The sequence below is a fragment of the Caretta caretta genome, chromosome 1, assembly GCF_965140235.1.
Source record: "Caretta caretta isolate rCarCar2 chromosome 1, rCarCar1.hap1, whole genome shotgun sequence".
Classification (NCBI taxonomy): Eukaryota; Metazoa; Chordata; order Testudines; family Cheloniidae; genus Caretta; species Caretta caretta.
Genome location: NC_134206.1, coordinates 148,253,062 through 148,325,150, shown reverse-complemented (window position 1 = coordinate 148,325,150; position 72,089 = coordinate 148,253,062). Strand labels below are relative to the sequence as shown.

Below are 72,089 nucleotides of genomic sequence, written 5' to 3'. Positions count from 1 at the left end.
TACTCTTTTACGAAGAGACTGTCCAGTTTGACCAATGTACATGGCAGAGGGGCATTGCTGGCACATGATGGCATATATCACATTGGTGGATGTGCAGGTGAACGAGCCTCTGATAGTGTGGCTGATGTTATTAGGCCCTGTGATGGTGTCCCCTGAATAGATATGTGGGCACAGTTGGCAACGGGCTTTGTTGCAAGGATAGGTTCCTGGGTTAGTGGTTCTGTTGTATGGTGTGTGGTATGTGGTTGCTGGTGAGCATTTGCTTCAAGTTGGGGGGCTGTCTGTAGGCAAGGACTGGCCTGTCTCCCAAGATTTGTGAGAGTGTTGGGTCATCCTTCAGGATAGGTTGTAGATCCTTAATAATGCGTTGGAGGGGTTTTAGTTGGGGGCTGAAGGTGACCGCTAGTGGCGTTCTGTTATTTTCTTTGTTAGGCCTGTCCTGTAGTAGGTGACTTCTGGGAACTCTTCTGGCTCTATCAATCTGTTTCTTCACTTCCGCAGGTGGGTACTGTAGTTGTAAGAATGCTTGATAGAGATCTTGTAGGTGTCTGTCTCTGTCTGAGGGGTTGGAGCAAGTGCGGTTGTATCGCAGAGCTTGGCTGTACACAATGGATCATGTGGTGTGGTCAGGGTGAAAGCTGGAGGCATGTATGTAGGAATGATTATCATACACAATGTAAGGAGAGTGGTCACTTTGGATAAGCTATTACCAGCAGGAGAGTGGGGTGGGAGGAGGTATTATTTTCATGCTTTGTGTGTATATAATAAGATCTTCTAAACTTTCCACAGTATGCATCCGATGAAGTGAGCTGTAGCTCACGAAAGCTTCTGCTCAAATAAATTGGTTAGTCTCTAAGGTGCCACAAGTACTCCTTTTCATTTTGCAAATCATCTCTTTAAATTCAGTCCAATTCCAACCAAACAACGCTGAGAAAGACACTGCATTCTCCTGTATCTCCTCCTCCGGCATGTGATCCCTCTCCCAAAGACCTTATTTTCCAGGAACAGTAGATTTCCTATTAAATCTGCTAATAGGTCCTGATCCAAAGCCCACAGAAGTTAAACAGAAAACTCCCATTGACTTCAGTGATTTTCGATCAAGCCTCTTCTGAACATTTTACTGGAAGAGCTTAGTAAATGCCACTGGATTATTTGAAATGACTAATCGTGGCTTAGAATAGCAATAATCTCATCAAAATTGTCTCTTACCAGCAGTTACTTAAGTGTTTTCTACTGCCTTTGGGTATTTTACATAAACAGTTCTCATTAGCTACCCCATGGCCAACAGGAGCTGCTAAAGGGTTATTTTAAATGTAAATCACTAAGTGAATAAAGGTTTCAGAGTAACAGCCGTGTTAGTCTGTATTCACAAAAAGAAAATGAGTACTTGGGGCACCTTAGAGACTAACCAATTTATTTGAGCATAAGCTTTCGTGAGCTATAGCTCACTTCATCGGATGCATACTGTGGAAAGTGTAGAAGATCTTTTTATACACACAAAGCATGAAAAAATGGGTGTTTTCCACTACAAATGGTTTTCTCTCCCCCCACCCCACTCTCCTGCTGGTAATAGCTTATCTAAAGTGATCACTCTCCTTACAATGTGTATGATAATCAAGGTGGGCCATTTCCAGCACAAATCCAGGGTTTAACAAGAACCTCGGGGGGGGGGGGGGGGACACAAGGGGAAATAGGTTACCTTGCATAATGACTTAGCCACTCCCAGTCTCTATTCAAGCCTAAGTTAATTGTATCCAATTTGCAAATGAATTCCAATTCAACAGTCTGTCGCTGAAGTCTGGTTCTGAAGATTTTTTGTTGTAATATCGCAACTTTCATGTCTGTAATCGTGTGACCAGAGAGATTGAAGTGTTCTCCGACTGGTTTATGAATGTTATAATTCTTGACATCTGATTTGTGTCCATTTATTCTTTTATGAAGAGACTGTCCAGTTTGACCAATGTACATGGCAGAGGGGCATTGCTGGCACATGATGGCATATATCACATTGGTGGATGTGCAGGTGAACGAGCCTTTGATAGTGTGGCTGATGTTATTAGGCCCTGTGATGGTGTTCCCTGAATAGATATGTGGGCACAGTTGGCAACGGGCTTTGTTGCAAGGATAGGTTCCTGGGTTAGTGGTTCTGTTGTGTGGTATGTGGTTGCTGGTGAGTAATTGCTTCAGGTTCGGGGGCTGTCTGTAGGCAAGGACTGGCCTGTCTCCCAAGATTTGAGAGAGTGATGGGTCATCCTTCAGGATAGGTTGTAGATCCTTAATAATGCGTTGGAGGGGTTTTAGTTGGGGGCTGAAGGTGACGGCTAGTGGCGTTCTGTTATTTTCTTTGTTAGGCCTGTCTTGTAGTAGGTGACTTCTGGGAACTCTTCTGACTCCATCAATCTGTTTCTTCACTTCCGCAGGTGGGTATTGTAGTTGTAAGAATGCTTGATAGAGATCTTGTAGGTGTCTGTCTCTGTCTGAGGGGTTGGAGCAAGTGCGGTTGTATCTCAGAGCTTGGCTGTAGACAATGGATCGTGTGGTGTAGTCAGGGTGAGGCATGTAGGTAGGAATAGCGGTCAGTAGGCTTCTAGTATAGGGAAGTATGGTGTTTATGTGACCATCATTTATTAGCACTGTAGTGTCCAGGAAGTGGATCTCTTGTGTGGACTGGACCAGGCTGAGGTTGACGGTGGGATGGAAATTGTTGAAATCATGGTGGAATTCCTCAAGGGCTTCTTTTCTATGGGTCCAGATGATGAAGATGTCATCAATATAGCGCAAGTAGAGTAGGGGCGTTAGGGGACGAGAGCTGAGGAAGCGTTGTTCTAAGTCAGCCACAAAAATGTTGGCATACTGTGAGGCCATGCGGGTACCCATAGCAGTGCCGCTGATTTGAAGGTATACATTGTCCCCAAATGTAAAATAGTTATGGGTAAGGACAAAGTCACAAAGTTCAGCCACCAGGTTGGCCGTGACATTATCGGGGATAGTGTTCTTGACGGCTTGTAGTCCATCTTTGTGTGGAATGTTGGTGTAGAGGGCTTCCACATCCATAGTGGCCAGCATGGTGTTATCAGGAAGATCACCGATGGATTGTAGTTTCCTCAGGAAGTCGGTGGTGTCTCGAAGATAACTGGGAGTGCTGGTAGCGTAGGGCCTCAGGAGGGAGTCTACATAGCCAGACAATCCTGCTATCAGAGTGCCAATGCCTGAGATGATGGGGCGCCCAGGATTTCCAGGTTTATGGATCTTGGGTAGCAGATAGAATACCCCAGGTCCACCTTGATTATCATACGCATTGTAAGGAGAGTGATCACTTTAGATAAGCTATTACCAGCAGGAGAGTGGGGTGGGGGGAGAGAAGACCTTTTGTAGTGGTAAACACCTATTTTTTCATGCTTTGTGTGTATAAAAAGATCTTCTATACTTTCCACAGTATGCATCCGATGAAGTGAGCTGTAGCTTCATGAGCTACAGCTCACTTCATCGGAAAGTTTATGTTCAAATAAATTGGTTAGGCTCTAAGATGCCCCAAGTACTCCTTTTCTTTTTGTGAATACAGACTAACACGGCTGTTACTCTGAAACCTGTCAAAATCGTAAGCTTACCTTTCAAATAATGAGATTTGAAAAAATTATAGACTTGCCATTCTTGTTATTTGCCTTCTGGTTATTGAGCCTTTCAGATTAACATTTTCAAGCTTTTCTCCTCACTCACTTTTAAAAAAAAAAAAAAAAAAAAAAAAGGCAAGCACATAATCACATTCTAATACAGTCATTTGATGCCAGGAGCTGGGGCTTTAAGAAGAACATGAAATATTGTGAACACATGTGTTAAAATCACAAGAACTGGCAACCCTGACAGTGGGCCCATATAATTGAAATTAATTCTTCCAGGTAAGAGTTATTAGGAAAGTGGAGAGATGTTCACCATTTGGAATCACCGATCAGGCCCACAAAACACCCTCTTCCCCTTTGCAGTTCCCCGAGGTGTACCATCTTCATCTTCAAGCTTATGCTCAAATAAATTTCTTAGTCTCTAAGGTGCCACAAGTACCCTTTTCTTTTTGTGAATACAGACTAACACGGCTGCTACTCTGAAACACATCTTCACTGTGTTTCTCTCTCATGTCCCAATTTTGCGAACACGTAGGCACGTGTGTAACTTTACTCACGTGAATGAAGTTATGCACATGCATATCTGTTTGCAGAGCCAGAGCCTTAGATTGTAAGATCTTCAGGACACGGACTGCTCATATTTTGTGTGTACTGTACAGGACTAAGCAGCTGGTAATACTGGGATATAGAAGCCTCCTTCCACCATCCTATCCACTGACTGGCAGAAGAAGAGGCCTGCTGGTGGTATAAGAAAAATGAGCCTTAGCTGGTGTCATAAATATAAAGGGAAGGGTAAACCCCTTTAAAATCCCTCCTGGCCAGAGGAAAACTCCTCTCACCTGTAAAGGGTTAAGAAGCTAAAGGTAACTTCTCCGGCACCTGACCAAAATGACCAATGAGGAGACAAGATACTTTCAAAAGCTGGGAGGAGGGAGAGAAACAAAGAGTCTGTGTGTCTGTCTATATGCTGGTCTTTGTCGGGGATAGACCAGGAATGGAGTCTTAGAACGTTTAGTAAGTAATCTAGCTAGGTATGTGTTAGATTATGATTTCTTTAAATGGCTGAGAAAAGAAGTGTGCTGAATAGAATAACTATTTCTGTCTGTGTATCTTTTTTGTAACTTAAGGTTTTGCCTAGAGGGGTTCTCTATGTTTTTGAATCTAATTACCCTGTAAGGTATCTACCATCCTGATTTTACAGAGGGGATTTCTTTACTTCTATTTACTCCTATTTCTATTAAGTCTTCTTGTAAGAAAACTGAATGCTTTTTCATTGTTCTCAGATCCAAGGGTTTGGGTCTGTGGTCACCTATGCAAATTGGTGAGGCTTTTTATCCAACATTTCCCAGGAAAGGGGGGGTGCAAGTGTTGGGAGGATTGTTCATTGTTCTTAAGATCCAAGGGTCTGGGTCTGTAGTCACCTAGGCAAATTGGTGAGGCTTTTTACCAAACCTTGTCCAGGAAGTGGGGTGCAAGGTTTTGGGAAGTATTTTGGGGGGAAGATGTTTCCAAACAGCTCTTCCCCAGTAACCAGTATTTGTTTGGTGGTGGTAGCGGCCAATCCAAGGACAAAGGGTGGAATATTTTGTACCTTGGGGAAGTTTTTGACCTAAGCTGGTAAAGATAAGCTTAGGAGGTTTTCATGCAGGTCCCCACATCTGTACCCTAGCGTTCAGAGTGGGGGAGGAACCTTGACAGCTGGACTGTACCTTCCTCAACTCTCTGTATGATAGAGATAGATGCACAGCTGAGCTAAGGTTGTCCTTGGACAAATCACCTTTAAATATAAATTACTTAGCCTCTGTTCTGACTTGTGCAACAGGTTGGTTGATTTGGAAGAAAGCAGACCTGCTGCATAAGGCTACAAAGAAAAATACCATGTGGGCCCAGGAGTGGCAGAACAGCTTGGGCCAGGGTGGGTGAAATGAGAGCACATGCAGCTGTGGGCCAGCTATTTGAAAAAGCGTGAACTAATTCTGGGTGCCTCTGTTTTGGGCTAGGTTTCTTGGTTTCTCAAATTGGCCACACAAAAATGGAGGCACCCCAAAGTAGTTGGCACTTTGCAAATAACTCCAGCTCCTGTATGCTGCAATTTAGAATGCTGAGCTCTACAGAGAGAGAGAGAGAGTGAGTGGGTGGTGGGGGCACTCTTTTCCCTTCCTCACATACACAAGTCCCCAGGCTGCAGAGTGTTGTGCCCAGGGGAAAGGGGAAAACTATGGCAGAGATGGCTGGCCTGTCCGTGACATTTTCCGCCTCAGCCCCCGGAGGGTAGGGCTGGAGCTGTCAGCCCGTGTGGGCCCTGGAGCTCTGAGCCGCCATGGGCAGCAGGAGCCTGGGGGGAACCCAGAGCTCCCAGCCACCACAGAGGGACCTTGCAGCTCTGAGCTGCTGCAGTCAGTGGGGGTCAGCTTCCAGCCCCGGAGCGCCAAGCTTGGGCCCTGCAGCTCTGAGCTGTCCTGGGCAGCTGGGGAACCCTGGAGCTCCCAGCAACCGCTGACGATGGAGGGACCCAGGAGCTCCCAGCCACAGTGGTGGCGGGTGCTGGACCCCCCCTACCTCCCATCCTGCAGCAGGGCTGGGGCTCAGCCCCATTTTGTCACCATTATTTTTAGTGAAAAGAAAAGGAGTACTTGTGGCACCTTAGAGACTAACCAATTTATTTGAGCCTAAGCTTTCATGAGCTACAGCTCACTTCATCGGATGCATAAAAGTGGAAAATGCAGTGAGGATATTTTTATACACACAGACCATAAAAAAATGGGTGTTTATCACTTCAAAAGGTTTTCTTTCCTCCCACCCCACTCTCCTGCTGGTAATAGCTTATCTAAAGTGATCACTCTCCTTACAATGACAGGTTTCAGAGTAGCAGCCCTGTTAGTCTGTAACAGGAGAGTGATCACTTTAGATAAGCTATTACCAGCAGGAGAGTGGGGTGGGGGGAGAGAAAACCTGGATTTGTGCTGGAAATGGCCCATCTTCATTATCATAGACATTGTAAGGAGAAAGAAAAGGAGGACTTGGGGCACCTTAGAGACTAACCAATTTATTTGAGCATAAGCTTTTGTATCCGATGAAGTGAGCTGTAGCTCACGAAAGCTCATGCTCAAATAAATTGGTTAGTCTCTAAGGTGCCCCAAGTCCTCCTTTTCTTTTTGCAAATACAGACTAACAGGGCTGTTACTCTGAAACCTGTCATTATTTTTGGTAAAAGTTAGGGACCAGTCAGCGCTTCTGTGAATTTTTGTTTATTGCCTGAGCCCTGTCTGTGACTTTTATTAAAAAATAACCATGACAAAAGAGGAGGGACCCGCAGCCCCAGGCGCCGCCTTGCGGACAGCTTGATAACGTGACCCAGGGAGTCTTGCCGCACCCACTCCTCCGGCCAGCGCGCTGCCGTGCGGCGGGGCGGCTACAAGAATTGGTGGCTCCTTCTGACCCCCCCCCCCCCTCCCCGCCCGCTTCTGGCGGCGCGTCCCTGCACCTACCCGCCTCTCCCGCGGCGCCGGCGCGGCAGGGCTCGGAGCAGGGGCGGGGGGACACGCGCTGGCCGCGGCCCTTGGTGGCTGACGCCCGCTCCGGCTCGGGGCTGCGGCGACCGGCCCGTGAACCCCGCCGTGGGGCGCCAGCAGCAGCGGCAGGGCGTGCCCCGCGCCCCGGCATTGGCCAGCGTTGCTGACAGGCGCCGGCAGGGAGCCGCCGCTGTTGCTACAGGACGGCGCAGGCCGGGACTTGCCGCGGGCTGGCGGCTGGGGCTGCGGCAGCAGCAGCGGCCCCGCCACAGGCAGTAGGCATGGTCAGGGGGCAGGACTGCGTCTGCCCGGCTGCCCTGCGATTGCGATTGCGAGGAAGGGGAAGGGTGTTTTAAGCACGGGGATCCCCCTGTCCGGAGATGGCCCGTTTCCAAGTGTGTTTGTTTTGTTTTGTTGTGGGTTTTTGTTTTTTTTTTTAACAAACACACTCTTGGCGTGTTAGTGACTTAGCGTCTCTAACACCTGATGCCATGGGGGTGGGGGAGCGAATGTGGCTACACACTATAGCTGACCTCGGACCTCCCCCAGGTACTGGCCAAGATTTTCAAAAGTGACTAGCAATTTTGGGTGCTTCCTTTTTTGGGGGTGCCCAATTTAAACGGCTTCAAAGGGGCTGCTTGTTTTTTTTCCAGCTGGTGAGCGCTGGGCAGTTTCTGAAACTCAGTTTGGGGTGTCTCCAATTGCTACAAGCCTGCCGCACGCTGGGTGTCCATGTGCATGGACCCTGCTGCCAGGCACTGAACGTTCTCCAGTGCGCTTTGATCTGCTCCCTTTTCAAAGCAAGGTAGAACAAAATACACTAGGGCACTTTTAGTGCAGGGCATCGGGGTCCAACCAGCCACTTAGCGTATGTCTACACTTGGAGCTGGAGGTGGGATTCCCAGCTTGAAGAGACATGCTCCCGTTGACTCTCATTAACCCAGCACACTAAAAATCGAAGTAGCTGCAGTAGCAGGGGCAGCGGCAGCTCAGGCTAGCTATTCAAGTACATACTCCTGGGGTCTGGAGTGGTTTGTACCGGGGGAGCTTGCCCCTCCCACCACTTGCTGCTTCCTACGCTACCTCGCTATTTTAGCACACTATCTTGAGCATGTCTCCTTGAGCTGGGACTCATACTCCCCCCACTCCAATTACCTTAATGTGTGCCAGGCTACTGCAAGAGAGAGATTTATGCCCCAGCTTGCCCCAAAGTAGGTATTCACAGAGACAAGCCCTGAGTCTCTTCTGAGCTAAACAGCCAGGCTTTGCTGCCGGAGTCTGTAGAAGACTAATCTCATTTGTGAAGGGGCCACTGACAGAGACCACTAATTCCTTTTCTCAGCCTCTGGGCTAGCAGAGTTCTGCAGTGAGATGGAGGGAATGGTGGTAGTACCATGGAGTGCTGAGGAGAAGAAATGTCAAACACAGGGGTGGCCAACCTGAACCTAAGAGGAGCCAGAATTTACCAGTGTACGTTGCCAAAGAGCCACAGTAATATGTCAGCAGCCCCCCATCAGCTCCCCCACACCCCCGCCCACCAGCAGCCCTGCCAATCAGTGCCTCCCCCCCCTCCCCAAACCTGCCTATGAGCTGTTTTGTGGTGTGCAGGAGGCTCTGGGCGGGGGGGGGGGGGGGCGCGAGGGCATGGCAGGCTTAGGGGAGAGGGCAGGAAGGGGTGGAGTGGGGGCAGGGCTTGTGGCAGAGCCAAAGGTTGAGCAGTGAGCACCCTCCAGCACATTGGAAAGTTGGCGCCTGTAGCTCCAGCCCTGGAGTCGGTGCCTATCCAAGGAGCCGCATATTAACCTCTGAAGAGCCGCATGTGGCTCCGGAGCCACAGGTTGGCCACCCCTGGTCTAATGTTATCCAACAGTGACTCCTTTGGCAGAGTAAGGAATGATACTGCCAAGCTTCAAAGGACATCCTGTCTGAGCCAAATGGACAGCTATCATGTGGAGCTGGCCAGGTTAAAATGTAGGAAATGAGATAAGAAACTTGCTGTGACAAAGATGCAAAGGGGAGGGAGGGAGGAAAATAAGCTGAGGTCTTCTTAGGTGCTTGTGAAAGTGGAGAAAGCCCTGGGTAGACAGCAAGCCCCTAATATTACCCAGGTGCTTCTTACCACTGAGAACATACTACCTTCCTCCTGTAGAAAATTAGGTGAATATATTTTAATAATCAATGCAATGTTTTGAAGTGACTGAGTAATCAGGGGCAGCAGAACCAGGCAGCTGTGGAGGCCAGCACCCTTCCCAATGGAAATACTGTGGGGGCTGATCTACATTAATTCCACCCCTGCCAGTCATTCTTAAATGAGTTGTTTCACATGGTTAGGCCAGGTGAGGCTCCATGGCTGCTGGGGGCAGAGGCCAGAGAGGGCTGTCACAGCACCTGGGATTGGGCCAGAGATCAGGTAGGAACCAGGGTGATCAGACCGGGGCTGGGAGCAACAAGCCCTGGAGCAAGATGTGAACTGCCAGTACTGGCTTCCCAGCCTGGAGACAGCTGCCCCTCCCTGCCAAATCTCAATAGCTTCCCTCCTTTCCCACCCCACTCCTATCCCTGACAGTGACACGCCAACCTCCCCTCCCGCACCCATGACTGCCCCCCACTCCCTATGCAGAGCACCCACCCTGACTTCTCCTGACACCTCACTTGTCCCCCTCTCCCAGTGCTTAGTATGGTGCTTCGTATGTTTAAATTTCACTATGCACCTCTGCTTCCCGCATTCCAGGTAAGCTTCCGCAGCCTCTGTGACTAATGCCGTCTCCTACGCAGAGACATTTCTGCTGTGGCCCTTTTTTCCCCTCAGGTTTTCTCACTCCCACTCCATCAGTAAAGCCATAAGGAAAATCATACTGATTTTAATTACACAATTAATGCAAGTTAAACATTGACATTTTCCATGAAAAGCCTTCTGTCAAGGTATAAGACTCTATGAATTCCTTGTTTTATATAGATGTGAATTTTAATTAAAACTTGTGCAGTGCTTTAAACTGAGTTACTTTATATAATTACTTGGTAAACTTGATAAATAGATGCAACCACAGTATTCTGGATTTTTAAATTGTTTTTATTTATTTTTGTCATGAGCTTTCACGAGTTTTAAGTGACACCTAGGGAAGGACAATGTGCCACAAATGGCTGAGCGAGACTTGTTCCTGAGCATCATGCTCTTTCAACTGCTCAGTCTGCTAAACATAGTATCCTGCTGTACATTCTAGCCAAGGAGTTGGAAGACCTAGGTTCAAATTGCTACTCTGTTCCTGTGTGACCTTGAGCAAGTCATTAAGGACCAGATCCTCAAAGGCATCTAACTTCCATGGAAGTTAGGAGCCTAAATACCTCTGTGGATCTGGGCCTTAGCCTCTCTGTGCCTCAGTTCCCTATCTGTAAAATGGGGGTAATCACACTTCTCTACCTCACAGGGATGTTGTGAGGATAAATACATTAATTGTGAGGTGTTCAAATACTAAGGTGATGGGGGCCACATAAGTATCATTGATATGTAGACACACTCCATTGGCATATGTCATAAAACCCTGCCTTCCCTTATTCCCCCAACCCTGAGTGGGATCCCTTTCAGAGTTGACCTACTATAATAAATATTTCAGAATAATTAAAGGTGACATTCGCCCTTGTGCAAAGGTCCAACACAAGGACTGTGCATTGCTTACGTCCCACTTGAGCCTCATTTTGAGGCCATAGGTATGATTTAATTGGTGCATAGCAAGTGTTGCTGACTCTTGAGATTTTTATCATAAGTCTTGCAATATTTGTTGTTTTTCTTACAACTCAAGCTCCTGGGGTCATGTTATTATATGAGTAGCTCATCTTTTAAATATCTCTCCATATATCTATCTATCTATCTATATATAGCTCATGCAGTTGCAGACAAAAGCTTGAAAATGTGAAACCTTAAAAGCGCAAAAAACAGAGGGCAAGTAATAGAAAGAATCCAGTGTTGATTGTGATTTTTAAATCTCATGATTTTTAAGCCAATCTCAGTTTTTGGAGAGACCTGACTCATGTTTTTTTTGAATGCTCAGTCATGGCAATACTGCACAGGCGTGGTGCAGGCCTGTTGCACAGTGTGATTCATCCTAAAAAAACACGTGTTCGTTAAAAGTCAAGCCTGCTTTCCTTGAGTCACCAAAACTCTCATTAGCTCTGCAAAGAAAGCCTGAACCTAACGTGTGTGTGCGCGCTCAGGATCCTGAAGGCTTGTAAACAAACAGGCGACTGGACAGCTTCTACTTGACTGGTAGTGGGATCCAGAACTTTCTTTTAATGGATTACTGAGTCACATCTGCCCCTAGTGGCTAAAGGCAACTTCCCTTTAATGGTGCTGGCCTGAGGCAATGAGTTAAGGGGACTCTTTCAGTTCCTAGTGGCTAGGTGGCTACACCACCCTTTGTAATTTCAAAAGAGGTGGTAGGGAGTGAACTGCCTTCCCTGTTTATGTGGAACATGAGGGAGGAGGCACACTGGGGTGACCAGATAGCAAGTGTAAAAAATCGGGATGGGGGTGGGGGGTAATAGGTGCCTGTATAAGAAAAAAACCCCAAAATCGGGGCTGTCCCTATAAAATCAGGCCATCTGGTCACCCTAAGGCACACTGACATTGTGAAGCTTAGGAAGTCTGCTTGCCATGCATGACTTATGTGGCTACACACAGGACTTCACATTACAGTGCTGTGAGTTGAGCACCTTTAAGTATGTGAATTCAACTTTCATGAAAAATGAGTAAAGTCAACAAGTGCCTTGTTTTTAATTAAAAACAGCTGGTAATTTTTGAGCTAAGGCAAAAAACAGTGATTAAGAAAGCAAAAACAATTCTCTGCTCTTTTGCTCAGAAAAGATAATTTATGCTTTTTATACTTAATCAACCAAAGCCCCAAATTAAAAGCAGAACTTGCATAGCAACATAGGAGCATTTCCTACTGCGACTGCCCTAAACTATGTGATCATTTACAATTTGCTTGTGACATTTCCTTAATGCTAATTCAGGCTGTATTAGTACATGGTGAAAGACGTTATCAAGCAGCAAAGCAAAGTTAGGTTTGTTAAAAATGAACAGAAATATCACATCTGTGCCAATGGCTTCTTAGTACAAAGCACTGTTTACTCAAATAAAGCAAGCCCCATGAATTGGGCCAGCAGTATCTAGCTACCCAGCTGATCAAATAAGAGTTTTGTTTTTACAACCAGAACTGCATTTCCTTAACATCTGCTGCGATAGAGAAATGGCAGTGGAGACAAATCTGTTTAGTTGCACTGTTCTTTGGAAAAAACCTTTAACCATTTGTGGTTCCAGTGAACAGGTTGTAATGAACTTTGTTTAGGAAAGGGAACTCAAAGACATAAAAGAGACTGACGACTCAAAAAGGAAGCAAGAGAGCGCATCAAGTCTTATCAATCAATATATGCAATTAATCTTTCAAACAGTTTTTAGAGGGACCCTATAAACTTTAAGTGACTAAGTTAAAGTAATTTAATGTTCTGGTATGCTTTAAATATTTATCCTCATGAAAAAAATTACATTATAATGACTATTTTGTTGGTTCTGTTTATATTTAAAGGCAGTAGGGGGTTAGGCAGTCCCATTAAACATGTCCTGATAGTGGGCAGGCACGGTCCATGTCTTAGACACTCCTTACTGTGATGGGCCTGGAGAGCTGGTAGCTGCAAACTAGCTAGGGCAGTGTAAGCTACACGCTCACTGCACTGAGACTGGTGTTGGGAGATATACTTACTGTATGCCACATGATGAGAAGCAGAGAACAGGCAGACTCAGCACATAGTTCAGGCACCGAGAGCTATTACTGGGTTGGGGAGCTGAGAACAAACATGCTCGGTGCTTGCCACATGCACACAGCATAGAGAGCAGGGGAGGGAAGTGAAACTGGGCAGGGTTGGTGAATGCCACTAACACACACATCTGAAACTGGGGAGTTGACACAAGCAGTGCACATCTCAGGCACACAATGCTGGGAGCCAGGTGCATGCTAAAGACCCACGATGTAGATACTAGGGTCGGGAGCTGTAAGCAGACTTGCTCAATGACTGACACAGACAAGTAGCATTGCAGGAAGACAACTGGCAAGCTTAGTGGATGGCAAGGGCATGCAGCTGTGAGACTAGGGTGACAGATTGAGACCAGCCAAACATGCCAAAGGCACACAGTGACAGGATTGTGGATTAACTGAGACTGGCAATGGTGCAGGCACACAGAGCTGAGTCCAGGGGGGAGTGCTAAAAACAGAAAATGCATGTCACAGACACACAGCATTAAGCTCAGTGTGCAGAGCTGAGAAGGGGCAGGCTAGTCCCTGGCATAATCACACACTGCAAGGCAAGTGACGTGAGCGCAGAACAGGCAGGATTGGTACATAACACAGGCACATAGAACAGTACCCACAGCCTGGGAGAGCAGACCAGGCAGCCAGAGCTCTGAGACTTGGGCAGGGAGCTCTGACCAGGCTGGCTCAGTGCATGGCACAGACACACACAGTAAACAGACTCGGGTGGGGAGATGTGCCCAGGCAAGCTTGGTGCATGGCACAAAAAGCAACTAAGATTTAAAAAACCAGGCATATGCCATATGTACACAGCACTGCACAGGGAATAGGACAGGCTCTCAGTAATGGGATCAGAGGTTGGGGGGAGCTGAGCGCAGGCAGACTTGGGATATATCACAGGCACACAGTATGAGGGCTGTGAACAGGAGCGAAGAATGCGCAGGCTTGCTGTATGCCAGAAGCATGCAGAGTTGCAACTAGGGCTGGGAGCTGAGGTTTCTTTGCTCATTACCACAGACGCACAGTGCCGACTGACCTTGCTTGGTGCCTGGCCGTGGCACACAGTTATTATCTGGGTGGGATGCTCAAAATGGATGTGTTCAGTGCATGCCACAATCACACAGTGGCGATAGAGGCGCTAAAACCAGGCCAGCTCAGTGCATGGTACAGGTAAATTAAACTGTGTGGGGACAGGAGAGCTGAGCACAGACAGACTCAGTTCATACCATGGAAAGCAAGTGCTGAGACTGAAATGGGGAGCTGATAACAGGCCTGGTATGGGCGCACACAGCATAGTGCCCAGTTGTACTGAAAAAGGATGGAGCATTGAGCACAGGCTGAGCCAGGTACTCAGTAATGGGATCGGGTTGGGGAGCAGAGAACTGATACGCTTGGTGTATATCACAGGACCCGGGAACTGCTGCCTCGGTAGAGTGGAGCTGAGAATGGGCATGTGTTGTTAGATGTTGTTCCCAGCCCCAATCATAGCTCCGTATGGTCTATACACACAGAGCTATGACTGAGGCTGGGAACTAAGACTGGAGTTATTTGGGCCAGGCTACAGCTGGGGCAGACACTGAGAACAGGCTGGCTATGCAGGACATGCTCAGCCAGTACTCTCCGGGACAGAAGACCTGAGAAAGGCCAGGCTTGGTGCATGCCCCAGGGACATACTGTCGATACACATAAGGGAGCCAAGAAATTGCCTAGGGAGGTTGTGGCCTCTCCGTCATTGGAGGTTTTTTTCAGCACAGGTTAGACAAACACCTGTCAAGAATGGTCTAGTTTGTCCTGCCTTGAGTGCAGCAGACTGAACCAGATGACTTATTGAGGACCCTTCCAGTCCTCCTCTTCCATGAAATGGACAATTCAGTGCATGCTTGGGATGGGCAAAAGTGCTGGCCGAGACTGCAGATCCGTGCTCAGATGAGGCAGGCTCAGTGTATACCTCCCCCCAGTTTGGCTGTAAAGGTGGGGAGCTGAGAACGTGCATGTCACAGGCACACAGCCCTGCGCCCAGAGTGAGAGCTGCGCAACCACACGGAGAACAGCCACAAAGCGCTAAGGCTGGGGCAAGGAGCTGAGACAGGGCATGGACAGGAACTTAACAGGCAGTCTGTGGAGGGAAGCTGAAAACCAGCAAGCTCAGCACACAGCACAGTCACCCAGTAAACAGCGTGGGGTGGGGCAATTAGAACAGGAAAGCTCAATGCCTGGCACAGAGAGCAAGTGTTAAGCTCAAAAAAAGGGGGTTGAGAGAACAGGTGTGGACACCCTTTCCCCCCCTTACAACCTGACGAGGGTGGGCGGGAGCTGAGAACAGGTTGGTTTGGTCTTCGATGGGGCTGCGTAGCTGAGACTGGGCTGGCTTGGTGCTGGGCACAGCCATTCAGAAGTGGCGTACATCACAGGCACCTTGTCGTGAGGCCAGAGTAGGCTGCTGAGACCAGGTTTGTTTGCTCCATGCCACAGACACACACTGTTTAGGCTTGGTCATGTAGCTGAGAATAGACAGGCTCAGTTCATACCACAGTCAGCAAGTGCCAAGATTGAAATGGGGTGCAAAGACCTGGTATGGTCACTATTTGCTGTAGACCTGGAGGTCTACCCGGGGGCACACAGCTGCAGCCTGGACAAACCCCACAGGGAGCAGGGAGGGAGTGTCACCCAGCTCTGCTCCTGGCCCCAGCCCTGGCTCCTGGCCTCGGCCCTCCAGTTGGGTCTCCACTCTGCTCCCGCCTCCGCCCCCAGCTGTGGCCCCAGCCTTGGCCCCTTTACCCCATCCATGTCCCCGTTCCCCCATGCCCCAGAGCGACGGTCCCATTCCCAACCCTGGCTGGAAGGGGTTGTGGATAGAGATTGGGGCTGGGGCACAACCCTGAAAAGTTTGAGGACACACAACTCTGAGCTGGGCTGGGCTGGGGGTAATGGCCTGGCTCAGAGCATGGCACGGACATGCACTAATGGGGAGCTGAGAATAGGCATGCTCAGGACTGGAGGCACAAAGAAGAGGTTTACAAAAGACCTGCAGCAACAAGTTTGGGCTGGAGCCTGGGCTCTGAATCCCTAAGGGGGTGAGGGGGGTCATAGAGCCCAGGCCAAAAAGTCTGGACTGCTATCTTTAGCTCAAGGAGCCCTAGTTAATTGCCCTGGCCTCTAAGACTTTCTGCCATGGGGTTTTTTTCGCTTCCCCTGCCCCAGCCCTGCCTGGCACAGGGAGTTAAACACCTAACTCCACTTGAAGCCTATGCCTGGCATTAGGCATGTAAGCCTGGTCAGCCCTTTCTTGCAAAAGGCTAATAGCGTCAACCCTGTAGCCCAGTGGTTCATGCAGTCACCAAGGTTGTGGGAGACAGGGCGGTCAGGCCACACATTTGTGATGGGACAGAGTTGAGAACGGGCTGGCTCAGAAAGGGGATGGTGAGCTGAGAAAGGGCAGGTGTGCAGCGTGCCACAGGCACACCACATTACAACTGGGAATGGCTGCTGAGAACACATGGGCTTGTCCTGTGCCAGACATCCTCTCTGCATGGGCACAGAACACTAAGTGCAGGTGGACAGGACAGCCAGGCTCAGGTCATACCATAGAAAGCAAGTGCTGAGATCAAAATGGGGAGTAGAGAACCAGTGAGGTCATTAAATGCTATAGGCATACACCACTGAGTAGACAATGGGCTGGCTTAGTGCATGGCATGAGCATTCAGTGATGGGAATGGGTAGGCTCAGTCCATTGAAACTCATCCTGTGTTTGGGGGAGGGATTTTGGGAGTAACTGAGGATGAGATACAGGAGGATGGTTTGGGATGCTGTAGGTCTAGGGAAGCCACTGTTGTGCTTGGTGAGACGTAATTTTAGAGTGCCTTGCAGGGAAGATTGGTGCCTCACCAGAATTCTTTTTCTTTTCAACAGGACATTCCTGAAGTGCACTGACACAGCTGTGAGCCTCTTACGCTGCTCAGCTGGCATATTCCTGAAGTTTCACTCATAAAATCTGCAACAGGGGTTCTGTTTAAACACAGAAGTTGAAATAAAGCTGTAATGAATCCTACTTCTCTAGTTAATATTCACACCTTGTAGAAATGCAGCAGACTGATTGTGTGTAACAAATGGGGCTAGAAGAAAAAGATAATTCTGTAGTAACAGTAATAGATGAAACCAGGAAGAGGTCTGGCTAACAAGAGGGGATTATCGTGTTAGGAAAGACGTAAGTAGCCATAAACACAGCCTACTTTATTCATGAGCTGTAATGGCCCTTAAACAGCGAAGGATTACACCCACACACTCAAACACTCATCTGTCACACAACTCTCTGCCAATTCAAGTGTCCAACTGCTTGAGGTTCATATCTTACTATCCTATTCCCCTACCCCACTGTGAATAGAACTAGATGATTAATTTATTATAGGCTGGATAGGTAGTGCTGCATAATTAAGGCTGTCTTCCCATTGTAAGACCCTGCTTTAAGTTGCTTATAAGTTTACCAACTTGAATTATTTGAAGTAAAGTTTTCTGTGTTGATTTTCTCCCTCAGGCTACATTTGTTTTGGAAATTTTTGGCCAAAATGATTCAGCTGTTTCTGAGACTAAGGCTAGGGGAAAATATGTTTCCCATTAAAAAAAAAAAAAAAAAGCTAGCAACCTTTTCTTTGAGAAACTAGTATTCCCACATTTTCAACTAGGGACTTAAAACTTGGCAGAGGTGAACTTTAGGTCAGGGATGTGCATTTTGCTGTTTTTGTGAAAATGTGCACAAGTGTGACCAAGATCTATGCCTTTAAAAAAATTAAATCAGAGTTGGCACATGCCCAGTAGATACTCAGTTTAGCCCCTAATATCTCTGACAGTGCATACCCAAGCCTCTGATAGATGCTAGTGCTAGCCAGCCTACATATGTGCCATCCTCACAGTGCAAATGAGCATCCTCCCTCCAGCTCAGGACTTCCCCACTAGTGGCTGCTGCAGGCTAGGGTAGGATTGGGCAACAGAACAGAGAGCACCGAGTCTCTCCTCCCTACCCCATGTGCTCTCAATGACCCCCTGGGCCCTGCTTACACCCACGCAGCGTAGAAGAGGAATCCACCAGACTCAGATGAAAAGAAGATAGAGGAAACATGGAGACTGAGCAGGGTTTGAATAGTGTGTAGTAAATCATAGGCCATTCAATGAACAATGAGTTTAAAACTAAAATACAGAACAGCTACTTAAGTGATCATCATCCAGCCTACGCACTGGCCAAGGCAGAGGTCATGTGGGGAAAAAATATTATATGGTCACATAAGTAATGACAGTATCCATGCACACTGCTAAGGGAACAGAATTCCCCTAAATCTATAGGAATAAGCTACACCAGTACAAGGCACCTTTACACTGATATAACTGTCTACATTAGAGGGCATTGTACTAACCTGACTGATTCCAAACTGATCTAGTGTGTAGACAAGCCCTCACTTGCCTTCTATTTGACCTGTAAGCATATTGGGAAAGAAACTTATTAGAACAACCTTCCAAACAAACCACTCAACACTAACAGGGAATAATTTCTTATAATGAACTGTCATAATTTATTAATTGAAGGGGCCTAGAATTGTAAAGTGTTTTATAGCTTCCAATGACACATAGCATTAAATAACCTTTTAATAGTAAGTCAACTTCTGGAGACCACAAAAATACCCAGAGGCTTGGGAAGAATATTGAAAACACACCATTATGCTCAGTTTATAGCACACCCTAATATAGAATACTGGATGCTGTACTGGCCACCCCATCTCAAAAAGGCTATTGTAGAATTAAAGAGGTTTAAAAATTAAACTTTTGCTAGAGCTACATGCTTTAGGGTTTAAAACAGGGTTTAAAACACTTAGGTTAAGGCCTTCATAGGGAGCACATTATCTCACATCTTCCTACAGCTGGATTCTTTGAGCCTCTCTGTGAGATGGGTGATCCTGGTTATTGTGGGAGACAGGATATCAGACTAGGTGGATCATGAGTCCAATCCAGTATGGTAATTCCTAACCAACAACTGACTAACTCCTTGTCAACAGCTAAACATCAAAATCCTTTTAAAAAAAGGCAAACAATAAAATGGCAATACAAATATTTGAGATCCTTGGATGAAAGCTGCCATGGAAGGGCCAACTGCTTTCTACAAAATAATGAACTGATGTTTTCTTTTCCTCAGCCTCTAATACTACCTGGCTCAAGCTGCAGTTCACAATGCAGACACACTCCTACTGAAGTCAGTGGGTGCTTTCCCTGCATAAGTGACTGCAGAATAGGCTATTTTATCAGAAGCAGCTTTGTGAAACTCTGCAGACAGGCCATCCTCCCAGAGGATTTACCTATATTTAGCATTTTAATAGCTGCTTTAATCTCTTCACATCAAAGAAGACAGGTCTGCATCATCTTCAAGATCCATTAAGTTACTGTGGGTAAATTAATCCCTTCCACAGAACTTTTCATACAGTTAGGATCACTCACATATTCTGAGGTGTGCAAGACTTGAACATTGACAAAATTCACTGGTTGTTCCCTAAGGACTGTGGGTAAATGTCCTATTCTGTAGTTGTGCTAGCAACATTTCGCAGTTTTTCAGGGCTGCTAGCCATTTGCCTGCCCTTTGCCCCAGTGAGATTTGCATTTCCATCAGGCTAAATGAGTGGTCCCCAAACTGTGAAGAGGAACATTTGGGGGCCACACAGTGGGGTAGGGGCACCACCCACTCCTGCTCTGCCCCCAGCTCTGCTCTGGCCCCAACCACAGCTCCACTCCACCCCCATCACAGCTCCGCCCTCACTCCCTCTCTGCCCCCAGGCCAGCTCTGCCTCCCAGGCCCAGCTCCTCCCACATCCCTAGTTCCACTCCCAGCTCTGTCATCAGCGCAAGGTCCTCTGCTGAGCTAACTGTGCAGTAATGGGGGGAGGAGCCCCACACACAGATTCCATTACTGGTAAGGGGTGGGCGAGACAGGAAAAGTTTGGGCATCACTGGGGCTAAACATATTCCTTTCAAACTGAATAAAAAAGGAAAATAATCACACTGAATTTATTAAATCTCATAGTATGTTTGTTTCTCACTGAGAAACAGATTAATTATTTTCTAGGCAGAAGGACGGTGGCCAAAATTCGCAGACTTGGGTGCTGGGGAAAAAAAAAAAAATCTAGTCCAAAATTTGCAGTGCCCCTGCGAATCAGGTTCTCTTTACTTGGAAGCCTAATTTTACATATATGAGAGTTTTACAGCACCTTGCTCCAGCAGACAGAGTTCTAAGAGCTTCCTTGCACAACAAATCAGTACAGTAGGCATATGTATTTTTACATCAAGTTTGATTTTGTGCTAGCATCACTATTTTTAGGTTTTGATATACTAGTGATTTGTATATTTCCTAATGTCAGCTCTCTGGGGCACAGCTAGAATCTTGGCTGTTAAGAAGGGGCTACTGGGGTGTTTGATACCTGCAGAGGAATGGAAACAGCTTGATATCGTGGGGTAATCACATCTGCTGGAGGTTTCTGCTAAAATGATCAGCAGTGAAGTGGGTGTTGTTCATTTTCGTTAAGACTGAAACCTAAAGGCAAGTCACCCATTTTGATGGGGAACAGAGCCACTGTTCTACAGACTCTCAGCCATAAGGGCTGTTTAAAATTTTTAATTGAATGGAAGTTTGTATTCTAGGCACAATTATGTGTGAAAGATGGATTTTGCAGCAAGTCCCAGACATGGATTTGTGAAATAGATGGGGGTCTGAATATAATGGCCAGAGACTTGCACGCACCCCCTACACACCAGTTACTACTCAGACCCATAACCAGTCATACGACAGCAATTTACATGGATGTAAAGTCTGTGGTAGCCATATACCCACAGTGTGCCTTTGGAGACAATATACACTCAGAAAACAAGAGTTACCACACATAGGTAACCTCTCTCTAAGATAGACTTCTTCTCCCAATCCATTCTATAGCACCATGCAGTTGCATGCACCTACTGACCTACCCCTCGACAATACCCTCAAACCATAGTCCTTTCATTGTTTTACATCTCCCCTGCCCCCATGCAATGGCTCCTCATCGTACAATAGTCTTATTTCCTTCAATAACTGAGAAACAGAAAAATATCAAAGCACTTTCAAATCTGATCCTTACAACTGAAAATGCCACCGATCAACCCAAGTGAGAGCAAGCAGCAGAACCAATTAACCAAACTTTGGAAAATAAGATTTTATCCAGAGTTGAATAAAGCGGGGGGAGGGGGTGATTTAGATAGGAATCCACTGCGTATTACACCTCTTGGAGTCCATATGGCATCCTGCATGTTAAGTTTTCATTCATGTTTTCCTCTGCAAGTACACATCTGCAAGCAAGAACTGAGACAAATTTTTAAGCCAATTTATTCATTGTATTTCAATGTCAATGTTTTTCAAGTAAGAATTCATAAATCTGGCAATTTATAGAAAAAAGTCAATTTCTATTCACACAATTTATTTGAAGAGGTTTTCAAGTTATTTATAGTTAATTTAAGCTATTTTGGTAGAAAATTAACAATGGTGTTGAAATAACACCTAAAAAATATCTGCAACAGTAATTTGAATCTCACAAAAAATAAGTTACAATCATTTACTCACAAACTGCAATTGGAACAGCATCATCTCACAATAGGTTGTATATGTCAGAAAAACAGCAGAATCAATACTCTATGCAAAAAACATACACCAGTGTAAAAGGCAACACAATGAAATTAATGATTTCAGGTTCATTACATATTACAGGTTTCCCGTTTCAGCATTAATCTGGAGAAAATAACCACTTGGGAACTAATTTTGGCAAATAACTAACTAGAAACCCCATTTTCTAGGGTATGGCCACCCTTAATCTGTGTCCTCCTCCAGGGGCTACTAGCACTACATTGGTCCCTGGTGTTTGGCCTGGTCTACACTAGGGATTAGCTCCACATAGCTGCATTGCTCAGGGATGTGAAAAATTCACCTCCCAAAAGCAATGTAGCCATGCCAACCTAACCCTCTGTGTAGATGCAGTTAGGTCAACAAAAGCATGCTTCTATCAACCAAAACACCATCACCTTGGCATGGTGCTGTTCCTATACCAATGGAAAAACTTCTATGGGAGCAGGCTACTTCCACAATACAGAATTAAGATGGCATAAGTATAGCACCGTAGCTATGCCAATGTAGTCCCTGTAGTATAGATGTGAGATTCTAGAGAGTAAGTCACAAAGGGAAGATTGAGAATTGTGTAAAGTTGAGGAGCTTTGTGGTTTTACCATTATTTAGTGATTACATTCCTCCTTCAGTATACTTCTACAATTACATCTGAATACATATTGAAAACCAGAAACCTTTATTGCTACATGTATCCAAACACTAGGTATTTACAGAAGTTAGTGTGGACAAAGTATGTTCAAGTGACATAAGGCCTGAGTGAACAGATTATGGGTATGAAGGGAGGTTATATATTTCCACCAATGCAGAAGACTCCCACGAGTATCAATCAGTTATATAAGCATCAATGGGAAAATATATTCCTCAGTGAACATTTAAAAAGCAGATGTTTTCAGACTTCATTGCACTTGATAATAAAAAGGCAGTTTATATTAAAAACATGTACAGACCTGAACTTCTATGCAGCTCCAATACTTATTACTCTCTACTAGCTCCTCCTTTACAGTTTATGGAAGAAATAAAGCTTTTTTAACGAATGACTGCTTTTGCATAAAACAGACCAGGAGAGAGCTTTTGAACACAAAAACACTCCCTTCAGCTCCTAGTGCACCTATGAAAAATATTCAAAATAAATGACAGGAAAGTTCCCACACTGACTTTCCTCCTCAGTGTCACTGTAACATTAGTATCATCTTGCATATGCAGAAACATCTTCTCTGCCCTACCAAATAAGCTTTTAAATAATTTATGTTGCTACTGTCAGATTGTCACTTTTCCTATGATCATCTTAGATATACCGGGTCTACATTTTTAAGTGGACTGAAGGCAATTTCTAAGTTTGTGGCTTAGACCTTAAGTGTCTAGTTTTGGATACTCAAGTTTGTGTATCCCAAAGCTTGGATTTGGGCTTGCAAACATCACAATTCAGGACACAAAACAAGCTCATTAAGTAAAAACATGGTCATGCACATTCAGAAGCAGCTTTTTGTCCCCAAGATACACTAAATGTGATCAAGAACATGAAGTGATGAGGGAGAACAACTTATTTAGAGTGGATCCTCTTTGTGTAAACAGCAATAGCTGCATCTTTCTAAAGTTTTGTGCATCATGTGGTATCCTAAACTGGTATGAGAAAAGCCCAAATACAGCATGGGACAACAAAGGTCAATACATCCCTTTAACTGTAAGGGCTATCAGTTGTTACGGACTACGAGGCTCTCCTGTGAACAGCGTGCCTGTGTAAAATCTGGCTTTCAAAACAATGCAAATGTACAAAAATGGCCTTTATGAAAAAAGTTGATTCTCCCTATTCCCTTCCAAGAGACAGAGTTAGGATTTAGTGTCTTAAATAGTTCTTATCAATGATCCTCCCATGAATGTATACTAGAGACAATAAATCAAACCTCATTTAATGTTTTGATCAATATTTAAGAAGAGTCTGCAGATATTAAAGTGTCCGGTACTAAGTCAGTGTTAAAAAAACAAAAACCCTATACCAATAGAGATGTTTCAATCCAGCAGCCACTGAACAAAAAATCCTTTTAGCAACCATAGAAATACAACTAATTCACAGCAGCTGGGAAATAATTTAACTGTTTTATGGCTTACTGTAATGCATTATAATAAAGTACCAACAATTAGACAGGTTACAACTTCTATTTATGGCACGTCCTCAAACAAAGTTAGGACCTATGGACCTTGAAAGGATACTTAAATGGAGGTCAGAGAGGAGAAAAGAATGGTATATTTTGTGTGGGGGTGGGGGTGGGGAGGCAGGGGGGTAAGGGAGCTTACTTTCCTTATTTCAAGTTAGAAATCCACCACCTTAGATGTCTCTGTAGGTCAGACAACAGATCAGTTTATAAATTAACTAAACAAACAAACAGTGCCATCATATTGGGTGATAACTGGATTCTTCTCTCTTCGTACATAAACCAAACAGGCCATATTCCGGTAATCCATTAAGTAGCCTCATTTGTCAATTCCTTAAACAGAAAAGATTATGCATCAAAAGTACAGAATGTACCACAACACATTTAATGTCACATGGAGGGGTTGAAATAGGATGCTCTTAGCTTCATTTTCTTGAAATGGGGATCAGCTTTCCACAGTTAAAATCCTAATTTAGCCAATCTGCATAGATTTTTCTGCATTTCAGCGGTAGGTGCTGTTATGCCCATCTGTAACTAGTTTGCAATTTCACAGCCATCTCTCTGGTTGAATGCAGTAGCCACCAGAACACCCAACAATTTAAGAGACAAAAGGTGAGGAAGAATGTCTCATACACGTGCAATAGCAGAGGAATTTAGGTAGGTGGAATTATATGACATGTTTTGGAAGATAGCCTCATCAGCAGGGCCAATGCCGCCCTTTGTGGGATCTTAACCAGAAGTTTTATACCATCTTTTTTATACCATCTTTCAGAGGAAGTAACTTGGACAGCACAATACACCATGTGGAGACATTGCTTCAGTTTCAACTCTAAGGACAGAATGCTAATTTTCACCAAAATAAGAAAAATCACTACAAGAAATAATTAGTGAAACTTCAAAAAGCACCCAAGGTTTTATTTTATGTTTGGTTAGAGATCTCACATCAAGTGAGAAGTCAAGCAGCTAAGCTTAAAAAATAAATCTAATGAGATTGCAGCTCCAGGACTCAGTATGCTACATAAGTTACAATGAAAACAATGGGTTTCAGAGTAGCAGCCGTGTTAGTCTGTATCCGCAAAAAGAAAAGGAGGACTTGTGACACCTTAGAGACTAACAAATTTATTTGAGCATAAGTTTTTGTGATGCATCCGATCAAGTGAGCTGTAGCTCACGAAAGCTTATGCTCAAATTTGTTAGTCTCTAAGGTGCCACAACTCTTCCTCCTCTTTTTAATGAAAACAATGTTTATTAGATGCACCATTAGTCTTTTTTCCTTTGGAGCAAGGGTCATACTCTGACATCTTTAGGTGTTAATAATTAAGTGATTCCTGTTTGATTTCTGGTGCAGTGATGAAGCGACTACATTACAGGACAATTTACAATTTGGCAGCTTCTGTATAAAATGGCTTTGCTGCACTAGTGCTCCAGATACTGTCCTAGCAAGGAGAGATTCTTCTCCCCCTGCAGTAGCTCTAGTATCACGAGGTTGCCCAGAAGGCAGATGATTAACAACTGTGTTGTTGCCTGGTGCTGATTCACTGCATACAAGACAGGAAATTTAACCTCAGTTAAATTAAGTAAATAATCTTCTAATTGACACTGCAGCTCCAATGCAGTCATCAAGACTCAAATGAGCCAGTGGGATTATGCTGCTGTAAATAAGAAAGCATGTGACCAAACGTGACTTTTTAAAGAGGGAAGTCCCTTCTAATTAAGGGATTTTTCCCTTTTGAGTTTGTTAACCAGTTTCAATTTTATATCCTCCCCACCCCCGAAGCCTACCATGTAAATAATATGTTAAAAGCCCATCTCTGCATGCCTGCCTTAAATTTCTTTTAAAAATATAGCTGAGGTTTTGAAGTTTGTTTTTAGCCAGTGAACCCTCACTTCATGATAACTTGAAAACAAGAGGAGGAACATGATCTGAAGGTCAGAGTGATTCAGAGATTCTGTTTTCCCAGGCCTTTATTCCTGCAGGTGTCATGTGAGAGCTGATAAGACTTAGTTTTAGTGGGTGGGAAGGAATTAAGATTCACATTGGTTCCAAGCATGAGAGTTTAGATATGTACTTAGATTACGGGACAAAGCATTTTTAAACAAATAAACCCAACATTTAAAAAAAAATAATAATAATCATAAGCAGAAATGGGCACAGTATTGACTTGCTTTCTAATGTCAAATTTCATATTGTTGTAGGTGTCCCAGATGTGGTCAGGAATCAGTACTTCAATTAAAACTGAAGAGTTCTCATTAAGCTTGTTAAAAATGTACCTACTTGTACAAATTTGTTTTAATAGAGTACGGACTTGTAACTGGGTTTCTCAGCCAGGGCCCGCCTTCGAGTGCTGCACTATCCACTTAAGTGGCAGCTCATCAAACTCATTTTCGGATATATTCCAGAGTTAGTAAATCAAAGGCAAGCCTCTCAATTTGATTTTTACCATAAAAATTTCTGAGAAGTACAGGCCACACGCAATCTTTAAAACACAATGCAAGAAAAAGTAGCATTGAACAGTATGAGCAACAGACTGAATAGAAAAATTATTTTCAGATCACTAGAACAGTGTTCCAGAGTCATTAACAGTTTGGGTCAGTGTTTCAGAAATGTATGGCCACTATGCTGTTAAAGTATCTGCTTCAGGCTGAAAACTTGCCGTTTGTATTTTTTTTAAAACAAAAAGCTCAAAATAAGCCACGTGGGTCTATATGGTAAGAAAGCAAAATAATGTATACACATACGACATTTGTGTTTCTGCTGTTCAAAGGACACTATTTTTAAACCTTGTTAATCTATTGTTAACTTTTAAACAAAGGACTGTCTCTGAAAATAAATATTCACTGCACATGCACACAATTCTTCCCATTTAAAAAAAGTTTGTTTTTTTAAAATGCATAGGCCCACCATGCTCTGTTCACTTTATATACATGGACAAATCTAGTTAGTTATATTACAGGATGCACTGCGGCATCAAGAGAAGATTGAAAAGTGTATATGAGCAAAATAATGAAGCTGTTTAGTTTGCTAAGTCTGTACAAACAGACCAATAGCTCCAAGTGGATCAGAACTGAAAACACATATTCAAATTGTTTGAACTCCTATCTCTCTTTCAAGGAGAGCTGAAAATACATTTGCCCTTTTAGGTCTTTAAGCCAGGCCCTCAAAGTAGTTTAAAAGAAAAGAAGTATAGGACACAGGCTAAAACTCTTATTTTAAACTCCCAGTTATGCCACACTACTGCACAGAATATGATTCTCTGTCAGCGTGCTCCAAAGGGTACATCTTGTTTATGTACAAATCAAATCAAAAAAGCACCATGGACAGTTCAAGTGTTTATGCAGAACTCCTGCTTCAGGTAAGAATTCTGCACAAACAAAAAAACAAAAAAGAACTTACAGCGCAACGGGATGAGTTGCAAATAGAGTTCCAGCATTCACCTGCATTTTCTTATTAACTATAGGTTTAATTCCCACCCTTAACTTTTCTCTGTGTGCATGAGCAACAAATAGCATTGAAAACTTTCTTGTTGAGAACAAACAAATGGAAGATAAGAACATTTAAACTAGTGTAGAGACCCTGTAGAATGATCTAGTTCAAATAACTAACCTGAGATGTACTTTGCTCCGATTAACATTATCATGCTACTCACTATATAAAAACCCAAAGGCAGACTAGAGAAGATACTAGAGTCACCTGATGTCATCCAGTAGAAGGAGTTTCCAGTCAAGCAAACGAAAAGAGAAATATATGTAAATTGCAGTATTTGCGTTAAGAATCATATGAACAGCAAAAAAGTTACAAAAAAGAGTAGTAACATTCACAAAAATGTTATTAAAAGTGTTACATGCATGCCATATAGAGAAGTCCAAGCCATATACATTTGAATCTGGATCCAGAATCCTCTTTCAAAAGTTATTAGGTAGAGCCCATCTCTAATATTATTCAGCATAAAGCCACAAGCAGAAAGCAAGCACAATTATTCCAAAATAAGAGTGAAGGCAAATACCAAAGATTCTCCCAGTGGTAACCTAAGATCACTGCAAGTAGATTTTGGTAAATAGTTATATTCTGCTTGTGAAATTGCACTCCATATGATTTTATGAAAATATGCTAATAAGTGTGAATATAATGTAACTGGAATATGCTTCATGCAAAAGGTCTCTTGTAAGGTATCATTACAAAGCTTAATCTACTGAGTGTGTTCATCCTATTTGTATGAATGTATCATTCTTGTATCTGAAACTGGAAATATAAAATATAACTCTGAGGTCTTACTTTAGTTATGCAAAGTGTGGGCCATTAATGGTGGTTTAGAATCTTGATGGCTCCCATCAACTAGGACAATTGACTGTAGATGGCTCTGTTTATTTGCAAGCCTTCCTATGAGTCAGGTCGGGAAGAATGAAGGCGGAGGGGGGGGGGGGGGTCTCACAGGACATGTGATCAAGTCTTAAACCTGGTGCTTTTCCATTTAGAAGGAGGGGCGGGGACCCAAAGAGACAAAAGCTTCCACCCTTGTGCCTAAGGTATGTAAAGTGATGGAACAGAATAAAGGGGGCTGCAGTCATGAAAAATCCCCTAGTTACCACCTGAGCTAGAACAAGGACTGTACCAGTGAAAGGATTGGGCCCATACCAGGAAGGAGTCCAGTCTGTGAAAGAAGCTTATTGGAACATTTCATCTGTAACCAGTTTCTTAAATGTATTAGGCTTAGACTTGCATGTTTTGCTTTATTTTACTTGGTACTTACTTTGTTCTGTCTGTTATTACTTGGAACCACTTAAATCCTACTTATTATATTTAATAAAATCACTTTTTGTTCATTAATTTACCCAGAGCAAGTATTAATTCCCGGGGCAGCATACAGCTGTGCATATCTATCAGTGTTATAGAGGGCGAACAATTTATGAGTTTACTCTGTATAATCTTTATACAGTGTAAAATGGATTTATTTGGGGTTTGGACCCCATTGGGAACTGGGTATCTGGATGTTGGAGACTGAAGCAATTCTTAAGCTGTTTTCAGTTAAGCCTGCAGCTTTTGAGGGACATGGTTCAGACCTGTGTCTGTGTTTGCAGCAGGCTAGCGGGTCTGGCTCAACATGACAGGGTACTGAAGTCCCGAGCTTCCAGGGAAAATGGGCTCAGAGGTAGTCTCAGCACACCAGGTGGCAGTCCCAAAGGAGTTTCTGTGACCCAACCTGTCACACTGCTTATCACTTTAAGTGAAAAGGGAAATAAGCATATTTTTTGAGGGCTGGAAGAATTTTCAATTCTGTTAATGGGGAAACACCCTGTATACGCACTTCATTCTCTGGCTGTTGTTGATTTTAGGGTACATAACATTCGAGTTTGTCCCATGTAAGGCATCCCAGTCACAACTGACATTTTACTGAAAAAGAACTTTTGTCATTTGTATTAAGATTATGTATTTGCTCTTCTAGGGATTCCAGATAAATTTGTTTTTTGCGCTTGTGACATTAAATGAGGTATGTGTACCTAGTCCAATCCTTTTTAAAAAAATGACAATGAACTGAGTATTTAAATGTACACTGAATTAATAAGATGTCCAATTAATATGCATTTAAACTGTTCCCAGGAGCAAAGTAATTCCCTCTTGTTGCTGCAGCTTCCCTCTTTCAAAATGCTTCCCCCTCAACCTCTCCATTTTCTCGTGAGTTTGGTTCTTAAATCCAATTTTTGTAACATTGCAATATAGTTGTATTTTTTGTGTGCTCTAGAGAAATACATATAGCATTGTGTGCTTTAAATCTCTCTCCCTCCCCAAATAAGACGTATATTATAATCTACTTTGAGCAGTCTAGCTCAAACATTGTCAGAAATACTTTCACTGATCTTAGGCCAGTGCTTCATTTACCTTACTAACATGAGTTGAGAATGTCTTTTGCAAGGATCTAAAGTTGCAACTTCTCTCTCTGAGGAAGGGTTGCCCTTTCACAGAGAGGGCAGCATGCTGCATGGACCATTTCTATAGCTCATTTAGCTCAAATCAAAATCAGCCTTATTTTATAGGCCTGAATCTAGCCATATGGGATTATTCTTAATCAGTTGATGATTACACTCCAACTCGGGCAGCTTTTGTTTAAATTGAACTTGCTGATACCACAGAGTATGAAATGATATGCTACTTTAAAAATGTAGCTACTGTTTAGTTGTTCAGAAAGTTGTTGCTTTCTCTGTATGGGGCATATAGTCAGTCCCATGTTATTTTTACTTCATAATAATTAGTACACGGATTCTCAACCTGTGGGTCACAATCAGTTTCAAGGAGTTATTGCCCTCCCCTCTCTCCACCCCTCTTTTTTTTTTAAAAAATAGGGACATGAGGGTCCTAAAACATTTTCCTTTTGTAGCATGGGGCCACATTATGGAAGTGTCTGAGAACCGCTGTATTAACTCATAGCTTCCAGCTTTATACTATGTTTGTTCTCTTACTGCAGACATCTTTACTGATGCAGTTCAGAGGAAGCTACAGTCTGCTCTTGGTATACATGCCCAAGATTTTAATATCTTTGCAGTGACTTAAGCATCACAAGTAAATCTCCTTAAAAGTTACATAGGAAAATCCACTTCCTGTTTGATTTGTTTTACATCTATAGCCCTTTTACTGCAAATAATATCTTTTTTCAATTAAAGGATCTGATAATGTCAACAAGGAAATAGGCCATTATCCTTTCAACAGTACAGTTTATATTTTAAAAGGAATAACTATTCAACAAGGTTAAATACCTTGATTTCAGAGCTCCAGGGATAAAGATTTTTAAACCTTAAAATGCTGTTTGCTTAGAAGCAGAGATAGACAGTTCAGTGTTACCAAGTGCTAAAATGTAATAAAAAGCGAGGTTTTTTTCTGTCTTTTACAGGAGAAAAATACATCTCCATAATGTAGAGGGCTACTGATGTTTTGAAGGACCTTCAACTTGTGCTAGTCACTGAAGTATAAAATATAATGGTTTACCATTTGCCTGAGGTTCGGATGTCTCCCAGCCCATTGATTTCATTACAGCTTTCTTCCACCTGGCATAGCGATATTCACTTTCTGGAATCACAAAGAGGAATTAATGTAATTTCACGTTAGATTTCCACACATTAAATTCACCATTAAACCTCTGTCCTGCAAAGATTTCCCAAAGAATACACAGCAGTTATTTAAGAACTCATCCCCATTACAACAGAATATCTGGAGTGATAAAAAAAGAGACTCATGCATGAACAACTAGCAATTTATCAATTCTTCACAGCTCTAAACATTTATAGAGTAAGGATTACAGACTTTATTCTCAACTGCATTTCACTTAGAATCATAGAAATGTAGGACTGGAAGGGGCCTCTGTAGGTCATCTACCCCAGTCCCTTGCACTGAGGCAGCACTGCGGGCTTGGCTACACTTGCGAGTTACAGCGCAATAAAAGGAGCCCCAGGCGCACTAGCTCAACACCCGTCCACACTGGCAAGGCACATAGAGCGCTCTGACTCCACGGCTACAGCACTCCTGGTACTCCACCTTGGCGAGCGGAATAACATTTGCTGCGCCCCCCGCTGGAGTGCAATTGCATTACTGCGCTCTGATCAGCCTCCGGAAACATCCCATAATCCCCTTAAGTCAAGTGGCCACTCTTCTCATTGTTTTTGAATCACTGTAGGAATGCAGATATGCCCTTTGAAAGCGCTGTTTCTGACAGCCCGCATGCTTATCTGCTTCAAGACAAAGCAACTATTAGTGTGAAATGCTCTGTGTGTGGGGGGGGGGGGGGGCGGGCAGGGGAGGGAAGGTCTGCTGCTGTCTGAACTTACAAGACAGCATGCTGACATGCTCTCAGCCCCCCCAAAACCCATTCGCTCCCCCCCCCCCCCACATTCACACAACACACTCCCTGTTACACTCCACCCGGCCCATTTGAAAAGCATGTTGCAGTCACTTGCATGCTGGGATAGCTGCCCATAATGCACCACGCCCAATGAGAGTGCTGCAAATGTGGCCACGCCAGTGTGCTTGAAGCTGTCAGCGTGGACAGATTGCAGCGCTTTCCCTACTGTGCTCTATGAAGGCTGCTCTACGTCTGCAAGTGTAGCCGTGCCCTGGGTATTATTTAGGCCATCCCTAACAGGTGTTTGTCTAGCCTGCTCTTAAAAACCTCCAATGATGGAGATTTCACAACCCACCTAAGTAATTTGTTCCAGTGCTTAACTACCTTGACTGTTAGAAAGTTTTTCCTAATGTCCAACCTAAACCTCCCTTGCTGCAATTTAAGCCCATTGCTTCTTGTCCTATCATCAGTGGTTAAGGAGAACAATTTATAACAACCCTGTGTGTACCTGAAGACTGTTGTCATATCCCCTCCGCCCACAGTTCCTCAGTCTTCTCTTCTACAGACTAAACACATCCACTTTTTTCAATCTGTCCTCATGGTCATGTTTTTTAGACCTTTAATCATTTGTTGCTCTCCTTCCTCTTGACTTTCTCCAATTTGTCCAAATCTTTCCCAAGTGTGGTGCCCAGAATTGAATAGAACTCCAGCCGACACCTTATCTGTGCTGAGTTGAGTAGAAGAATTACTTCTCACATCTTGCTTATAAAACACTCCTGGCTAACACATCCCAGAATGATGTTTGCTTTTTTTTTGAGGCAGTATAATGCTGTAGACTTCTATTTAGTTTGTGATCCACTATAACCCCCAGATCCTTTTCTGCTGTACCTGTTCCTAAGCAGTCATTTGCTGTCATTCTGACTCAACTGTGACTCAACACAGGTAAAACTAAATATGCTGGGATATGGGTAGTGGAGAATCAGGCTTTAAAACTCAACTTTTCCCCTACAAATTCACTAGGCAGATTGGTAAGTATAATCGAAATTGAAGCAGTAGTAGTCACTTTGAAGTTAATATACTAGGAGAGGAAATCGACAGAAATTTATTGCTGTTAAAAACACCCAGACAAAAAAATTGTGCAAAGAGCAATGCAATCAAATATTAAAACCTCTAATAAAAAGGGAGAAATGCTTGAGTCTTGCACATGTATCTGTTCTTAGGTTCTTCTGGAGACAGAAACTTAGCATTATAATGAATACAAGATGACACATTAGTTATAACAGTGAGCTAATTTTAAAGATAACGACCTGCTCTACATAGAAAAAGTTTCTCCTAAAATTATAAAAAGTTGGCCCCTTCTGCAGCCCTGTGTGGGCTGACAACTGTGTGGACTCTTTAGGGGCCACTAGCATCCTTTGCTAACAATTTTCAACACTGAGGACTCAGAGGGGTAAGTGGGATTTTTTTAATCAGTTTTTAATTGGTTGAAACCAAAAGCCACCAAATCCAGTCACACTAAACGACATGCTCCTATGTGAAGAGCTTTGGTATTAAGTCATTTTTGCCTGCTCCATCATTATTGTCCAACTATTGGCAAAGCAAGCAGACAGAACCCACACCTCCCTCCTAAAAAGCCAGAAGCATCAAGCACTACAGACTTGTTACCACAGTCTGAGTGGTAGGGGGGAGAGATAGCTCAGTGGTTTGAGCACTGGCCTGCTAAACCCAGGGTTGTGAGTTCAATCCTTGAGGGGGCCATTTAGGGATCTGGGACAAAAACTGGGGATTGGTCCTGCTTTGAGCAGGGGGTTGGACTAGATTACCTCCTGAGGTCCCTTCCAACCCTGATATTCTATGATTCTATGAAGTGGTACTGCTAATTACCAGTAACTATCTTTACAGTGGGGTGTTCAACTTTTGGCCAACCATTCAATTTAAATTTATATGTATGCTAACAGAAAGGGGCTGCTGGGGAGTTTTCAGATAATTTTTAAAGTTCAAATTTCAAATTTCTTTTACCCTCAGGATTGATCTGTGGTTCAAATCGTTCCCATGTCACTGCCGTCAAATCCCCAGGATTCAGACTCCAAACTCCAACTCCTTCCGCTGCTCCGGCTGCCATTGCAGCTCCTAGTGCTGTTGTTTCAGGCATTGATGGCTTCACTAAAGTAAAACAAAGGAACACAAACCATCTTTCTTTATGGGTCAAAGTGCATAGACAAAGAGGCCTAACTGGGCTATTTTACACCTAGCTTCCCTAAGGTTTAAAGTTTGCAAACCTCCCTTTAAACACAGTTGTCACGGTTACTGGTCTAATATGTCTGACCTCAATGGAGTGCATCTCCCTCAAGCTTCTAGCCTTCTCTCACAGCCTCGGGCTGTGGTTCCCAGATGCTAACCACCATTACCTCAACAAGCCTGACTTATGTTCAATACCTGCAGTTCTGTGCCCTCCTTAGTCAGTGACTTGTGGTTATCACAGTGACCAAATAGCCTTCTTAAAGCTAAGTATTATTTATTTAGAACAAAAACATTTCAGAGAAAATTAGTATTAAAAACTATACACACATCTAGCTAGACGGGTGTCTTTCCATCTTCCGCAGGGGGGAGGGAAGCAGGAGGGAGATAATTCTTCCTCCTGTCTCTGCTCAGTCTTTCTGATCCCTTCCCTTCTCAGGGAACACATCACTTTAATTATTTACAACCCTTCGGTCTGTTAACTCTCAGCCATGGCAAAAATAAGGCTCGCAACTTCACTGGAGACAGAACATGGGATTCTCAAAGTTATGAAGTGTGTGCCAGGGCTCTCTTATCTGGGAGCCATTGTGTTGCCTTCCTGCTTGTTTTTCCAGCAACCCGTATTAAGTTAGCTCTACACACTGACACAGAAAATTCTATTAACTCAATACAACTATATGGAAACTACCCTGGCCAGGTCAGATACCACATTAATAAATTACATATCAGTATTCGCAGCAGCTCCACATTGCCACAGCAGTATTACAGTAAAGGTTTGGGAAAGGTGTTCTATTCTCACTGCTGCTGAAGTTCTGCAATCCTATAAAAGTTTTGTGGTATAATACTGCAAGAGGCTTTAAAGAGCAACCCACTTAGAGCAATGGCGCTCAGTCTCAAGAGCTGAAGAGCCTTTTCACCATACAATGGCCTTGCAGGCATAGCTTGATGCCCTTTATTATAATCCCGTTGCGCTGCTGTTGCATCAATATCTTTGGTCTGTGAAACTTCATTTCCTGAAGAAGTGGCTCTTTATTCCCCTCAGCCGGCCTCTTCCGAGGGAGGGATCTTATCTAGGTTTCTGTACTACATTCACCACATTAATACATGGAAAATCCTTAAATTATTTTCTTTTCTTCCTTCTCCACCCACCTCTTCATAGCCAATGTGGGAGATACCCCTTCCCCCCACATCATTGGGTGCAGAACACAGTGACATTTCTCTTCGGTCTTTCCACATTCTACACTTTGAGTCATGGAACTTCCTTCCACTTAAGCCACGTGGCAAAGCTGAGAGGGCAGAATGAAAGGGGGGGGGGGGGGGGAAGAGGGTAAGGCGGTGGGGGGGGGGGGAGAGTACAACTCCTAGCAGCTGCCACCCTACTGGCGATTTTGTTTAGCGCTCCCCCATATATATGATGCAGTTGGGGTGCAATCTTGTGAACTGGCCTCTACATCAGACTCCAACAACCTACATGTGGGTTTAGAATCTGAACCGCGATGAGAAACCTTGCGTAAGAAGAACCTGCACCAGATCTTAGACCTCTACTATGATGCTGTAATGCTTCAGTAACGGAAGTCAGAAAGAGCCAAGCACCTCTAGAATACTACAATCCTTATTGGGCCTTGGACACTCCCCTCCCACAAACCAGGCTAGCCAGCGCTTTTATTTAAATCCCCATCCCACCCCCGAACAGTGATGGGAAGGGCCAGCAGCAAAAAAAGCTAATACTTTACATATGAAGTTTGTTCAGCTTTTTAGACTCTGTGTTCTTGAGAAGTCTAAACAGTCAGTTTGCACTTACCTACTGGAATACATAGAATATCTGCTTGGAGCTGCATGAGAATCTTGTTGTTAGTCATTCCTCCATCTACTTGTAACTCGCTCAGTGGTATCCCGCAGTCCTTGTTCATAGCATCCAAAATCTGAAAGAAGAGCACTACATATTATACATTTTACTGTGCAGAAACACAAGAGCCTCTTTCAATACAAAGAAAGAGTGTTGAAGAATTCCAGACTGAGAACATTCCTCTGAAGTCCTATTCATCCACAAAAGACAAAGCAGGCAGTGACAATACTGGTTTGCTCCCACATTACTCAAACATATACTCTTAAAATATGTGTACGGGAAAGGTGTTAGACTCTTATTACTGCTACAGACTTGTAGAGAGTCTACAAACCATGCTTAAAAGGCCCATGTACATCAGACCTGAATAAAAATATATCTAACCTCTAGAGCCGAGAAGATGGCTCTTCACACAAAGTTGACCCCGGAGACTCAGACTACCAAATGGAGACCTTTGACTGCCTAGACAGGTTGTTTAGAGGTCTTCCACAGTTCTTTGGGCAAGGAAGAGGAACTGAGGTGAAAGAGGATCGTAAGGATTTACTGATGGCAGTTCATAAAAAGAATGAACTTGTAATGCTGTGATTTATTGTAGGGGTAGACTGGTTGGCCCATCAGAGCAGGGACTGACTTTTTTTTTTTTTTTAAAACCACAAAGAGCTCAGCACAGTGGGGCCCAAATTAGCATCGGACACTGTAATATTAAATATTTGTTATGATAAGGTGAAACGCTTACAGAGGAGAACAATTCTAGAGGTGGAATATGCACTATGGCTCAGATGTGTAAAGGTAGGGAAGCACTGCTGTGCTCAATATTGCAACACCTACCTGATTTAACAGCCTAAATCTCACGGACTATCAATGGGATTTAGATTTAGATTCATTTTTTGAAAATGAGATTTAGGCTCTTAAATCAGATAGGTGTTGGAACACTGAGCACAGCAATGTCCTGATAGATGTACAAATCTGGGGCTACTAAACTTAACTGGATCTTTTCATCAGCTTGTTGGAGAAATTTTTAAATACCACAAGTCATTATTGTTTATAGTCAAACTCAAAAACAACCCCCCTCCCCCAGAAGTTAGGAGCAAGTTTGCCTTTACCTCTCGTGTTTGAAAGCAGACAGCCTCTAATGCAGCGAAGGCAATGTGGTTTTTATTTGTAAACTGAGTGAGGCCACAGATAATACTGTTAAGACAAAACAAATATTAAGCGACTAAGATCACGAATCTTGGTCAGATTATGTTTCAGTCTTACACCTGAGATTTTCAAGCACATTCGTATTGCACTGCGTATAGATACTGTGGTTTAAAGTTAGAACACCTGAAAATAGAATAAAAACCTCTCATGGTAATGTTTTAAAATCCCATTGACTATTCTCCCCTTGGATTTTAATCCTAAAAATGTCTTTGTTTTACATACAGAACACAATTATCTTTATAACATGGATACTTCATTTCATTGCCACACAGGGAAAAAAACAAACCAACTAATGTTACATTCTACTAGTTCCCCCCCAAAAAAAGAGATGAAGTATGCAAACAGGATGACTTCCCCAGGCAAACCATCTCGTGTTTCAAAAGAACCTCTGATTTCCTCCATATACTATATATCTGTTCTTTCAGTTCTCAAACAAGGGCTTCACTGGGGACAGGACTATGTTCTTGGTACGTAAAACTGTTACCCAGTCTGCGTTAAACAAGTAATAGTCAAGTTCCAACAAAAGTAGTTTGGGGTCTGTAAGTAATGCAGTATTTGCCCTTACATAAATTGCATCAAGCAATGGTACTTTGAATATGATAGCAAGTCAACCTAATTTTTCAAACAGTTCTACATCTGAATGATGCATTAACATACAGTGCCAAAAAACCCAGTTTGATGCGATAAGGAGTACAAGCCAATTTATATATTATTTTAGACATTCTCTTAGAATTGATTTTGGCATGGGTCACAGCTAACAAATGTTGAAGAGTGGCCTGAAAAATTAGCATCAATATTTTTATACAAAATTTTGTCTTAATTAAAAAAAATCTTGAACAGGTGGACAAGAGGTTCAACAGGACTGCATAGGTGTTACACTAAATGGGATGCCTATTTTAAAGTTTTAAAAGGTGAGATTACCCTCCCCCACTCTCTCCTCCTTCCTTCTTTTTTTTCAAAGAAGGAAGGGTAAGTGACTTCTTAAGAGTTTTAAGAAAAAATATTTCACATTTAAATAATGCTTGTGGTGCTCCCACAGGTCCCACTGCCAAGGCCCACTGAGACCGGGAAAACTCAGCAGCAGCAGAGCGCAAACTTGAAGAGACTACTACTTGAAACTACAGCTGGTTAAATCTGATGGGGCCTGCAAATACACTAGACAGAATCCAATAAGCTGGAAAGAGGGAGAGTTGGCCATGAGCATATGTCCTCTCCAAAAGGAACGACAGTTATGGGACCCACATTGAGAACCCTTCTCACAGTGGGATAGTTAAAAATATCCAGAAAACGTGTGGGGAGCACTGATGGAACTGAACTCTGACAATTCTCAGCACCAAGTTCCCCACTTCCTACTGCTGTTGCCTGCTGGTTCCTAGTGACTCTTCTAGAGGAGAGGAAGTAGGCCATGTACTGTATGTGCAGAGGTACGTCCAAGGAGAAGACGACACACAAGCTCTGCATCCTCAACTCTTCCTGTGACAGATTAAAAGTGAACGAGAAACCAGCATTGAAAATGGGAAGGAAAGAAGCAGACAATGCAACTGCAAGGAAGGTTGAGATCTTCTGGAGCACTGCCTCCCAAACTCACCCATCACAATTAATTTCTGCCCCACACTTCCTACCATAGACTGCCAGGCTCTTGAGGTAAGGTGGAGACTTTGGCTTCTCCCCTCATCCACAGCCAGCTGCATTTCTCCAGGGTAGGTTTCTTCCCTGCTTTCTCTATTGAGTTTTTTGTTTTGGGGAAGGATGCTGAACACAGAACTTCCTGCTCCCGGGTGTATTTTAGATGACTTTTTTTTTTGAGCAGCAGCCGCCATCACCACTACCTGCTGTGTACCACAAGCAGCCCCTGCTCCAGGCCCCTTTGGTGAGACAGCAGGGGGTGGTGCTCTCCGGTGACCCAAAAACAAATTCAAGGAAGTTTGTGTTTTGAAAGGTCCATGATGGTTAGTGGTTCTGGTTGCCCTCTAGCAGCCACCTATGGATTTTTCAGAATATAATGAGTCATTCCTGCAAATATAATTGTTATCCTTACCCTCGTGCACTGGGTTCCCAGTATGGTGCATATAATCCCGAGAATGCTGGGACAAAGTAGCAGCCATAAGAAGTTCCCACTTCTGCAGCAAGTTTTTCTAGCACACATACAAAAAGCCTTTAGTTTTGCACAAATACATCCAAGTCTAAAGAAACATTTAATTTTGCCATCTGCTCCAGAAATTATTTAAGAGACAAAATACTTCAAAGACACCACACATTTATGAAAACAGTTAACAAAATCAACTGCAGTTAGAAGATACACCTGGCTACTCTGACATCTAGATGGTTGTATTATTGTTATTCAGCCAGTTACAATGTTATTCAATTAAATTTGATCACCGAACCCCGCATAGGTCCCTGTGGAAAAAAAACAAGCTGAAATTCATTACCAGGAACACACCAAAAAACTGGTATCACAGGACTAGAATCTATTTTCTTCTGAAAAGCAAGATGCCTCAGAGTCTGAGCAATGCTCAATTAGGTTATGTCTACACTGGAAAAGACACCTTCCAGCTCCAGCTTTGACACATATACCTGCACTAGTTTGATCAGAGCTAGCACACTAAAGATAGGCGCAGTGGTGGGACAGGCTAGTCACCCTGAGTACAATCCCATCTGAAATCCTAAGTATGTTCTCAGTGTGGCTAGCCTATCTAGCTGTTGGTGTAAGTATGGCTACCTTGCTATTTTTAGCACTTTAGCTCAAATCAAAGCTAGCATGGGTATGTCTATCTGAGCTGGAATTTACCCCTCTAACCCCTGTGTAGACATATCCTTAGATTTCAGTAATGAGGAGCCATTTTATTTCTCCCTTTGCAATTCTGGATATTTCATTTGGTTCTTGGAAGGGACAATATATTTAAGAGTTGCACTTTCGAAAGTTTTACCTACTATCGTTAAAGGTAGCACCCGTGCCAACCTTAACTGAAAAATGAGTATTGCTTTCTTTCCGCTCCCGTCCAACTTATTTGCTTTCTGCATCTGACAATACTGTAGAGTCTGTTTCATAGTTTCCCCTGTACAGTGAAGTAAATTTCCCCTGTTTGTGTGGATGAAAACATAGACACTAAGAAGAGGAATAGGAATATGCAATTATAAACTACAAAAATTGGTGAGGAGAAAGTAGGGTCATGCATAGGATCTGCAACTACTTTCAACTCTTCTGAAACTGAACAGGTTTCATGCTGACAATGCCCCTTTAGAAAAGTATTCATGTGTAGATAATACATTTTCCCTCTAAAGAAGTTCTCTGGGATTACCCACAGATGAGGGTAATAAAGATATGTTCCTAAATGCTGAGCAATGCTGACAAAAACTGAAGATTGAACCATTAAAATGTTCAGAAGTTCAGCTGAAGCTGTGCAGGAATCACGCAACCCCAGCTCCCACGGAAGGCAGTGGGAACTGGGGATTCTCAGCACTTCAGGATCTATCTATTTAGATGTCGAAATATGGATTTAGGAGCCTAACTTTATAAAATAGGTTCGATATTCGACTCTTACCTTTTTTATTGTAATACAAAACATGAAATCTATTCAGATTTGGTGTAAAACTTACAAGGCTGTCCAAATGACTGAGGAACCTTTGTGTCATTGACCAGGCTTTTTCAAAATTTTATCCCATGTATCTGGATAATTTTTCAGAAGTCAATTCTGTTCCAAAATTTCAAAGCACTACACATCTGCATTTTTAGTTAAATTTTCTAAGAATATAAAAAAGTGTTAGCTACCCTGGTTTCTCCTGGTTAATCCATTCTCAGGTAAAATGGATTATCCTCAGATATTACATTCACAGTCCAAGTTAAATGTCTTTTGGTACAGTACTTCAAATTGAGGTATTAAGTTTTCAATGAACTCCATGCACCCCTTGCACAGAGTGCACTGCAGGTCTGGGGCCTCAGTCCCCCATTTTTTAGTATGGGAACAAGTTTGTAGGTGTTATGACACAATTTTCAGTGGACTACACAGTGAGACCTGTATACTATTTATCCCAAACTTCTCAATATTAAATGAGCCAATAAATCTGCTATGTCAGTGTAGCACAGCTCTTAGTAATTTCTACATACTTCAGCAGTAACAAGAGGTTTTCCTAGACGAGCAACAGTGCTATATGTAAAAAATGTAATTTTACGTATTTTTTAGTAATTGCAGAAAGAACTGGTTATACATCTATGCATGTTTTACTATAGTCCCTCTCTTCTATTTTACTTGCATCTTTTGACCTTTTATTCAACACTAGAGACTTCAAAACTGTGTCAGCCCTCTATTCAGTTTGAAAAAAACGTTTACAAGTTATGAATACTCACCAACTTCACTTGAAGACTTTACTATACCAAGATTGTCCCGTAGCCAACGAACAACAGCACCAGCTATGGCAACAGAGCCCTAGGGAAACAGAAAACAAATGGTCATAGCTGGAGTTTACTAATTTCTAGCATAAAAAAATTCAAGAGTTCAGAAAGGTGGGACAAAAACGCCTAAATATCATCTTTGCAGATCTAGGACCCTGGGGCTCGCCAGGACTGCTCTAAATTGTATTTGACCACCACTTTGGAGCCACAGGCGTCCAGGGGCTGGGGGAGTGTCAAAGCACAGCGGTGCAGGAAAGTCAACACTACTCCAGTTCTCTACCACATAGAGATCTGTTTCCCCCCTGAAGAAGAATTGTGAAGTTGTTGGTCAGACTGGCTTTATGTCGCAGGCCCCTGAGCTGTCATATCTAGACTTCTGTATACACAGTTGCGAGGTCTGAATGCCTTATGTATCCCAACCTAAGACCTCCAAATCCTGATGATACAAAAAGTGTGCTAAACTTCAGACCCATGAATGGTTCCACTGACTTTGGAGTGACTACTCATGTACTTAGTGTTTGGAGGATCAATGTTTACGAACATAGAGCCTTCCACAGGTTTGATAGATGCTCCTGATCTTTTAGAAGTTTACTCTAAAAAACACTACATTAGATGACAAAGCAATACCTAGTCACGCTTGCCCTGAGTGAGGAGTGAAGATAATTAGTTTTAAGGGTAACAGTGTATATTTAAGAATGGAATAGAAGGTTAGGACTTCCTCTTATTTTTTCCTTTTTGTTTACTGTATGTGTAGATGGTCTCTCATAAACATGTTGACGTAATTATGGCTTTTGTGCACATAGAAAGATTTACTCTTCCATCTGCTGGACAGTTTTTCTGAATCAAGATTCCAAGAATGGGGGGGAGGAGGGGAAGGGTCATAAAGGTGTGTGTGGGAGGGAAGCAATTGCCACATATACTTACTTCTAGTGCATAACATACAGGTTTGTCTCTTCCCAGTTTGTAAGCCACTGTGGTCAGAAGGCCATGTTCAGACAATACAGGCTAAAAAATAAAATATGGATAAACCATCAACTACTTGAACGGGAAAAGTCAGGAGTCACATTTCTAAGAGAAATTACTGCATAAAATACTGTAAAATAGTCAAATTAGAAGGAGAGGTCTTTATTTATAAAGAGTAAAGGAGAAAAAACAAATTCTTTAGTATAACAGGTGAGTAAGTTTAGAAACTAAATTAGCCAATGTTTTAGCACAGATCCCAATCCGCAACCCATGGAAACTTGTTGATTCTGCTTATTTCCAGAAGCTTCCAGGGTCTTCACTGCAAAGAAGAACCTGGAGGCTTGCAGAAGAAGCTGGTAACAAGGAGCAGACTCAAGCTTAGCTATCTCTAGACTGGAGCTGCTAGGGAAGAAAGAAATTTCCAAGAAAACAGAAGGAAGGCAATTGAAGTATTCATGTAGTACTGCCAAGGGACTAGAAGAGGAGCAGACGGCTAGGGGAACAGGGAATCAACAGGCAGAAAAATGTTTAGGTGAGGCAGAAAAGCATATGCAAAAGAACAGGGTGAGATTATGAAAGTCTGTCATTTCCCTTTTTAGCAAGTTAGGAGCCAGGAAATGGAGCTTCACCAAGCCATAGGTTGAATGAAATGTTGCTTTCTAGTCTTGTAGATTAGAAGATGCCCCTTTTCCCGCATCTGTAGGAACTATATTAGCAACTTTAAGTGGAACAAGAAAAACTAGTTTTAAAGTGGTACTTTGCAGAAGTTATTTTAAATGACTGAAGCTTAACAAGAGAGTACATGAGCACAAATGAGCTAGTTTCCTTTTTGACCTTTCGTATATTCAATTGTCTGCTATTAACATTTGTTCTACATTAAAAACATAAGGTAACTTTGCTTAATCCTATGTGCATTATGCACTTTATGACATTGCACCAAAAGAAAAAAAAAAAAAAACACATTCCAAAATATTATAGGGGGATGAGGAGGAAGTGAAGTGACTCACGTGATACATTTTCCTATCGAGTATGAAGGGTTTATGGAACAAGATCTGCTTATTTAGCAAGAGAAGCAACTTAATTGAAAAATGCATACTCCTAGCAAGCTATTTCTAATTCAAGCAACCAACCTTTTGACCTGTATTGCAAAGCAAGAAACATCCTGTTCCGTACCTGTAGTGGAAAAAGACATAAGGTAGTAATTTATAAAAAGAAAATGAAGAACCAGGAACAGAAGACAGACATCTGTGACATTCATTTATCACAGAGTTATGGGCATTTCATGATAAGGCAACTTAATATAGCAAAACATCACCACCACCTTACAATTAGTCTAGGAGTAATTTATAAAATGAGCTTCGTATAAATCTTAGTTGAATTATGTCTCCAACTTTTAAGTGAGCAATTAAGGAAGAAGGGCAGTTTGCAGAGCTTGTAATAGGATGAGTAATTTTAAGACTATAACTACAAGACAGGGTGGATAAAAATCAATGATTTTTTAAAAAAATCGTTTTATTTAAATTGGATTTTTTTGATAAAATGCTTTTTGGAGGACAAAAGCAAAGATAGTTTTAATTAAGATACATTATAGCTCAAAGATCTCTCATCATGGAAGAGGGATTATGAATTCTAATTCTCTAGTATGAGACAATATATTCATGTAATGTTTTGTAAATGAGTTCCATTAGTTCATGGATTAAGGACCCAATTTTATGGCGTTCTACAGGCTTCTGTATAGATTTAGGTTAATCTTTCTATCTACCCAATGGGACTCAATGCTCAATCTAGAACAGGGATCGGCAACCTTTGGCACACAGCACGCCAGACTAAGTCCCCTGGAGGGCCAAGCCAGTTTGTTTACCTGCCGCGTCCGCAGGTTCAGCCGACTGCAGCTCCCACTGGCCACGGTTTGCCTCTCCAGGCCACTGGGGGCTGCAGGAAGTGGTGTCAGCACATCCCTCTGCCCGTGCCACTTCCCAATTGGCCTGGAGCAGCGAACCATGGCCAGTGGGAGCTGCAGTCGACCGAATCTGTGGACGCGGCAGGTAAACAAACCGGCCCGGCCCACCAGGGGGCTTAGACTGGCATGCCGCATGCCAAAGGTTGCTGATCCCTGATCTAGAAGATACCATCTGAGATGCTTAGTTTTGCAGTTCTCAAACTGTCCATTTGTGTCTCCAGAGGTAACATGCTTGTTAACAGCAAAAAATGTTTTTAAATAAAATAAACAAACAGACCTCAACCCTATTGTCCCGCTGCAAATTTGTGTACACAGCGTCAATCCCCTACCGCTCTAAAAGTGCAAAGTTTCAAAAAATTCAAGATTGTTGGGGGTGGAATAGATCTGGACAAGGAGAAGAAGTCTTGAGATAAATGTGAGAGACATATGCTTGTTTTGTTAAAATATTATATGTTTGCTGTTGAAGAAAAAAAATCCAGAATACTTAACATTGTTTTATTTAACTGAAACAACAATTTAAATGTCTGGTGATGTTCTCCTCCTAATACAGCATGGCAAGAAAATCCTCCAAATATTAATGATTAGCCTGTTGAATTGGAGATAGTTCACCTCCCAATAACTTCATAAATATCTGCTTCAATTACCTTTGGTAAAGGAAATAACCAAATAATAATTCATTTTCTGATATAGCTATAAAACTAAGCTGAAAAGTTTTCAAAATAAATCACTGTTTAAAACTGTATAGTGTGTAACTTCTGAAAATGAAACCTACATCTATCTCTGAGTTGTGAAGAATAATATGTATTAAGGTTATAACAACCAACAAGAATGCACTTTTATGTAGAAAACCATGATTAAATCAAGTCTTTCTGACTAGTGATTTAAATCATGATTTAAATCAAATCCACCCTGCTACAAGAGACTTTCACTAGAGAGAGAACATTTTCAGAAACACCACACAATGGGAGTGGCACATTTTCAAATTCTCTACGAAAGTATGAAGCTGACAAACATGTTTATAAAAAAACCCTTCAGATAAACGACAGTAGATTTTCATAATGTGTAATTAAAAACAGTGAGAAATTCCTTTGTAACAAACATGCAGGCAACAGGTTAGCTTAAAATAGTAACGCATGAAGTATTTCAGAGGTATATTTTGACAAAACAATTGATATATACATACGAGATAAGTAAAATGCATCCAGAAAATAAATTATTTTTTAGTCTCTGCATTTGTAAAAAAGCTCTTACAGGTTAAAAAATTCTCATGTCAGTAATGTAGATCATTTTGTGTTCCAGTAAAGCAGAAGAGAGTTAAATGGTAACTTAGAGTATAACAGATGGTAAAAGTGGCGATTACTAAGGAAAGGATATTGAGCAAAATGCAACTAGCAATGAACACACTTTCTTATATTGTGTGAAGACCCTATTTTGCATTAGGAGGTTGGCTGAGGACTGTACTCAGAGCAGCTAGCCCAAGTGGCTGTCCACAGATACACTGCTATTTTGAGGGGGAATCTGAGCTCCTCTGCCTGACCCACTTTGTGAGTTGGGAGATGAAATGGCCTCTGCCCAGCTACTGAATCTGACCCTTTCCACACCCCTGTGTGAGCAGAGATCTAGTGGGCTAGTCCTCCTGAGGGTGTCTGAGCCCCTCTGCCTGCCCGCAACTGCATGTGAGTAGGGATATGTGGGAGGCTTATCCCTCTAGGAATCTCTATCCTCCCCACCCACCAATGTCAGACTGGATGTGAGGAAGCCCTGCCTCTCTGGGTGGAGTAAGCTTAGAACAAGCATGCTTGGAGAATGCATCAAGACAACACTGCTGAGACTGGGGTGAGGATATATGCATATCATAGGCTCCCTTGCACTGTGGAGGGGGATGGTAACACCCACTCAGATGAGTACATATGTCTCCAAGCCGTATTGCTGTAGGCTATATTCATCTCCATGGGGTATTCTCATTCAGCTAAGAACACCTAATTGAAATGAAAGGGCCACTTCACACCACTGAGCCTCCTATGCTGCAGCTGGATGTGTAGACCCCCCATGGCTGGGACTCAGACTATTCTTGGCTCCGTCACTGGCCTGCTGGGTGACTGTGGCCAAGTCAGGTCACCTCTGTGTCTCAGTTTCCCCTATAGTTTCATCTATACAAGGAGAAAAATAACTTTCCCTCGAGATCTACTGACAAAAAGCATTTGTAAGTGCGAGCACTTATTAACTCTCCACAGATGTGTCTGAACCGCACACCGATGTGATAATTACAGGTGCCTATCAACATTTTTCTTTTAAAAACGAAAAACAAAACAAAACCCTAGGAAAACAAACAGCAAAAAGCTTCATTAACTTAGAGTGAAGGTTGCCCAAACATAGCTTGTGCTCCTCCAGAGTGTCTAAGTCAGCAGAACTCAAACTTATGAGAAACAGGAAATACTGAGTTAAGGTAAATGTCCATGCAACTTTAACTCTGTCCCCCTGGAGCAGTCAATAACCACTGGGAATTATCTGCATTCGCTGTGTTAGATGTAGCTGACTAAATGGTTGAGGAATAAGCTGGAGTGCCTTTAAAGAGATGGGATTGCAATTTGTGGTGATCGGGGCTATGGCCCTCGGCGGGTATGTGAGCAAGCCCCTTCTCTGATCCCTGTGTGTAAGAGTCGAAAGGAAAAAGCGACACATATGCAGTAGCAAGAGGTTCATGGTCAACTGACAGAGGGGGGTACATATTGGGATCCTATAGGTTAGATATATGCACAATTATATTTACCAGAAGGCAGCATGTGAGGTATCTACTAAGAACCAGTCGCCAACTGGTTTCATAATCATTGCAAAAATATATGTGTATATGTAATGTTGAGGGAATTATGTATCTGTATTGAAAAATATGTTCTTAAGGTATGAGAGCTAAGGCACGTCCCCAGAAGGGGATAAACATGCTCCTGTTAGGTAGGAGGAAAGAGACACTTATCTCTCTCGGGCTGGTCATGTGCATATTGTGTGGTCTGTTTCACAATGCAGGCCTATCTTCAATTTGAGCTGAATTCACAAGCTCTTGATTAGCAATTGACAAGAAAGGGACACAAAAGGAAACCACAACCAGCAGGAGCGGCAGGCATCCTGTTTACGAGTAAGGACAACAGGGTTTTTCGTTTTTTGGGGAGGGGGGATGGAGGGGATAACTCTAGGTACAGGGAAACACCCTGGATGTTTGCACTGATAAGGCAAGCTAACAGCATGGCTTGTCTCATGAATGGCAATCACAGCCAAGGTTGGCTATAATACACTGGAAGGATTTTGATAGAGCTTTTCACTGTAAGTCATGACAGTAACTAGTTAAGTCAGTCTAGGTTCTAGAGTGCGTGCTCTTTTATTTTATATGCAACTATTGTTTCCAATATTTCTACTTGCTACCACTTGAATCTCTAACTCCACTAAATACACTTTTACTTGTTTTCACTATAGACTTATCCAAGTGCTGTGTGTTAAGTGGAGCAGCAATCCGAGGTGTATCTGGTATCCTGGGATGCACTGAGTTTTTGGAAGCTGTGAATACTGCAAATGTCCAGTGTAAAATCCAGGTAGATGCTTGGAGATTGGAATGTGCCTGTGGCTAACCTACCGAGGGATAGTGGAGCCCGGGTGGGCTGAGAGTGGAGTGCTTGTGTTGCCTATGACCTGTGCCTATACTTGTGTTGCCAGTGGAGGCAGGGAGCTGACTCACAGCAGGCACACACAAGTATTCTGCGTGCTAAGGGCAGGTAGTAAGGAGGTGCTTCATAATCCTGGGAAGCAACACAACATGTAACTTGGGATATCCAGTACGCCCCATTTCAATGCTGCGCTGTGTAGGTTATGTCACTAGCAGAGCATGGGGAGGTCTTGCCGGGGGGACTGTTAGCAGTTAGGTGGGAGATAAGAGTAGTCTGAGAGTATAGTGATGGATAAAGCGAAGGCCAGTATTTGATGGTATTGTATCCACAAGGATGAAGGGGTTGGAGGACTTTAGTAGGCGTGGTGGTCTCTCTCTGGAGTAGGCTAAGTGTGTGAGTGTAGAGCAGGCATAGGTAGCTCCTGTTCAGTACAGGGCAAAAGCAGAGTGCAAATACATAGGCTTACTGGGGCACCACTCGAAGAGGGCAGAGTTAAGGCTGAATGGGCATTTACTTTAACTAAATATTTCCTGGTTTTCATAAGTATGAGTTTTGCTGAAGTAGACATTCTGGAAGGGCATGAGCTATTGCCAGGTAACCTTAACAGAATTGATTTTTTTTTGCCATTTAATATCTTTTTTAAAAAAGAAGGAATTGCAGACACTCGTGTTCACAAACTGTTAGTGTTTAGCCTTTATAACCTTATCCAGCTTTCCCCCACACCCCCTACATTCAGGGCTAGACAAAGATGATCTAATATTTGCTTGCAATATTGTTGTGCTAACTTACGTATTTTTTGCTTGTCCATCCTTGAAACACATTTGTCCAACTAGAGCAGCAGATTGGTCACCCAGGCACTGAAAGGATAGACATGTTCTTAGCAAAGAAGTGCATATGAATCACTGTGTAACAATAACCTTAAATCAATTTCTTCTATGGTTTATAATCCCAATTTGGGTCAACTGTGTACACTGTAAATGAGAAGGTAGTGAACACAAGCACAGTCTTCATGTATATTCATTTCTTCTCCCCTCTACTGAAACCGCCAACAAAAAGTGCCAATTAGTACCACCAACTATGGTAACAATTAATTTAGCAAGTGTGATCAAGCGCAATATCTGCATGTGTTTGACATTACTGGTTAAATTCTCAGCTCACTTCAAGATTTGTACATGTAGATCTGGTTGTTATATGGCTAGCTTTCATTTTCTGATGAGTTATCCATTTATGATGTTTACTTACTGTGAAGTGTCCTAGATTTCCATGGGACTATTTGTGAGAGTTAAATTGCTAACATCCAGTAGAACCTCAGAGTTATGAATACCTCAGAGGATGGAGGTTTTATGTAACTCTGAAATGTTCATAACTCTGAACAAAACATTATGGATGTTCTTTCAAAAGTTTACAGCTGAACATTGACTTAATACAGCTTTGAAACTTTACTATGCAGAAGAAAAAATGCTGTTTCCACACCCCCCTTTTCCCTGTAGTTTATGTTAAACACAGTACTGTACTGTATTTGCTTTTTTTTTTTTTTTGGGGGGGGGGGGGGGTGTCCTCTGCTGCTGCCTGGCTCCTCATTCTGGTTCCAAATGAGGTATATGGTTGACTGGTCAGTTTGTACTTCTGGTGTTTGTAACTCTGAGGTTTTACTGTACTTGTTTGCATGATCAGGCCTTAATTAATTAATTCACAATAGTCTTCATTATTAGTGTAAGTATACTGTACTTGCTTAAAATGAAATAATTTTGTTGCAAATACAACTTGATTTTCTAAAATAATTAGTTCATTTTTAAGTTATATCCAGTGAGGGTCTCTCCAAGCAGACCCAAGTCCTCATGCCAGAATTCAAATTGGAAAAGAACTCACCCCAGAAATTGGCACACCTGTCAGGGCTCCAGATTTCTAACAAAAATACAGAACACAAACTTCAGTTTATTTCACACTGCTTGCTTATCAATTATTGTAACATTTAAGCAATGAAGGAAAGACACTCTTCAGTTTTTAATGGAGATATGCATGCTTCAGGTGTGGACAGAAACAGCTGCAGAAAAGAGTCCTCATACCAGAATTGGTAGCAAGTTAAAAAACAAGGCATGACACTGCCATTTCAAAAGACTGCCTTTAAAAATTAAAAAAATAAAATAAAGGTAGCATTTAAAAGAAAAACTGTGCTTTGATGAAAGTTTCAACAATACTGAAAAGTTGCCTCTTGGCACAAGCTAGATATTACGTTGAAGAAGCCAGCTTGTAACAACACTTTTCCTTTCATTCAGAGGCGCTCTGCAAAAACACTGTAAACTCTTTCTACTTGTTTGTGGTTTTACACTTTTTCATTTTACTGTCAATGCCATATGGTGTAACAACTGTCATTGATAAAAATGGCATTTATAGATCAACAGTCTGCTCACTAATTTTGAGATAAAGATCTTTCCACTCTCAGGAACCCATAAAGTGTCACTGAGAGCTACATTACTTGGTCCAGCTCCCATTGACTTCACTTTATATCACAATGACATCTCTTCAAAGCTACTCCAACTTATTCCTCCACCAGTCAGTCAGTTACATCTAACACAGTAACGCAGACAATTCCCATTGGCTATTGTCACCAGAAAATAGCCTTCTCAGGGAATCTCTATGCTACAGGCACTACAGGAGCAACCATACCATTGTTGCATAGATATTTTCTACATCGACAGAAGGCATTTTGCCATCAACGTAGGTAATCCACCTCCCAAAGCAACATTCCCCATGTGGTAAGTGGCTTCCTCCCCTCGGTAGAATACAAGAGAGAAGCACTGAGGCAGAGTGATGCCTTCCAGTTAAGGGACAGAGCAAGTCCTAGTGCTTACAGGAGGAATTTGGATTGCTACAGCAGCTTGGTTTGAATTCTTGTGTGAATAGGACCTCTGCTTAATCCATCAAATCAGGTCTAAGATCAAAACAATAAACAGCAAGCTTTGTGCATTTACTCCATAACCTAAGATAGAGGAATCCAGAATCCAGTTTTAGTTGTTAGTTTTCCATATATAGTTAAAATAAAAAGCAATCTTGTTAAAATAAGAAACAGGCCATCATTTGTGGTATGCTAGCATGTGGCCTGTAACAATAAGGTTCAACTAGGTACTATGATCAGGCACTTTCCTATTACAAGTGATTATGATAAGGTGATTTAACAAGTAAACAATAACAGAGGTCCTATTTTAAGACCACACAGTGTTTTCAATTTAAGCAGCACTTCACAAAAACAACCATGTGCTAGAAAGATTCTTCAGCTGTATTCCTGTAAATGACTACAGGCATCACCAGGAATCAGTCCTACTTAAAATATCCTTTGCTTTTATTAACTAGTAGGTTCTTTCTTGAACTGTGACCATACATTTTCATTGAGGTCATGCATAAGACATGACAGTGCATTTCCAATTAGGAAATCTCAGTAGTTTCCACAACTCCCATTTTAACTGATTGGGCTTTTTGATAGTTTTATATTAAAATTTATTTAAACAAACATTACAAACCTTATTTCTATTGCACTGAAATACCATGTGTTGTTCTCACTACAAAGCCAGACATACCTGTTTCTCTTTATAAATATGAAATTGTCAAGTCTTCGAAATTTATGCAAACATACTAGTAACACTGGCCACTTAACTGCAGTGTCTCAATCTGGAGACACTAGCTGGATCTGCTAGTTTTACAAATGTTATGTTGCATGCCTCTAAGTAAATGGAAATGCACTGTATCTGAACAGAATGGATGAGACAAACTTGTGGACAGCCTAATGAATGTCTCTACTCACCAGGCTAGGGCACATTTTCTACAGTCAGCAAGAAAATAATAATAGGTAGGAAGGAGAAAGACAAAAAAGTTCATAATCAGCTATCCTGTCTCATTTCCCATGAACGGCTTTATCTCTTCTTCCAGTTGCTGCATTGGTTCAAATCAGAATAAAATTCACTCTGATCTAATCCCTTCAAATTAGCAGACGCCAACTAAGATTCCTAGTGGCAAGCACATTTAGAACCTGGTTAAAAAAAAATAAAAAGCTACAAGTTGGGGTTTTAAAATTAAGAACAATCCAGAATCTTTTTCTGGAGTTAACATAAAAGGACACCCTTCAAAGCAAAATAAGTTCCCAACAGGTAAACAGGATCCTGTCCTGCAGCCTTCATCCAGCCATGAAGTTCTGTTACTAAGTTCTGCAAGTAAGCTCCACCTCTTTTCAACTGCATGAACACAGTTCAGCAATCACTCCTGGGGAAAGTCTCTGCAGGTGCTCTAAAAGCACTGTTTGATTACAAACACATCAACAATGCTCCAACATGTTTTTGTAACAAAGTTTACTGACACACAAGCAACTAGAATTTACTTCTCAAAAGGAGGAAATACAAGATGGAATCTGCATTTCTTCCAACTCCCACAGAACCCTACCAAATCCTTTACTCAATCCCACAGGGATGCAACGCTGAATGGGATTTACCCAGCATTCCTGCCACCAGGAAGACTCACATGGAAGCTGCCCATGGGAGTTTTGGCTGTTCTAGGAGCACTGGATGGTGGCCCCAGGAAGGGCACTACTTGAAGCTATCTTATTACTTTTAATCTGCTGCTTATAGATTAATTCACCAGCTACTTATCAAAATTGAATAAGTAGTTTGCAATAAGAATCAGATATTTACTAGTCTCAAAAAAACCTTTCCAACTGAGTTTTACTAGTTTGACACTCATCAAGAGTGCTGTTATCTAAAAAATTATCTTAATTTGACATACATACTATTAAAAAGGCTAACAGATGCTGACATTGGATTCATACCGTTTGATAAAGCAACCCACGTTGTTCTAGAAAACTAGAGAGCCATTAGCTTGCTTTTAATCAGCGTAAAGTCTTTCAATCCACCCCCCTGCCCCAATAGCTATATCTTTGAGAAAACATACCATCAAACCATAAATCTCAGAGGAACTCCGCACTTTTGGAAGTATTTCCATAGGAACATCAAAAAAACTGAAAAAAAAATATTTTGCATTTAGTTGTGCTAGGGAAATTATTTTTACATTTTCTACTTTGAGACAAATTAAACATAATATAAAGGGAACTTTGATGGCCATATCTTAGATCATGACCTAATGTCTTTCCTAGTAAGATGTGGGAGGGCATTGGAATGTTTGAGTTATGAAGCAATATTTGCTTTGTTGAGCATTTTATGGACAGATCCAACTCCATTTTTACATTTGGAAAATCATTCCTATTTTGAAATAAAATAAAGTGAATACATGCTGGGGTATCAAAGAATTTAAGTTTAAATTTAAAGCAATGAGACTACCATTTTGCACTATACTTGTGAAACGTGCTGAAGGAGTAGTTGGGTAACTCAGAAATTAAAGGGAAACTATTAATATTTAAATCACTTCTGTGTACCAGGTTTTCAATCTAGAAAGACACTAAGATCTAGCCTTTTCATTAATCCAAACAGTAGTTATGTAGCTATTTAGAGAGAATAAACCCTAATTGTTATATCCATAATAAATGCAACTAATCGCTCTTCTTGGTCACAAATGTGACCACACAAGCATTGATGGAAGATTCTTATTTTGAAAAGCACAATTAGTGTCTGTCTTTACACATCATTGACTAATACAGCTATTTCAACAGATTTAAATGAAAAATTAGACTTACTGGCAGAGTTCAGAATCCCACTCCAAGGAATGAATGTTGAACAACATCGTTCTACTGGCATTGGTGATATCTGTACAATGAACACCTCCATTCTTCCCACCCGTCAAACTCTGGAAAAAGCAACCAAGAAGATTAGTAAAAAATAATAATAAAAAAAATTAGTCAACAGTTCAAACAAAATAATCCAGTTACTAGCCCACCAGTAACTGGTGAAAGTTTGAAAAGCCACAGTTTAATAGTCGGTTTTATAGTTAGTAAGAATGAAATCAATAAAGTATTTTGAGAAATAGAAATAGTATTTTTGCACCCCTGAGATAAGTCGGAACTTTGATATCTTTGCACTACGTGAATGAAGAGCAAGACCAGGATATCCATAATGGACAGAATATATAATGCATGTACACAAAACGGGGATTATGAAAGGTTACCAGTCTACATTTTATGTAAGTTTTAATTTTTCCTCCACCCATATATTCTAAGGCAGCAGATTTTTTTTTTTTTTTTACACATTTCTTTTTTAAACGTTGCTTGTAGCCACACAAGTTCCACAACAGATATAGTTCTGGTTATGTGACCTCCAGAGAATTCCTTTATTAACAGTTGGTATAGAGGTGTACAATGAAAATCTGTTGTACAAAAAATTTTTTTTTAAAAAAGAACCCCCATACACATACCCATATAAGCCATGAATCAATAGTACCAAACATAGCTCGCCCATCACGAACAGCTTGCCTGATCTCTTCCACGTTGTCTAGGAGCCATCGAAGTTTCACTGCACTGAAATACGTGCTAAGCGGAAGGCCAGTCCTAGTCTGCAAGAGTGAGGGTCATTTAGGACATGCCATGAGCTAATCCCCTCCAGTGACTACTGTACTTGTCTATGAAGTTAGGGAAAGAGAAAGGAAACTCAAGATTCTTTATTTAAACCTTATTTTTCTTCTTTTTTAAAAAAGACCAAGCATTCCCAATACCGTAAAACCCTCACACATCAAAGCCAAAGACCAACATGCCTATGAACAACGATCACAACAACTGATCAGTTTACGGTTCAAAGACCTTTTACGTGGCAACAAGATAAAGGCATATGCAGACATCGTATGTGATAGCTGCTTGGGGTAAGACAGCAAACACTGATGTTGCAATGAGCAACCTGACACTGAAAGGATGAACTTTCAGTTACATTTGTAGCTTTATAGACAAGCAAGCTGATATTTCACTGACCCACTCCTACCAGGTGTGGCTATAGAACAAAGAAGCTGGACATCATTTGGCCAGCATACAGCCACCAGGTTAAAAGCTGAATGTGAAAGGAAGATGGACTCTAGTGAAACCGCTTCTCAACTCTCAAATTAGCCATATTAAATTAATGCTATAAATTAAAAGTTACTCTAATAATTATTTAATATGACAAACGTAGGATGGGAAAGTGGGTTGAAGACTATATTAACTCCTATTCTAGTGGAAGCCCTAACTCTGAGTTTAGTGGGTTTAAGACAGGCATCTGGTACATAATGCCCAAGACTTCAAATAGAAAATCATTAACACACACAGAGACTATTTGGAAATCTTAATTTAAAGCATTACTAACTGGATATTCTAGAAAAATCCCTTACCTTAAAAAAGGATTTATTTTCCCCTGGAATTATTTTAAGAAGTCTCTCAACTGTTGGCTGGGTTCTCAGGTCAAGCCACACTACAAACCAAAATAGATCACACACACAAAACATTTACAATAATTCAACCACCATTTGCTATTTGTCATAGCCAAAGAACAGCAGAACTGTATAGCTTCTACTAAAAATTGCTGAAGTCCTTAATGTCAGGAAACTCACACTAAAATATTTTTAGTAAAGAAAAAATTGATAGGAAAGAAATATTCTTATGTATATTTCTGTATCATTGTAAAAAGGTAGAAGGGACAGGTAACCTCATTCTATTTGCAAGGCTAAGTGGTCTGTAACATCACAATATGACTTTCTACAAAGAGAGGCTACAAAGGATATACTTTGTGTTTCTCAGTCTATTCATGAACAATACAGAGGTCAAACAAGTGAGTGAGTAACCATACTTAATAGTTTGCCAGAAGACCAAGGCCACTCAACTAGAAAGCTTAAAGTACATACAGTAATAGGTTTATTTACTATTTCTCTGTGAATACTCAACTACAGTAGTAAACAGTGTTAAAGAATTACTGATGCTCAGTTTTACCTAAGTCTTAAACGTCACACACTTGAACATTAAACACAAAAAGCTACTTGGAAGGAAGAACTTAAATCCCCTCTCTCAAAGCAATGCCAAGTTCAGGTTTCTGAAAGTTCTTAGGACCCTTCAATTCTACAGCAAAAGACAAGGCAGAACTTCAGACCTCTGACAAGCACAAGCTGTCAACATTCTATTTTGCTGAAGCCTGATTAAAAGATTTATTAAGCTAAACTGTGATGTGATAGAATATTTAACTAGGATATTTTTCTGTGTAACTGCAGCATCAGTGGTTGCAAACACGCAATTTTTGGGAAAGGCCACCAAAAGTTGTCATTATTATTTGCAGGTTCTAACAAGATTCATATAGGATTTCTAAGAATCTGCAAGTAAAACTGCAGCAAGGCTGTATTGAAAGGAAGAGTATATAAACTTTAAGAAGCCATATACACCAGGCAGGCACTGTGATACGTACCAATAGCATCATATAGAGGTTCTCCAGTTGTCTTGTCCCAAACCACAGTTGTCTCTCTCTGATTGCTGACTCCAATAGCTGGAAAACAAACAAAGGAAGGGGGGAAAAGTACACATTAGAGATTTTTAGAGGGCAGGCAAGGAAGAAAAGGAAGTGAAAGGAAAATAAAAACCCTTTTGGCTTATGCCTTTTACATTCTTGGTATACCACTTTTCTCTCATTTCAAAAAACTGAACTCTGCTCTACATCTCTTATTCTTCTGTTTAACTTTCACAAACAGACATGAACAAAGAAACTGAAGTTTTGTAACAGCAGGCACTGCAGTATAATGTGACCAGTATTTCATCCATTAGCTGCATAACCTCTTTGCAATCCCCGGGGAGAGAATTTTATTTGGTCTATTTGGCAAAACAATGCACGGCTAGTAAGTGTCAGCAATATCTTATTTCCCCAACATGCAGAGCTTTTTTTGACCTGGAGCTAAATCCTACTTCCTTTCTAATCACTGGCTTCATTACTGGATGATCTGACCTTCCCCAGTCCCCAAAGCATGTTCTCAAAAGCAACTAGTTACACATAAGAAACTGCAACAATACCTTTTATGTTGGTGATGTCTACGTTTAGCTGGTTCAATTTCTCACATGTTTTCTCCACACATTCATAAACAGATTGCAAGATTTCCTTTGGATCTTGCTCCACCCATCTTTAACAAATATTAGACAGCAATCAAAAAAGAACCAAAACATGAGGCAGATGTTACATTTATGGAGAGCTGTATACGAATTCTAAGAGCAGGCCATAAAGTCACATGTTCACAATATTAAAGAGTATCAAAAAGTTAACTCAGCTAGTTTTTCCCTCTAGTCAACTTGCTTTGATTCCATGTCAGAATGACCAACCTAATTCTGTATCATATAGAAAGTGTTTGTTTAATCAAGCAAAAGAATAGTTTGAATAGTCAGTCTGCATTTTTAGAGAAAAAGTCAATGTGGTATTTCAAAATCTTCTATAGATACATGTATACTGCCTCAGTACAGAGGGGGAAGAGTCTAGGGATAACACTTGGTGAACAGTGTACAGCAAATTTAGAGCTACAGAATAAGTTGTGCAGACTCCATAGGTGAAGCTGGAGAATGTAAAGATAAGCAAGTCAGTCAAGAGAATAAATAGTTTCACCATTTTAAGAAAGCCTGGACAGTGGAAGAAAGAATGGGTGAGTGACTATTGCGAGGGTTGAACTTTCATAAACATTTTTAGGAATTAATAAGATTTCCATTAGGCCATACAAAGGAGGGAGTTTTTTGTCTTGTTTTTAAAAAAAGGATCTATTTAATTATTCTTTCCGACCACTCTAAAACATTAGCAACTGATTCCATATTCTTAACAGACTTCAAGTGTAATTATGCATACATAGATCCTATTAAATAGGCTTTTGCCACATTGAAAGGTAGACAGAAATGGAACAGAAGATATACAGAGATCATACCCTTCTTTAGGGAATTTCTGTTTTATTTCTACTTGATGGTGACTCAGGAGCTCTGCTGTTTTCGCATTAAAAACCTGCAAATAACAAGGATACAGATTAAATAAATTTATGCCTACAGGATTAAATAAACCATATATGAGGAGACAATAACAAAGTGAAGGTATGTTACATTTCCATTGAGCATAGGGTTGCCAACTTTCTAATCACACTAATCCGAACACCCTTGCCCTGCCCCTTCTTCAAGGCCTTGCCCCCTGCTCACTCCATCCCCCCCTCCCTCCGTTGCTCACTCTCCCCCCTCTCACTGGGCTTGGGCAGGGGCTTGGTGTGTGGGAGGAGGTGAGGGCTCTGGTTGGAGGTGCGGACTCTGGGGTTGGGCCAGAAATGAGGGATTCAGGGTGTGGGAGAGGGCTCTGCGCTAGGGCCGAGGGGTTTGGAGTGCAGGAGGGGGCTCAGGGCTGAGGCAGGGGGTTGAGGTGCAGGCTCCAGCCGGGAGTGTGGGCTTTGGGATGGGGCTGGGGAACAGGGGCTTGGGGTGCAGGAAGGGGCGCAGGCTCCTGGAGGGACTTCGGGTGCAGGAGGAGGTTCCAACCTGGGGCAATGGGGTGGGGTGCAGTAAGGGCTATGGCTGGGGGTGTGGGCTCTGGGGTGGGGAGGAGTGGTTTGGGGTGCAGAAGGGGGCGCAGGGAAGGGGGTTGCAGTGTGGGAGGAGGTGCAGGCTCCAGATGGGCAGTGCTTACCTCAGGCAGATCCTGGAAGCAGCCAGCATGTCCAACTCCTAGACAAAGGAGCTAGACAGCTCTACACACTGCCTGCACGTGCCACCCCTGCAGCTCCATTGGCTCTGTTTCTCAGGCAATGGGAGCTGGGGAGCCAGTGGTCGTAGCGGGGGCAGTGGGCGGAGCCCCCATGGCTGCCCTTGCATCTAGGGGCCGGACATGCTGGGTGCTTCCAGGAGCCATGAAGAGCTAGGGCTGGCAGGGAGCCTGGCTTAGCCCCGCTGCATCGCCGACTGGACTTTTAATGGTGCTGACCCGAGCACCATTTTTGACCAGCTGTTCTGGTTGAAAACCGGACAACTGGCAACCCTAGTTGAGCAACCTAGGCCTGTGTGTAAAATTACACCAAGTGACGTTAGACGTTATAGCTACTTTCTTTATCCCCACCCATGCTTCCAAATCAAGTAGCTAGTCATGAAAGTGGTAAAGTGATTTCATTTCTGTACTGTCCAAAGTGATAAAATTGAGCTCAGAGACTCACTTCTGCTATGATGCCAGAGAACACTGCCAGTTGTTAACTTGCCCCTTGCCTAGTAGTTATGTGGCATGCACAGCTAGATTACACAAAATATACTATGGTTATCTCATCCTTCCTCTTCCCTCTATCTACCCATCTTCTGTTTCATCTACCTGTTCAGTCTTAGCATTAAGCTACACTAAACTCTTCAGGACAGGAAGGGACTGTCTATACTACATATTTGTACAGTGCCTGGCATCAGGACTTCTAGGTGCTATGACAATATAAATAATTTCTTCCTCAGTGCACCAATCCAGCTTCCATTAATGATTACAAGGGCTTGTGTGTGCACATCAAGAGGAAAGAGATACAAAGAATTAAAAAAAAAAAAAAAAAAAAAAGTCAAAAGCCGAGTAACAAAACCATTTGCTAAGCATTTATTTCACTAAGATCAGACTACACCTTTTGGCACATTAGCAACATTCATACACACTCCCAAATGGAGGACAGCGTATTCCTGTCTTTCTTTCAGCTAAGAAGGATGCTGGCACAAATGGGTGAAGTCACTCAGACAGCTTAATGGCAGCACGTTAAGCCAGGCAAAGCTTTCACTCCCAAGCCAACGAGGGCTGAAGTAGTTGGAATGCAGCACGCTCATCCCCATTTTGCCAGCCTTGGTGTTGGTTCTCACATAACTATTTACCACCACTAGGACACTGTCATCAACTGGGACAAATTCTCAATAGAAATCCTCCACCACTGCAATCAAATATCATCCCTACAGAGAACACCTGCCAGAATATTGACAGAGCACAACTGGGTAAGTGTTCCCTCTGGTCTCCTTAGATGCATTCAGTCTACTTCTAGCACCATCTCAACCAAAGCAGCAGACACTGTCTCTACCAGAGACAGAGAGATCAAAAACCTGAAAACAAATGAAAACAATCCATTCCTATACAGCAATCCTAACCTCCTAACACATGGAGCAAAACCAAAACATGCTTTAGACACCAGACCAATACTTAACAAAACAGAAAAAACAAGCCAGACTGACAAAATCTGTTCCGATATCAGTGATGCAGGTAAGCCAAAAATAAAACCAGGTTTTTGAGACAGTTCCTGTCCCTTCCCCCAATCAGTTTTCCTCCCCCACTGATTCAGATGATCTCAGGCAAGAGCAATCAAAAGTTCATTTTGGCCTGAATGTGCACTTAGCAGCCACATAAAACTTCTTACTACTTGACCTCTGCAGTCATTTTGCAATACACAGACTTATGCGCTCATTCAATTCCCAGCACACACACACACACACTGAATTCCATTACAAAGTTTAGTCACCAAAGGTATAAATAAGAATGGAGAAGCAGCATAAACTAATGTGCCAAGAGTAAGTCAAAATCTTTCTATACAGAAGTGGAAGGTAACAGTGTGAGAGAACAAACTGGTCAGTTGTTTTAGTGCTGTATTTGTCATTTTGCTTACAGAGACTATGGACTTAGTACCTGTGACACTGTTTTGCTTCTCTTGATGCAATACATGGCATTAAATTATGGCAGGGACTAACATGAGGTTAGATTGGATATTAGGAAGGGGAGGTTTAGATTGGATATTAGGAAAAACTTTTTCACTAAGAGGGTGGTGAAACACTGGAATGCGTTACCTAGGGAGGTGGTAGAATCTCCTTCCTTAGAGGTTTTTAAGGTCAGGCTTGACAAAGCCCTGGCTGGGATGATTTAACTGGGAATTGGTCCTGCTTCGAGCAGGGGGTTGGACTAGATGACCTTCTGGGGTCCCTTCCAACCCTTATATTCTATGATTCTATGATTCTATGATATAAGGAAATAGCTTTGGAGCCATTTGCAATGTAATAGGTTACTGTACAGCATGACATTAACATACACCTCTTGCAATGGTATATCGAAAAACAAAACAAAAACAAAGTCAAACATTGACACAATATATCCTGGGGCAAGACAGTTGCCAGCAAAACTTGAGCACTCCTCGGGGCTGCTTTGAGTTATAGCAGTCAGCCCAACGCTGCCAGTGACCATTGTGGCATGCATTACAGCTCTGCCTTCCTGACAGATGCCCTGCACTGGGATTCATGAGAGACCAGCTATTATAACAGCCCAACAGAATGTCTGTGGTGAGGAAATTCTCCCCAACCCCTTGAGGGATTACTTACAGCCTCTACATGTAATTTCAGCTGGACAACAGGATAGAATAGTGTTGCCCAAAAAAAGAGACCAGATTTGGCTCAAGCTAACTGCTTCAGCCAGGAATAACTGACATGCAAACTAAGATTCAGTCACTTTGAACCTTTGGGTGACTAGGTCATAGATAAGATCAAACGGGCATTTAAAATGCTAGGTTTTGAGATAAAGTTGAGCCCCAGAGTTTGGAAAGTCAGGGGTTAGATTGTACAGGGGACAGTAACCACCATATGCAGAAAAGACTGCTGAATGCCCATCCTGCTATGGAACACCTGATAAAACACTAAATTATTGAAATGCCAATGTAACATCTGCCTGGTGAGTTCTGTAACATCTTTCAAACCAGGATTACAGACTATAACCGAGGAAGGAATTGGAGACAAGAGGAGGGATGTGACACAGGCTGAGCATTGGAAGGATGAGAGGGTGAATATTCCTTGCAGTGAATAAAGTTTACCAGTTTCTTGAATCTACCTATCACAGGGCGAGGGAAATCCTTCCCTGAGGAAGTTTCAGTGCAAAAAAATGCTAGTTTGATGATCCCTTGGTGACCTCTAAGATACTTTATATACCTCCATGCTCTCTTGTATAGCATTGTCTATATGTAGTTTCTACTTTACTAACACTGAGATTTAATCACAAAAGTCTGGTTAAAGGTGTTGCAAAGCTCTCGTCATGTACAGGTAGTCTTACAACAAATTATTGAAAAATTAAACCAGCATTCTCCCTTAAACAATTTTATTGCATACATCTTTAATTGTATAGCTGTACAGTCAATGCTGCAACAAATTTAATGAAGTCATATTTACAAAAAAAAAATCTCTAAGGTGTGTCAAGCTATATGTTAGATATGCCATTTCTTTTGTTTTAATGTGATTCTCCCTGTTATTCTGAAAAAGTTTTGTTTTTAAGTTAAACCAGTTTTGTTGGTTTAAGGTGTGCCTTTTGCCGTTTGGCAAAGAAAACAAAACCCTCAAAAACTTAATCATCAGCCTCTAAAAAGAGGTAGAAAAGGGTGTTTGAAGTCAAACAGCTAGGATTTTTGGTAAAAAGGGGAGGGACTAAAAAGTCCTCCCCCATAAACTATTGCTTCCAGGGCTGCCACTTGACAGACACAAAGAAAGTACCTACTGACAAAGAATGAAATAAGTTTAAGGGACAAAAGGTGACAGTCTGCAGTTGTGCTAAATTTTACTTTATTTTTCCTTTTCATAGAATCATAGAATATCAGGGTTGGAAGGGACCTCAGAAGGTCTTCTAGTCCAACCACTTGCTCAAAGCAGGACCAATCCCCAACTAAATCATCCCAGCCAGGACTTCGTTAAGCTTGACCTTAAAAACCTCTAAAAAAAGAGATTCCACCACCTCCCTAGGTAACTCAGTCCAGTGCTTCCCCACCCTCCTAGTGAAAAAGTTTTTCCTAATATCCAACCTAAACCTCCCCCACTGCAACTTGAGACCATTACTCCTCGTTCTGTCATCTGCTACCACTGAGAACAGTCTAGATCCATCCTCTTTTGAACCCCCTTTCAGGTAGTTGAAAGCAGCTATCAAATCCCCCCTTATTCTTCTCTTCTGCAGACTAAACAATCCCAGTTCCCTCAGCCTCTCCTCATAAGTCATGCGTTCCAGTCCCCTAATCATTTTTGTTGCCCTCCGCTGGACTCTTTCCAATTTTTCCACATCCTTCTTGCAGCGTGGGGCCCAAAACTGGACACAGGACTCCAGGTGAGGCCTCACCAGTGCCAAATAGAGGGGAATGATCACGTCTCCCGATCTGCTGGCAATGCCCCTACTTATACAGCCCAAAATGCCACTGGCCTTCTTGGCAACAAGGGCACGCTGTTGACTCATATCCAGCTTCTCGTCCACTGTAATCCCTAGGTCATTTTCTGCAGAACTGCTGCCGAGCCATTCAGTCCCTAGTCTGTAGCGGTGCATGGGATTCTTCCGTCCTAAGTGCAGGACTCTGCACTTGTCCTTGTTGAACCTCATCAGACTTCTTTTGGCCCAATCCTCTAATTGGTCTAGGGCCCTCTGTATCCTATCCCTACCCTCCAGCGTATCTACCTCTCCTCCCAGTTTAGTGTCATCTGCAAACTTGCTGAGGGTGCAATCCGCACCATCCTCCAGATCATTAATGAAGATATTGAACAAAACCGGCCCGAGGAATGACCCTAGTGGCACTCCACTTGATACCGGCTGCCAACTAGACATGGAGCCATTGATCATTACCCGTTGAGCCCGACAATCTAGCCAACTTTCTATCCACCTTATAGTCCATTCATCCAGCCCAAACTACTTTAACTTGCTGGAAAGAATACTGTGGGAGACTGTATCAAAAGCTTTGCTAAAGTAATTGTCAAGACGTATCACAAGGTACCATCTTAATCCATCTAGGAGCATTTGTTTTGTCTACCTGATTTTTCCACCCATGCTTTGAATATCTTTTAGTGGTATCCAGAAGGTTTAAATGCAATGTAGGATTCACACACATTCTTCTCACTCACCCAAGGAAGAGAATCGCACAGCATTTTAACTCCATGACCATATCTTTACTCCTGACAATAGCAAATATCACTTGGAAGTTGCCTAAAATCACGTGGCCAGAGTAATAGTCACACCGCTGCTACAAGTGCTTCTGTATTAATAACAGGCATAAGCAAGGTAAGTAACTGTTGCCTCCTACTGAGATGGATGATGCAGACATAAAAAGAAAGAAAAACAGTTGGAAATGATAGGGAAAGACATACATGAAGATGAAAACAAGCATAGAAGCCAAGACATTAAGGTGGACAGGTAAGAAGAGGCTAGATCTAGTGAAAAAACAGACTAACAGAACACTAGATTTGTAACAGTAGACTGGTACATGAAACATTTCCCTTGTAAAATGGTATGTTCCCTCAGCAAGTCTCCCCCCCCATTTAGTGTTATTTCTATTTTATGCATATACATTTTTTCTGAGCGAATGGTGCAGTAGAGCGTAGGTCCCTCTATACTATTTTCACAATGTTGGTGTTTATGAGTTAACTCTCTGCTCACTGAGGTAAAAGGAGATCTCTTGACATTCAAGTTCATGGCACTTTTTATTTTTGTAATATTTCAATCACACCGCTATTTTAAGAAAACAGCTACATTTTGCAATTTTTTAAATTAAAAAAGAATTAGGAGTGGTTGCAGGTTCTACACCTGCACCTATATATTCCTGGAAATTTACAATCACACTTCTGTTTTTTAAAAATATTTTCCTCTTCTTTGTGTGTTTATAATACAACCAGAAGAGGAAACTAATCTCACAAGAGTGAATCATAGTCTGACTATATACAAAATGCTGTCAAAAGGAGACATTTAAAAACAAAACAAAACAGACTTTCTCCAATCCTTATAAAGTAACCTGACATGTTACATGTAACTAAAGTTGATTTAAAAAAAAAAAGGGAATTTTGAAGTTGGGTAAGTCTCTTAAGTCTACTCAAAAGGAGCTTTTGCCAAATAAACTTACTGGTACAAATAAAGCAGATTAACACTTGAAATTAGGTTAAGTTTTTCCATATTTTCATTTTCCTAGTTGGCACTTGCAAGGTAGCTGCATGTATTGCCACCACAAGGGACAATCCTCAGCTGCAAGTCTAGAATTCCTTTCCACGCCCAGATTTTATTTTGTCATTTGACAATTCTATAAGGAAAAGGGCAAGGGGAAATAAATTTTCACATCGGTCAAGATGACACTCAATTCCAGACTAGTCTCCCTCTTCAGCAACTCATCTGCATGGAATAGATTCAATTTAGGAATTTTTTTTTGGCAACCTGCAAGAACAAGACTATTCCCCCCCCCCCAGCCTCCCCCCCAGTTTGTATACTCTGTGCATTTTGGCAGCACCTTGTATATAGTAAGTTTCAGTCTCTCTGTATGATTAGTTCCCACATTTTTTTTAGCCTACTATGATCTCTAATAGTCCAACACTCTTCCACTCTGTTGATCAGAAACAAAACATTTATAGGCAATTTACATAATTTAAAACTCATTCCTACTCACAAAAATATGCTGAGTCCACAATTTTTGCATAAGATCACCAATGAGATTCAAGGGAAGCTCTGCATGCAGTGTGATGGTGGGAAGGTTGAATGAAGGTTTATATTATAACAGCACCCAAATGGCTGGGGCCTCCATTTTGCAATTAAACTAGGTTATTATTAAATAATCCATTAATTTATTTTTACAATTCCCTTCTCTACAATTTAGTTTCACTTTCTGCTCTGGGAAACAAGCTGATAATTAATTCTGGGAAATAAGCTGACAACCAATTCGGAAATCACCCTCACAAATAACTCACAATTTGGCTTTTTAAATAAAATAAAAGAACCATTACTGGCCTTAAGCTTTGTGCACTAGCTTTCAGAGCAAATATATTTTAGTTAAGCTGTGGTGCATACCAGGGCCTTTAATTATCTTTATCATTTGAGGACCTATCGAAGACCTGTAGACTAAAGACTTACACATATGCTTAAACTTTATGCACTGTGAAAAGTCCATTTAAGTCACTAGAACTTCTCAGTGTGTAAAGCTAAGTGTGTGCTAAGTCTTCGCAGAATTAGGGCCTACCCATAGCATTAGCAGGAGTCATTATTCATACAGGCAGAAACAGGCTTCAGAGTGGCAGTGCAGTTGAGTCACTGTGCTATTTTACACTACACATCATCAGTAACTTTAAGGCAAGCCATGGGACCGGATTCTGTGCGGACACCTGGTTTACACATTTCCAAATCAGAAAAGTAACATTTCGTAGGTGTCAGCAACAACACAAGGTGCAATGTAGCCACAGAGAATCAGAGCCACGGGGAGAATCCTGCAGCCTCTGAACTCAGTGGCGAAACACCTAGTGGATTCAACGGTGCGCAGCACACTAAGCCCAGGTCCATGGGACCCAGAGCTGACGTGGTCTCACACGGCTAAAAACTGCTGTGTAGCCTTCAGGCTCAGTCTGGAGTCCAGACACTGAGACACCTCAAAAAGGGAGGGTCTCAGAGTACAGGCTCCAGTCCAAGCCTGAATGTCTACACTGCAATGTTTAGCCCCGAAGCCTACGAGTTTAAGTCAATTGACCCAAGCGCTATGGTGGCGTACCAGTGTTTCCAAACCCACGCTTGATCACCCACACAACATTGTGAACCTAGGTCTACAATTGCTAGACCCAGTTCTCACAGTGCTGCTAACTCGGCCATAGGGCACTACGCAGACCTTTCAGAGTAGCAGCCGTGTAAGTCTGTATCCGCGAAAAAGAAAAGGACTTGTGGCACCTTAGTCCTCCTTTTCTTTTTACGTAGACCTTGTAACGCCGGCCTGCAAAGTGACAGGGCTTGGACCCAATTCACAAGGGGACTCAGGCTCTGACCCACCCCTAAGCAGGCACCTGGGACTGCAGGTCCGAGTCAGAGTGATTTACGTGCAGATGGCAGGGAGGGCTTGCTGGTCTCTCCAAGGGAGGTCAAACCGGAGTCTGAGCCAGGGCTCCGTGTGGACATACCCAACGAGGCCCGGCTATCACGCCGCCTACCAGAGGTGCTGCTGGCCAGCTCCCCATGCCCACAGGCGGGGCGGTGGGTCTCCGAGCAGAGACCGGTGGGTCTCCCTGGGGGCGGCCCCCGCCACGGGGCCAGAGGCGCACTGGACGCCGCAGCAGCAGCAGCCGCGGGCAGAGCCAGGGGGCACCGGCCGGCCGCGGGCGGCCTCCCGTGCCAGGGCACCGCGCCGCCCCAGCAGCAGGCGGAGCCCGCGTGGGGCGGGTCACTCACCAGGAAGCGCGTGGAGCTGGTGCCCTGGTCGATCGAACCCACCAGCGGCCCCAGCACCACTCGGTGCGACGCAGCCATGGGAGCCGCTCGCGAGCCGCGCGTCTCCTAGGCGACCCTGGCCGCGGGCTGGAGGGCAGAACGCTCCCCGGCGTCTCCAGCGCCCTCTCTGCCTGCGTACGTAACCGGCGCGTGGCTCCACTCTCGGCTCCGGGGGCGGGGAGAGGGAAGGGGGCGCCGGCCGACACGCTGCGCCGCCCCGGCCAATCAGCGCGCGGGGCGCGGAGCGGGGGCGAGGCGCGGGCAACGGGGCAACGTTCGAGGCTGAGCCCGCGGCTGGAGGCGGTCACGTGTCGCAGGCGGGGCGCTGGCTCTGCGAGCCGGTTGTCCGGGGGCTCTTGGTGGCAGGGCCCAGACGCGGGGAGTCAAATCGTGAACCCCGAGGGAAGGGAGAGGGCAAATGCAGGGAGTGTGCTATATTTCTCTCACTCCCTCAGCCGCTGCCCATTTCTCTCTCTGGCAAAGCAGCCCTCAGCCCCTTTTCTTCAACGAGCTGGGCTAACCTGGTTAGGTCTCACTCCAAGAAGACTTTCAAACAAACATGCTCCCAGAGAAAGTTTTTCTCCCTTGCTGGTTGTGCTGAAGGAAGCTGATGCCATCCTTGCTCCCTCTTAATTTACTTTTCATGTGGATTCAGGTAGAAATGAAAGGTACAAATGAACTTCCCTTGTCTCCGGCACTGCCTTGCTTGATTTACAATGGAAACGTTCTAGAATAAACTTACCAGCTACCTTCACAATGTGTTAAGACCATATTACCAGCATACCTACAAAACTCTTCGTACACAACCCATTCACGTATCACACAATGATTTCCATGACGGGTGTCTCACTGGTTTTTATATGATATGATACCTTATATGATGCTGTTTGGCTAAATATTGTGACAACAGTTTGTTGGATGTGCCATTTGCCGGTTGGCATAAAGGGGCTCTTAGGGTCACAGGGATCAAGAACGTTTACTCCTGATGCTTTTAGAATTTGATATTTCAGATGAATAATTTGTATGGAGCTTTGAAATTCTCTAGCGCAGCTGTATTTGGCAGAGGGGATATGTAATGTTATGTTCTCAGCATACACACAGAGAAGTTAGAGTATTTTATGTTTTTCTGGAAGGTTGCCACATAACATTACTTTCTTAGAATCCAGAACTCTAGCACACAAGAACCAAAACCAGAGAGAGAGAGAGACAAAGCAGGCAGAAAGGCACTGCAGTTTGGACTACAGGGCGGTGAATTGCAGTGCACACCAGAGTTCTGCACTATAACTGCCCTGTGCGCATGGTGTTAACATGAACTAAAACTAAAGGTACCTAGCTTGTGTTAACAAACTCCTGTTTGAAGAGGACTGTGTTAATACGAACTAAGTATCTTTTAGTTTGGGCCAGCAGCACCTACATGGAGGAAATACACCGCAACACTTTGGTACACTCTGCAGTTCACACCCCCGTAATCTGCACTGCAGCATGGTGTAAACATAGGTTCTGTTCCCTGCATCAGAGCTAGATCTCTGTTTTAGCCATGTTGAGTTTGAGCTAATAGCTGGACATCCATGAGGAGAGTCAGGAAGAGAGGCCATGTTTTTGGTTTGGACAAAAGGAGACATCTTCCCATAACGGAAGAGACAGGAAAGTTTGTTTTTGTGTGGGATGGAAGTAAATTTGAGTCTAAAATGAAGAAAGTCTCTTTTAGTGATCCTTACAAAGGAGAGTTGAGATGCAGGGCAGCATGGCAATAAGAATGTTAAAGTGAGAATAAGTAACATTGAATCATATCTGCTTGCAGCCATTAGAAAAATGTATCACAGTTTGCTGATGTGGACACAGTAATTTGAGATTGTCATAAATATAAAGGGAAGGGTAAACCCCTTTGAAATCCCTCCTGGCCAGGGGAAAGCTCCTCTTACCTGTAAAGGGTTAAGAAGCTAAAGGTAACCTCGCTGGCACCTGACCAAAATGACCAATGAGGAGACAAGATACTTTAAAAAGCTGGGAAGAGGGAGAGAAACAAAGGGTTTGTGTCTCTCGGTATGCTGGTTTCTGCCAGGGATAGACCAGGAATGGAGTCTTAGAACTTTTAGTAAGTAATCTAGCTAGGTATGTGTTAGATTATGATTTCTTTAAATGGCTGAGAAAAGAATTGTGCTGAATAGAATAACTATTTCTGTCTGTGTATCTTTTTTGTAACTTAAGGTTTTGCCTAAAGGGGTTCTCTATGTTTTTGAATCTAATTACCCTGTAAGATATCTACCATCCTGATTTTACAGGGGGGATTTCTTTATTTCTATTTACTTCTATTTTTTATTAAAAGTCTTCTTGTAAAAACTGAATGCTTTTTCATTTTTCTCAGATCCAAGGGTTTGGGTCTGTGGTCACCTATGCAAATTGGTGAGGCTTTTTATCCAACATTTCCCAGGAAAGGGGGGGTGCAAGAGTTGGGAGGATTGTTCATTGTTCTTAAGATCCAAGGGTCTGGGTCTGTAGTCACCTAGGCAAATTGGTGAGGCTTTTTACTAAACCTTGTCCAGGAAGTGGGGTGCAAGGTTTTGGGAAGTATTTTGGGGGGAAAGACGCGTCCAAACAGCTCTTCCCCAGTAACCAGTATTAGTTTGGTGGTGGTAGCGGCCATTCCAAGGATAACGGGTGTAATATTTTGTACCTTGGGGAAGTTTTTGACCTAAGCTGGTAAAGATAAGCTTAGGAGGTTTTTCATGCAGGTCCCCACATCTGTACCCTAGAGTTCAGAGTGGGGGAGGAACCTTGACATGGTGGCACAGTGGTGGGATTAACCTGAAATCATTTGAGATCCAGTTGAGATTTTTTGAACTAGAAATACAGATTTTAAAAAGGAAATTTTTTTTTCTTTGGAAAGAAAGTCCAGAAAGCAGCTTTGAAACTGAAAGCAGCTTGGTTTCTCTCTGCTTTGTGGCCAAGCAGAGACAAAAGGGGATTATCTTGTGAATTGCAGGTTTTCTTTGCCTGGAGGCAGGGTACTTAACTCCTGCAGGGAAATTCACAGTCTTCCATCCCAGAGGTTTTTTTTTTCTTTTCTTCCTAAAAGTAAATAGGGGGTGTGTGTTCTACCCATTTGCTTTTTCTTTGGGCTGGGTAAGCAGGTTTCCAAGCAGTTGGAGGTTTTTTGCTTTAATTTGGGCCCAGAGCAGAGACAAGGGAATTGTCTTTTTCTGTAGGCTGACAATCACTATCAGAGAATAGGTATTCTATTGCAGCACAGCAAAATTTTACAGCCAAGTTTTGTTTGTTTATTTCTAAACCTCAGGTGTAAAGTTAGTTAAAAACAGAGAGGTTAGAATGACCAAATCCTCAGCTCAACTACAGCTGGAATTAGCCAAATTTCAGGCTGAGGAAAGACAAAGGGAACATGAAAGACAGATAGAACTCATGCGGCTGGAGAAGGAGGTACAGGAGGCTGCCCACAAGAGGGAAATGGAGGCAAGGAAGCATGTGGAGGAGGAGAAGGAAAAAGAGAGGAAGCATGTGGAGGAGGAGAAGGAAAAAGAGAGGAAGCATGTGGAGGAGGAGAAGGAAAAAGAGAGGAAGCATGTGGAGGAGGTGGAGAGGATAAAGGCCCAGCAGAATATACCAACAAACCCTAGCAATCCTTCTCCAGGTACCACTTCCCATCCCAGAAAGTTCCCCACCTACAAGGCAGGTGATGATACTGAGGCCTTCTTAGAAAACTTTGAAAGGGCCTGCCTTGGGTACAACATCTCTACTGACCAATACATGGTAGAGCTGAGGCCGCAGCTCAGTGGACCCTTAGCTGAGGTGGCAGCTGAAATGCCTAAAGAACACATGAACAAGTATGAACTGTTTAAATCCAAGGCGAGAGTCAGAATGGGGATAACACCCGAGCAGTCTCGTCGGAGGTTCAGAGCCCTAAGGTGGAAACCAGACATGTCATTTACCCGACATGCCTACCACATTGTGAAACATTGGGATGCCTGGATATCAGGAGCAAGTGTTGAATCTCCAGTAAATTTGCCCTTCCTAATGCAAATGGAACAATTCTTAAAGGGTGTTCCTGAGGAAATAGAAAGATACATCCTAGACGGGAAGCCCAAAACTGTAATCGAGGCAGGAGAGATTGGAGCCAGATGGGTGGAGGTGGCAGAGAAGAAGAAAACTGGTCGCAGTTGGAGTGGAGACCAGAAGGGACCACCCCAGACCACACCCTATTACCGGGGGCCGCCCAAAGCCCCACCTACCTCCCAAAGAACCCTCCAGACCCCTTATCGTCCCACCACCCCGTTCTCCAGCAACCCTCCTCGCCCCAGTGACCCGTCAGCTGGACGATGTTTTAAATGTAACGAGCTGGAGCATGTAAAGGCCAACTGCCCCAAGAACCCCAACAGATTACAGTTCATTGCACCGGAATCACACCAGAGGTCCACAGGCCCAGATACCTCCCAGATACCCTTGGAGCGGAGGGAAACTGTGAGTGTGGGCGGGAAGAAGGTCACTGCGTGGAGGGACACCGGAGCACAAGTGTCAGCTATCCATGCTTCCTTAGTGGACCCCAATTTAATCAACCCAGAGATCCAAGTGACGATTCAACCCTTCAAGTCCAACTCTTTCAATTTGCCTACAGCCAAGTTGCCTGTCCAGTACAAGGGCTGGTCAGGAATGTGGACTTTTGCAGTCTATGATGATTATCCCATCCCCATGCTGTTGGGGGAAGACTTGGCCAATCATGTGAAGCAGGCCAAGAGGGTGGGAATGGTCACCCGCAGCCAGGCTAAACAAGCCGTGAGGCCTAGCTCTGTTTCGGAAACTTCTATCAGGACCCAGTCAGAGGTGATGGACCTGGACCCCAGGCCAATGTCTGCAACAGCAGTAGTGGATCCAGTCCCAGAGACCCAGACGGAACCAGTCCCAGAACCGGAACCAGCCGAACAACCAACACCAGACCCCGTGTCAGCACTGAATCCAGTACTTGCAACCTCAACAACAGAGGGAACCACCGAACCTGAACTGGCAGCAGCCGATAACCCTACACAAGAGGCTCAGCCGGAGCCTGAATCCCAACATAGTGCACCAGCGGAGAGCGGTTCACAGTCAACAGAAACAGCTCCATCCCCTATATCGCTTCCAGAGGGACCAAGCCTAGG

General features: G+C 42.8%; 1 protein-coding gene across 4 annotated transcripts; it reads right to left on the bottom strand.

Annotated features, from left to right (window-relative positions):
* Positions 1 to 22,888: 22,888 nt before the first annotated feature.
* Positions 22,889 to 67,108, bottom strand: GK (glycerol kinase). 4 transcript variants are annotated; one of them, XM_048863515.2, is made up of 21 exons: positions 66,904 to 67,108; positions 57,662 to 57,735; positions 56,772 to 56,878; positions 56,176 to 56,253; positions 55,115 to 55,194; positions 54,176 to 54,313; positions 53,502 to 53,611; positions 52,763 to 52,829; positions 51,627 to 51,644; positions 49,697 to 49,732; positions 48,617 to 48,684; positions 43,345 to 43,387; positions 42,176 to 42,256; positions 41,207 to 41,285; positions 38,900 to 38,996; positions 36,765 to 36,849; positions 35,620 to 35,740; positions 33,600 to 33,743; positions 30,731 to 30,811; positions 27,359 to 27,445; positions 22,889 to 24,087 (listed from the first exon to the last, which is right to left on the bottom strand). In XM_048863515.2, exons 1-21 carry the CDS (start codon positions 66,979 to 66,981, stop codon positions 24,074 to 24,076), a joined length of 1,686 nt encoding a protein of 561 aa, XP_048719472.1. In that variant the 5' UTR covers positions 66,982 to 67,108; the 3' UTR covers positions 22,889 to 24,073. The 4 variants fall into 4 exon arrangements, with proteins under 4 accessions (XP_048719472.1, XP_048719492.1, XP_048719482.1 ...); XM_048863545.2 differs by lacking the exon at positions 22,889 to 24,087 and adding an exon at positions 24,094 to 24,583; XM_048863535.2 differs by lacking the exon at positions 27,359 to 27,445.
* Between the last annotated feature and the right edge of the window lie 4,981 nt (positions 67,109 to 72,089).

Excerpts from the sequence above, each read along its gene's own strand:
- GK (XM_048863545.2), bottom strand. The coding sequence starts at position 66,981 with ATGGCTGCGTCGCACCGAGTGGTGCTGGGGCCGCTGGTGGGTTCGATC. Across the intron at positions 42,257-43,344 it reads TTTGCAATACAGGTCAAAAG|CCTGTATTGTCTGAACATGG; the intron begins GTTGGTTGCTTG and ends TTTATTTTTTAG. Across the intron at positions 24,584-27,358 it reads CGGAGCAAAGTACATCTCAG|AGTTGAAACTGAAGCAATGT; the intron begins GTTAGTTATTTG and ends TTCTGTCCTTAG.